At 46.8% G+C, this 72,089-nt stretch overlaps 5 non-coding genes and 1 pseudogene across 5 annotated transcripts; all 6 read left to right on the plus strand.

Moving 5' to 3' along the window:
* The first annotated feature begins 4,643 nt into the window (after window positions 1–4,643).
* Window positions 4,644–4,833, plus strand: LOC140397873 (U2 spliceosomal RNA). Its single transcript, XR_011937295.1, has one exon. It is a non-coding gene; the product is annotated as a U2 spliceosomal RNA (small nuclear RNA).
* Window positions 4,834–10,979: 6,146 nt separating this feature from the next.
* On the plus strand, window positions 10,980–11,165 carry LOC140397239 (U2 spliceosomal RNA). The gene has a single exon (XR_011936779.1). It is a non-coding gene; the product is annotated as a U2 spliceosomal RNA (small nuclear RNA).
* A 785-nt stretch (window positions 11,166–11,950) lies between these two features.
* LOC140397533 (U2 spliceosomal RNA) lies at window positions 11,951–12,141 on the plus strand. Its single transcript, XR_011936968.1, has one exon. It is a non-coding gene; the product is annotated as a U2 spliceosomal RNA (small nuclear RNA).
* Window positions 12,142–17,904: 5,763 nt separating this feature from the next.
* LOC140397874 (U2 spliceosomal RNA) lies at window positions 17,905–18,094 on the plus strand. Its single transcript, XR_011937296.1, has one exon. It is a non-coding gene; the product is annotated as a U2 spliceosomal RNA (small nuclear RNA).
* Window positions 18,095–24,240: 6,146 nt separating this feature from the next.
* Window positions 24,241–24,422, plus strand: LOC140397318 (U2 spliceosomal RNA). Its single transcript, XR_011936816.1, has one exon. It is a non-coding gene; the product is annotated as a U2 spliceosomal RNA (small nuclear RNA).
* A 10,193-nt stretch (window positions 24,423–34,615) lies between these two features.
* LOC140397415 (U2 spliceosomal RNA) lies at window positions 34,616–34,786 on the plus strand (annotated as a pseudogene).
* Window positions 34,787–72,089: the final 37,303 nt, after the last annotated feature.

A 72,089-nucleotide genomic window follows, 5' to 3' on the forward strand; every position in this document is an offset into this window, starting at 1 on the left:
TTAAATTTGCGCCTTGGAATAAATTAAATGCGTTTACACAGTGTCCGACACGAAATCAAACGCATTGAAACAATGCCCTCCAGTAAGTCAAGTGCATTTAAACAGTGCCCGGCAGCAAACTAAAGGCATTTAAACAGTGCCCTGCAGTAAATCAAATGCATTTAAACTGCCCGACAGTAAATCAAATGTATTTAAACAGTGCCCCAGAATACATCCAAAGTATTTAAACAGTGTACTGCAGTGAATAAAATATAATTAAATAGCGCACAACAGTCCATCAAATGTATTTAAACAGTGCCCCAGAATAAATCCAAAGTATTTAAACAGTGTACTGCAGGAAATCAAATACAATTGAATAGCGCACAACAGTCCATCAAATGCATTTAAACATTGCCCTCGAGTCAATTAAATGCATTTAAACAGTGCCCTACAGTAAATCAAATGCATTTGAACAGTGGCCTAAAATAAATCAATTATATGTAAACGGTGCCAAATGTATTTAAACAGTTCTTTATAGTAAATTAAATGCATTTAAACAGTGCCGACAATAAATCAAATGTATTTAAACAGTGCCCCGACAGTCAATCAAATGCGTTGAAACACTGCGCAAGAGTAAAACAAATACTTTTAAACAGTGCACCACAGTAAATCAAATGCATTTAAACAGTGCCCTACAGTAAATCAAATGCATTTAAACAGTGCCCTATAGTAAATCAAATGCATTTAAACAGCGCCCAACAGTAAATCAAATGCATTTTGTTCCCTACAGTAAACTAATTGCATTTAAATAGTGCCCGATACTCAAATGCATTTAAACATTGCCCTCCTGTGAATCAAAAGCATTTAAACAGTGTTCTACGTTAAATCAAATGCATTTAAACAGTGCCCTACAGTAAACCAAATGCATTTAAACAGTGACATAGTAAATCAAATGTTTTTAAACAGGCGCTACAATAAATCAAATGCATTTAAACAGTATCCTACAGTGAACTAAATGCATTATTAAAATGCCCTGCAGTGAATCAAATGCATTCAAACAGTGCCCTACAGTATACGAAATGCTTTTAAACAGTTTCTGACAGTTATCTGAATGCATTTAAAGAGTGCCCAACACTCAAATGCATATAAGTAGTGCCCTACAGTAAATTAAATGAATGTAAACAGTGCCCTGTTGTAAACCAAATGCGTTTAAATAGTGCGGTGAAGTAAATGAAATGCATTCAAACTGTGCCCTACAATAAATCAAACGCATTTTAACAGTGCCCATAGTAAATCAATGCATTTAAACAGTGCCCTACAGGAAATCAAATGCATTTATACAGTGCCCTACAGTAAACCAAATGCATTTAAACAGTGCCCTATAGTCAATCAAATGTATTTAAACAGTGCCCTACAGTCAAACGGACCTTATTTAAACAGAGCCTTACAGTAACACAGCAATTAAAAGTGCCCTACTGTAATCGGACTTAAAATGTGGCAATAATAAATCATGTTTTTAAACATTAAACATGTTTATGTAAAGCGAATTGCTTTGGAGACCTAAAAAACAACTTTCCCGAGGCCAGTATATGCCCTTCCAAAAACTGAACGGGATCCAGCCAAAATAATACTGTTCCATATTTCTATCCAGCATATTAATTCTGCTCCATTTTAATATGCAGCCATATTAAAACGGCTCCATATTAATACTGTTCCATATTAATACTCTTCCACATTAATACTGTTCCATATTAATACTGTTCCATATTCGTGCTGCTTCATTTTAAGACCGTTACAAATGAGTACTGTTCCCTATTAATGTCCAGCATATAAACATTGTTCCATATTAATATTCGCTCATATTATAACTTTTCCATATTAGTAGTGTTCCATATTAATACTGTTCTATATGATTACTGTTACATATTAATATCCAGCCATGTTAACGCTGTTCCATATTAGTACTGTTCCATATTAATATCTGGCCATTTTAATATCCGGCTATATTAACACTGTTCCATACTAATACAGTTCCATATTAACATCCAGCCACATTCCATATTAATAATAATTATCTTTGTCACAAGTAGTCTTACATTAACACAACAACGAAGTTACTGTGAAAAGCCCTTCGTCGCCACATTCTGGCGCCTGTTCGGGGACACAGAGGGAGAATTCAGAATGTCCAATTCACCTAACAAGCACGTCTTTCGGGCCTTGTGGGAGGAAACCGGAGCACCCGCAGGAAATGCACGCAGACACCGGGAGAACCTGCAGGCTCCGCAAAGAGAGTGACCCAATCTAGGAATCAAATCTGGGACCCTGGAGCTGTGAAGATATGGTTCCATATTAATACTGTTCCATATTAGTACTGTTCCATATTAATATTCAGCCATATCAATACTATTCCATATTAATACGGTTCCAAGTTAATATGCAGCCATATTATTACTGCTCCATATGAATAATGTTCCATATTAATATCCAGCCACATTAATGCTGTTCCATACCAATATGGTTCCATATTAATATGCAGCCAGATTAATACGTTTTTGCTCAATGCCTGCTACCCCGCCCCCCACATGGAGGTTGGACATGGCCCGACTTGCCCAGAATGCTTTGTGCAAGAAAATATCACAGGCCACAGATGACTATATTATTAATAACTAGAATGGGGAAGTCCCGCCCTTCACGCTCTGGGAGGCCACGAAGGCTGAGATCAGGGGTGATATCATGGCCAAGAACGCACGTAGAGACAACGTAGAGAGGGCGGCTAGGCGACAGTTGTGGACTCCATACTGGAGGTAGACAGGCGATACTCTGAGGGCCCGAACAAAGAACTCCTGGCGGAGAGGAAAAAGCTACAAATGGACTTTGATCTGCTCTCCACGAGGGAAGCATTGCAGCAACTCCGCCAGGTACGGGAGACCCTTTACGAACACGGAGATAAAGCCAGCCACTGCTGGTTCGCCAGCTGAGAAAGCAGGCAGCCACGGGGGTAATAGCTCAGATTAGAAGCAGCAGACCGAATCCAGTGGCAGAGCCAAAAAATGTCTACGAGGCATTTGAGACCTTCTGCCGGGGGCTATTCACCTACAAGCCCTCAGCTTAGGGATGAAACAGTTCATCGATGGATGGGACACGCCAGTTGTGACACAGGCTGAAAATGGGACTGGAAGCACCTGTAAAACTGGGAGAAGGATAGCGCAGTGGTGAGCCCTCGTTCCTCATGGTCCCGCCCGCCCCACACATCCCTGTGACGATGGATGTGGCTGTCCTGCAACCCAGTTTTGTGTAGAAGCTGGGATTCGTCTTTCTGGAGCGCAGGAGGTTAGGGGGAATTTAAACAAGTCTTCAACGTCATAAAGATTTTTTTTTAATGATAGAAATGGATAGATCCTCTGCCCCCAATTGCTCGACTGCATAAATCCCACCTTAGTTAGTGTCCCAATCCACCGGACTTTCCACAATACCATATCCAGCTCTGCTCAGGAAGAATAATTGTTTTCCTATCCAGCCGACTGTTCTATATTGAAGAAGCTGGTGAACTTTAGAAGGACAATTCTGCCTTCCTATCCACACTGCTATTCACACATCAGTGCACGACGTCGAGATATACTTTGGACTGACTTTTCTGTGTCATTTTTGGCTCTATTGTTCATAAAAACAGATCAAGCTGAGCTGTACGAGATCTGCGTGTCGCCAGTGCACTCTGCTGAACACATCCAGATATAGTCTGGAGTAATATTTCGCTCTTCCGTTCTAACCTGGTGCTCCAACGGACACATGCACCTGCCCTGCAGCCGAACATGTATGTGTTTCATTTCCCAACCACTGTCCACACCCACTGACCCAAGCTGTACTTCAGAAGCCAATCTGCCTGTGCCATTCGCCTTGGATTGTTTCGAAATCCCACGTCAGGCTCGAATGCAGGTTACGATTCTTTATAGAATCATAGAATCCCTACAGAGCGGAAGGCGGGTCATTCGGCCCAACGAGTCTGCACCAGCCCTTAGAAAGAGCAACCTATTTAAGCCCACACCGCCACCCTATCCACATTCCCGCAACCCAAACTAACCTAAAGGGCAATTTAGCACGGCGAATCCACCTGACTTGCACATATTTGGACTGTGGGAGGAAAACAGAGAACCCAGAGGAAACCGTGTCAGAGAAAGTGCAAACTCCACATGGACAGACATCCGAGGCTGGAATTGAACCTGGGTTGCTGGCGCGCTGAGGCAAGCGTGCAAACTACTGTGACACCGGATTGCAGCCTCCTGGACTCTGCACTGCACAGATTCACCGTGTAGGACAATCTCTGGGGTCTCTGACAGCCTCTTTTTTGTTTTACAATGAAATACACAGTTCTTAAAATTTAGAGTAGTCAATTATTTTTCCAATTTATGGTGGCTAATCCACCTACCTCTCACATCTTTGAGTTGTGGGGTGAGACTCACGCAGAACCGGGGAGAATGTGCAAACTCCATGCGGCCAGTGACCCGGGGCCGGGGTCGCAATGTGGACTGGGAACTTAAGGAAATTAGGAGAGCAAAAACGGTACATGAAAGGATACAGGCAGGTAAAATGAACGAACGTCCGAAGTAATTTTACCAGCTCATTAAGGGTAAAAGGATAACTCGGGAAATAGCCGGAAAACATGGGCTATCGCTTCTCGGCCTTTTGGTTCAGATCAAGTGTAGTATCTGTTCTTATCAGTTTAATATCTGGTATGTCCCCTTCGGGGGACCGAATATTAAATTGATTTTTGGGACACGGAGATGGTTCAGGGGCTTTCTTGCTCCGCTCCAGGCATCAACCCGGTCTTGCAATGTTTCCAGGAATGGTGCCTTCACCCCGCTTTGGGCACAAATAGTGCAAAAGCAGAAAATGGCGCAAAACCTGGCTTCCCCTCTTCTGTCTTGTCCAGTTGTCTCATCCTGACCAATTAAAACATTTTCAGGCTCCAGAGCATTGCTAGCTTTTCTGCTGGCGGGCGCTTCGCGCACTAATGTCGTGAGCCTATGGGCTCGCGGACTTGCGGCAGCCAGGCTCCGTTTTCAGCTGATATGCCAAACAGATATCCTGCTGCTTTTTACAGGCCACTCACCCTCACCCTCGGATGCCGACTTGCCTTCTCCTCACTTCAGTTACCACATCCCTTCATCCTGCACAACGGGGAAGTGTGGCGACAGACTGAACGGCATCCTGATTTGGATGTAGGTTTACCTTCACGGCGTCTCTTTTCGTTCTCGTGACTCCACGACCAACACGCCAGGGTGGAGCTCAGGGAGACTAGACATTGCCCCCTGTTGGATTCCGCCAGTACTCGCTGCTTGCACGGATTGCCCTTTGTTCGGCAAAGGTGGAGATTTCTTCGACTCCCTCCGTTGGGTGTCACTGGGCCTTCACAGCGTCTCCATTTAATCTGGTGACGACAGGGGGCGGCTTGCCAGACGATGTCTTCCTGTTGTGTTTTACTGGTTCTGCATGCACAGACTCCACCGTGCTCGGCCAAGCTGGAGGTCTCTTGACCAACAGTGACCGTAGACTAAAAGTTCCAAAGCACAGTCGAGCGCAGCAAGGTGCTCCTGAAAGTCGGTGGACGAGGAGGACAAGAGCCATAGCCGGAAAATATTGGCTATCGCTTCTCGGCCTTTTGCCTGAGATCAAGTGTAGTCTCATTTGATCGTGGGAAGCTGAGGATCTCGATGACGATCGTGGATTGGAGAACTCGGAGGAATTGAAGTCGTCAAAGAGGAATCGTTTGGAGCTTGGCTGCTATTGGTGGATCGACATACTGGCCTAAATCTCTGGTTTAGGCCTAACGCCGAAACAGTTCAGACCCAACGTACGAGCTATGGATGCAGCTGCATCCCGACCACCAGGCTGGGGAGTGCGAAACACTGTCCGAGTCACAGTGAAGAAAACGGAAGGAGAGTCACCTTTGGATCGGATACTCTTCGTGAAGCGGGTGCTGCTCGAGTGTTGTGGGTTTAAAGCAACAGAAATCTTCTGCTTGCAAAACTTCCCCAAGAATGGCTTCTTTGATGTCACCTTCAAGAGCGGCGCAGCGTGCATCAAATTCTTGAACGTCTTCAAGGAAAAAGGTAACCAGAGTCCCCTGTCGATCCTGACTGCGGAGCCTCTGTTTACGCTACCGGCACAGCGAAATCGGGTTGTTACACTGCACACGTACAACCCCCACGTCCCTGTGTCTGATGTGCTCACGTTCCTCGCCAGGTACGCTGAGCTGAAAAGTGACAGCGTGCAAGTGAAAGACACCTTCGGCATCTGGACAAGTGAGCACCAGGTCAAGGTGACCCTAAGAACGGACAGCAACGGAGCCATCCTGCATACCCCCTCCAATTTCGCTATTGGAGTAAATCGTGGCTACCTCTACTACGTGGGACAGCCACGAGTATGCCACGCCTGTGGCAAAACGGGGCATGTTGCCGCAAACAGCAGTGTGACCTTCTGCAAGAACTGCAGGCAGGAGGGACACATGACTAAGGACTGCAAGGAAGACAAGTGCTGCAACCTGTGTGGGGAGGCCGGCCATCTTTACAGGGCCTGCCCGAAACGCGGGGCGACATATGCACAGATCATCAGCAGCGGAGTCAAAAAGGCGACCAGAGAGGAGGTGCATACACCCTCCACCGAAAAAGACACCACGGTTCAGAATGAGGAAAAGCAACAGAAGGGCCCCCAACAAAAAGAAGAGGCCCCAGCACCTCCTGACAACCCAACCCCAGCCCCATCTGATGAGGAACACTCAATGGAAGAGGAAGAGGAGGGGACAAAGAATAAAGAGCCCTGGGAAACCGTGAACAGGGACAAACGAAAGAGAAAACAAAAAAACAAACTGAAGAACCCCCTGAGGGGTAGTGGCAAAAAGCGACACCTCTCAGCCGGCGCACTTAGTGCCGACACCTCATCCGATGAGGGAAAACAGAACAAGAATCGGCCTCAAATAAAGAGGCAAAGCACCAACGTGGAACGGGAGGCACAGACCCCCCCAGACCACCGACCGGGAAGAAAACAAGGTCACAGACCAACCCCCGATAGCAACGAGCAGCAACAACCCAGGTGAAGACCGGCCTGCAACCCCAACACCCACTGACTGCCACGACGAACCCCCGGGCTACACCCCCCCCCCCCCAATGCATCTGCATCAAAATCACGGGGCCAGTACGGACCAGAACAGTTTTCTCAGCCCTGCAACTGTGCTAAAGTTTGCGAACACCACCGGCATGTTGGGGAACATTCAACAGCTGGAACAGCCAACTGTATAGACTCTGGACTCTTGAGACGGGTAAATCTATCTTTTATAATGGGTTTAAAAATTGCATCCATAAATGTGCGAAGCATCAAAGATACTTCGCGGTGTGTAGCCGCACTCAACTATTTGGCAAATGTAAAAGCTGACCTACTGTTCCTGCAGGAGTGCGGAATTCCGCACCTCAGCAACTACAGGCGCTGGTCGAGCTGGTGGTCCCACGGGCCATCGATTGTGTCAGGAGGAAACGACTGCCGCTCCTCCGGCCTGGGTATTCTGCTGCGGGGAGGCAACTTCACCATCTCCGACGTTAAGGAGGTGGTGGGCGGGCGCCTCCTCGTAGCAGACGTGAAATACAAATACACCCCTCTCAGACTTATTAATGTGTACGCCCCGGCCGTAAAAAGTGAGCGGCTGGCAGTTCTTCAGCAACTCCCACTGCTGTTGGCCACCTCCAAGCCGGCCATCCTGGGTGGTGACTTCAACTGCATCATCGATGCGGCTGGACGATCCAGCAAAGCCGACAGCAAACTAGACGCTACGTCCAGACTCCTGATGGAAACGGTAAAAGACGGCAAGCTGCTCGACGTCTGCAGCAACCCTGCAGACCGCGCGCAGCGTAGATACACATGGTCACGGCCAGACGGGTCCGTCCGCTCCAGGATAGACTTCTTTTTTGTGTCCCGAGCTTTCACGGTCAGGTCCACCGACGTAACGCCGGTGTTCTTCTCTGACCACTGCCTCCTACTGGCCGACTGCCACCTGCAGGAGGACCAGGGGGTAGGCAGGGGGACATGGAAGCTAAATGTAAAACTGCTGACCCCTGAGAACATCGAGGAACTCAGGAGGGATTACAAAGGTTGGAGAATCGTGAAACCCCTCTTTGAGGCCCCACATCTCTGGTGGGAAGCAATCAAGGGGAACATCAAGAGGTTTTTCATCCTCAAGGGCGTTCAAAAGGTGAGAGAGAGACGAGGGGTCATGTCCAGGCTCCAGAAAAGTATGGAAAATTTGCTCCAGCTGCAGTCGATGGGGGTGGATGTCAAGGAGGATCTCCAAGAGGTGAAGTGCCAGCAAGCCTCGCTCTACACCTCGGAGGCCTCCAAGGTTATCTTCCGTTCCAGAGTCCGCTCCGTGGAGCAGGACGAAAAGTGCTCACGCTTCTTCCTCCAAAAGGTGCACAGAGAGACCTCTGTGATCAGCAGCCTGAAGGAAGAAGATGGCTCTGAAAAGTCATTGCAGTCTGACATCCTGAGGATCAGCCAATCCTTTTATGCCGGACTGTATGACCTGAAGCCAACAGATAGCACTGTTTCCCAGACCTTCCTGTCGACTATCACGGAGGTCATAGGCGACAGCGAGCTGGAAAACCTGGACAAACCACTAACTCTGGACGAGCTGACAAAGGCCGCCAAGTCCTTCGAGACGAGTAAAACTCCCGGAAGCGACGGCTTACCGGTTGAGTTGTGTTCGGCTCTGTGGGACTGGATCGGCCCAGACCTGCTGGAAGTGTACGAGAGTATGCTTGTGGAAGGCAGCATGTCAGAGTCCATGAGGAAAGGCATCATCACCCTCATCTACAAGCAGAAGGGGGAAAGGGAAGAAATTCGAAATTGGCGACCCATTTCACTGTTGAATGTGGACTACAAAATTCTAGCAAAGGTCATCGCCAATCGGGTCAGGTCTGCTCTGGAGTCGGTGATCCACCCTGACCAGACCTGTGCTGTACCCGGCAGGAAGATCTCTGATAGCCTCGCGCTACTCAGGGATACGATCGCCTACGTGCAGGACAGGGGGGTGGACACTTGCCTCATCAGCCTCGACCAGGAGAAGGCTTTTGACAGAATATCGCACACCTACATGATGGATGTGCTCTCCAAAATGGGGTGTGGGGAGGGAATTCGCAATTGGATCAAACTGCTCTACACAAACATCTATAGCGCAGTCTCAATCAATGGGTGGGAATCAGAAAAGTTCCAGATCAGATCTGGAGTCAGGCAGGGCTGCCCTCTCTCCTCTGCCCTTTTTGTGTGCTGCATAGAACCTTTTGCCGAGTCCATCAGGAGGGATCCGGGTATAAGAGGAGTGACGATCCCAGGCAGTGGAGGCACGCAAGTCAAGGCCTCCCTGTACATGGGCGACGTTGCCGTCTTCTGCTCGGATCCTGCGTCTGTACGCAGGCTCTTGACCACCTGCGACCAGTTTGAACTGGCCTCTGGAGCCAAGGTAAACCGGGGCAAGAGCGAGGCCATGTTCTTTGGGAACTGGGCCGACCGGTCCTTTGTCCCCTTCACTGTCAGGTCAGATTACCTGAAGGTGCTGGGGATATGGTTCGGAGCTGCTGGGGCGTGCACCAAAAACTGGGAGGAGCGCATAGGAAAGGTAAGACAGAAACTGGGCTGGTGGGAGCAACGCTCCCTCTCCATTGCGGGCAAAACCCTGGTCATCAGGTGTGAGGTACTCTCGGTGCTACTGTACGTGGCGCAGGTCTGGCCCATAACCCGACCCTACGCCACAGCAGTCACCCGGGCCATCTTCAAATTTATCTGGCGATCCAAGATGGACCGTGTCCGAAGGGACACCATGTACAAACCTCTGGAGAAGGGAGGGCGGAACGTACCCAACGCCTCCCTCATCCTGTTGGCCACCTTTGTGTCCAGCTGCATCAAGCTGTGCGTGGACTCCCAGTATGCAAACACCAAGTGTCACTACATACTGAGGTTCTACCTGTCCCCGGTGTTGCGAAGGATGGGCCTGGCCTCATTGCCGCGGAACGCTCCAAGTAGTTGGACCGTACCGTACCACCTGTCCTTCGTGGAAAAGTTTTTGAAGAAAAACACCTTTGACCACAAGGCAATGAAGCAGTGGTCAGCACGTAATTTCCTCGAGGCCCTCAGGGAAAAGGAGACCGTGGAGGACGTTGGATGGTTCCCTGAGCAGACTGCCAGAGTCATCTGGCAGAACGCCTCATCATCAGAACTTTCAAACAAGCACCAAGACCTAGCTTGGCTGGTGGTGAGAAGGGCCCTCCCTGTCAGATTCTTCATGCACACCCGAAGGCTCTGCACCAATGCACGCTGCCCTCGGAGTGGCTGTGGGGCAAATGAGACGGTCACACACCTCCTTGTGGAATGTGCCTTTGCAAAGAAGGTCTGGAGGGAGATGCAGTGGTATTTGTCAAGGTTTATCCCAAACAGATCTGTGACACAGGACTCTGTGCTCTCCGGACTGTTTCCAGGGACACACACCGAGACAAATATCAACTGCTGCTGGAAGGTCATCAACTCGGTAAAAGACGCTCTTTGGTCTGCCCGAAACCTGCTGATCTTCCAGTGCAAAGAATTGTCCTCGACCGAGTGTTGCAGACTGGCACATTCCAAGGTCCAGGTCTACGTGCTGAGGGACGCACTCAAGCTTGGGGCAGCTGCCGCCAAGGCACAATGGGGAAAGACCACTGTGTAAAGTCTTTCCAGCAAATGTACACCGAGGGGCGGGTAACAGTGTAAAGCCCCTCGGTCGGGGCAACCAACACTCCAATGTACAAAAAAAAACTGGCACTGTAAATATTTAAGAAGGAATTGTCATGTAAAGAGTGATATGTGTATGACAATATCAAAATTGAATGAAAGAAAGTCAAGGCAACATGTAACCCTGCCGGAAATGTACAGTCAAGACAATTTGAAATGTTTCTGTAATACTCATGATAAATTTTTATGAATAAAGTATATTTTTTGAAAAAAAAAAAAAAAAAAAAAAATCTGTTCTTATCAGTTTAATATCTGATATGTCCTCAATCTGGGGACCGAATATTAAATTGATTTTTAGGACTCGGAGATCGTTCAGGGGCTTGCTCCTTCCGCTCCACGCATCAACCTGGTCTTGCAGTGCTTCCAGGAATGGTGCCCTCTCCCCGCTTTGGGGCGCAAAATGTATAAAAGCAGAAAATGCCGCAAAACCTGACTTCCCCTTTTCTCTCTTGTCCAGTTTTCTCATCCTGACCAATTTAAGGCCTTTCAGGCTCCAAAGCATTGCCAGTTTTTCTGCTGGCGGGAGCTTCGTGCACGAATGTTGTGAGCCGATGGACTCGCGGACTTGCGGCAGGCAGGCTCCGTTTTCAGCTGATAGGCCACACAGATTTCCTGCTGCTCTTTACAGGCCACTCACCTTCACACTCGGATGCCGACTTGCCTTCTCCTCACTTCAGTTACCACATCCCTTCATCCTGCACAACGGGGAAGTGTGGCGACAGACTGAACGGCATTCTCTTTGGATGTAGGTATACCTTCACGGCGTCTCTTTTCGTTCTCCTGACTCCACGACCAACACGCTAGGGTTGAGCTCAGGGAGACTAGACATTGCCCCCTGTTGGATACCGCCAGTACTTGCTGCTTGCACGGATTGTCCTTTGTTCGGCAAAGGTGGAGATTTCTTCGACTCTCTCCGTTGGGTGTCACTGGCCTTCACAGCGTCTCCATTTCATCTGGTGACGACAGGTGACGGCTTGCCAGACGATGTCTTCCTGTTGTGTTTTACTGGTTCTGCATGCTCAGACTCCACCGTGCTCGGCCAAGCTGGATGTCTCTTGACCAACAGTGAGCGTAGACTAAAAGTTCCAAAGCACAGTCGAGCGCAGCAAGGTGCACCTGAATGTCGGTGGACGAGGAGGACAAGAGCCATTGCCGAAAAATATGGGCTATCGCTTTTCGGCCTTTTGGCTCAGATCAAGTGTAGTATCTGTTCTTATCAGTTTAATATCTGATATGTCCTCAATCTGGGGACCGAATATTAAATTGATTTTTAGGACTCGGAGATGGTTCAGGGGCTTGCTCCTTCCGCTCCACGTATCAACCTGGTCTTGCAGTCCTTCCAGGAATGGTGCCCTCTCCTCGCTTTGGGGCGCAAAATGTATAAAAGCAGAACCTGACTTCCCCTTTTCTCTCTTGTCCAGTTGTCTCATCCTGACCAATTTAAGGCCTTTCAGGCTCCAAAGCATTGCCAGTTTTTCTGCTGGCGGGAGCTTCGTGCACGAATGTTGCGAGCCGATGGACTCGCGGACTTGCGGCAGCCAGGCTCCGTTTTCAGCTGATATGCCACACAGATTTCCTGCTGCTTTTTACAGGCCACTCACCTTCACACTCGGATGCCGACTTGCCTTCTCCTCACTTCAGTTGCCACATCCCTTCATCCTGCACAACGGGGAAGTGTGGCGACAGACTGAACGGCATTCTCTTTGGATGTAGGTATACCTTCACGGCGTCTCTTTTCGTTCTCCTGACTCCACGACCAACACGCTAGGGTGGAGCTCAGGGAGACTAGACATTGCCCCTGTTGGATACCGCCAGTACTTGCTGCTTGCACGGATTGTCCTTTGTTCGGCAAAGGTGGAGATTTCTTCGACTCTCTCCGTTGGGTGTCACTGGCCTTCACAGCGTCTCCATTTCATCTGGTGACGACAGGTGACGGCTTGCCAGACGATGTCTTCCTGTTGTGTTTCACTGGTTCTGCATGCTCAGACTCCACCGTGCTCGGCCAAGCTGGATGTCTCTTGACCAACAGTGAGCGTAGCCTGAAAGTTCCAAAGCACAGTCGAGCGCAGCAATAGCGCACAACAGTCCATGAATTGTATTTAAACAGTGCCCTCGAGTCAATTAAATGCATTTCAACAGTGCCCGATTGTGAATCAAATGCATTTAAACAGTGCCCTACAGTAAACCAAACGTTTTTGAACTGTGCTTTCTAGTAAATCAAATGTATTTAAATAGTGCCCTACAGTAAATGAAATGCATTTAAACAGTGACACAGTAAATCAAATGTATTTAAACAGGCGCTGCAATAAATTAAATGCGTTTAAACAGTGCCCTACCGGAAACTAAATGCATTTAAAAAGTGCCATGAAGTAAATCAAATGCATTCAAACAGTGCCCGACAGTGAGCCAAATATATTAAATCGTGATTTATAGTAAATTAATTGCATTTAAACAGTGCCTGACAGTAAATCAAAAGTATTTAAATTTGCGCCTTGGAATAAATTAAATGCGTTTACACAGTGTCCGACACGAAATCAAACGCATTGAAACAATGCCCTCCAGTAAGTCAAGTGCATTTAAACAGTGCCCGGCAGCAAACTAAAGGCATTTAAACAGTGCCCTGCAGTAAATCAAATGCATTTAAACTGCCCGACAGTAAATCAAATGTATTTAAACAGTGCCCCAGAATACATCCAAAGTATTTAAACAGTGTACTGCAGTGAATAAAATATAATTAAATAGCGCACAACAGTCCATCAAATGTATTTAAACAGTGCCCCAGAATAAATCCAAAGTATTTAAACAGTGTACTGCAGGAAATCAAATACAATTGAATAGCGCACAACAGTCCATCAAATGCATTTAAACATTGCCCTCGAGTCAATTAAATGCATTTAAACAGTGCCCTACAGTAAATCAAATGCATTTGAACAGTGGCCTAAAATAAATCAATTATATGTAAACGGTGCCAAATGTATTTAAACAGTTCTTTATAGTAAATTAAATGCATTTAAACAGTGCCGACAATAAATCAAATGTATTTAAACAGTGCCCCGACAGTCAATCAAATGCGTTGAAACACTGCGCAAGAGTAAAACAAATACTTTTAAACAGTGCACCACAGTAAATCAAATGCATTTAAACAGTGCCCTACAGTAAATCAAATGCATTTAAACAGTGCCCTATAGTAAATCAAATGCATTTAAACAGCGCCCAACAGTAAATCAAATGCATTTTGTTCCCTACAGTAAACTAATTGCATTTAAATAGTGCCCGATACTCAAATGCATTTAAACATTGCCCTCCTGTGAATCAAAAGCATTTAAACAGTGTTCTACGTTAAATCAAATGCATTTAAACAGTGCCCTACAGTAAACCAAATGCATTTAAACAGTGACATAGTAAATCAAATGTTTTTAAACAGGCGCTACAATAAATCAAATGCATTTAAACAGTATCCTACAGTGAACTAAATGCATTATTAAAATGCCCTGCAGTGAATCAAATGCATTCAAACAGTGCCCTACAGTATACGAAATGCTTTTAAACAGTTTCTGACAGTTATCTGAATGCATTTAAAGAGTGCCCAACACTCAAATGCATATAAGTAGTGCCCTACAGTAAATTAAATGAATGTAAACAGTGCCCTGTTGTAAACCAAATGCGTTTAAATAGTGCGGTGAAGTAAATGAAATGCATTCAAACTGTGCCCTACAATAAATCAAACGCATTTTAACAGTGCCCATAGTAAATCAATGCATTTAAACAGTGCCCTACAGGAAATCAAATGCATTTATACAGTGCCCTACAGTAAACCAAATGCATTTAAACAGTGCCCTATAGTCAATCAAATGTATTTAAACAGTGCCCTACAGTCAAACGGACCTTATTTAAACAGAGCCTTACAGTAACACAGCAATTAAAAGTGCCCTACTGTAATCGGACTTAAAATGTGGCAATAATAAATCATGTTTTTAAACATTAAACATGTTTATGTAAAGCGAATTGCTTTGGAGACCTAAAAAACAACTTTCCCGAGGCCAGTATATGCCCTTCCAAAAACTGAACGGGATCCAGCCAAAATAATACTGTTCCATATTTCTATCCAGCATATTAATTCTGCTCCATTTTAATATGCAGCCATATTAAAACGGCTCCATATTAATACTGTTCCATATTAATACTCTTCCACATTAATACTGTTCCATATTAATACTGTTCCATATTCGTGCTGCTTCATTTTAAGACCGTTACAAATGAGTACTGTTCCCTATTAATGTCCAGCATATAAACATTGTTCCATATTAATATTCGCTCATATTATAACTTTTCCATATTAGTAGTGTTCCATATTAATACTGTTCTATATGATTACTGTTACATATTAATATCCAGCCATGTTAACGCTGTTCCATATTAGTACTGTTCCATATTAATATCTGGCCATTTTAATATCCGGCTATATTAACACTGTTCCATACTAATACAGTTCCATATTAACATCCAGCCACATTCCATATTAATAATAATTATCTTTGTCACAAGTAGTCTTACATTAACACAACAACGAAGTTACTGTGAAAAGCCCTTCGTCGCCACATTCTGGCGCCTGTTCGGGGACACAGAGGGAGAATTCAGAATGTCCAATTCACCTAACAAGCACGTCTTTCGGGCCTTGTGGGAGGAAACCGGAGCACCCGCAGGAAATGCACGCAGACACCGGGAGAACCTGCAGGCTCCGCAAAGAGAGTGACCCAATCTAGGAATCAAATCTGGGACCCTGGAGCTGTGAAGATATGGTTCCATATTAATACTGTTCCATATTAGTACTGTTCCATATTAATATTCAGCCATATCAATACTATTCCATATTAATACGGTTCCAAGTTAATATGCAGCCATATTATTACTGCTCCATATGAATAATGTTCCATATTAATATCCAGCCACATTAATGCTGTTCCATACCAATATGGTTCCATATTAATATGCAGCCAGATTAATACGTTTTTGCTCAATGCCTGCTACCCCGCCCCCCACATGGAGGTTGGACATGGCCCGACTTGCCCAGAATGCTTTGTGCAAGAAAATATCACAGGCCACAGATGACTATATTATTAATAACTAGAATGGGGAAGTCCCGCCCTTCACGCTCTGGGAGGCCACGAAGGCTGAGATCAGGGGTGATATCATGGCCAAGAACGCACGTAGAGACAACGTAGAGAGGGCGGCTAGGCGACAGTTGTGGACTCCATACTGGAGGTAGACAGGCGATACTCTGAGGGCCCGAACAAAGAACTCCTGGCGGAGAGGAAAAAGCTACAAATGGACTTTGATCTGCTCTCCACGAGGGAAGCATTGCAGCAACTCCGCCAGGTACGGGAGACCCTTTACGAACACGGAGATAAAGCCAGCCACTGCTGGTTCGCCAGCTGAGAAAGCAGGCAGCCACGGGGGTAATAGCTCAGATTAGAAGCAGCAGACCGAATCCAGTGGCAGAGCCAAAAAATGTCTACGAGGCATTTGAGACCTTCTGCCGGGGGCTATTCACCTACAAGCCCTCAGCTTAGGGATGAAACAGTTCATCGATGGATGGGACACGCCAGTTGTGACACAGGCTGAAAATGGGACTGGAAGCACCTGTAAAACTGGGAGAAGGATAGCGCAGTGGTGAGCCCTCGTTCCTCATGGTCCCGCCCGCCCCACACATCCCTGTGACGATGGATGTGGCTGTCCTGCAACCCAGTTTTGTGTAGAAGCTGGGATTCGTCTTTCTGGAGCGCAGGAGGTTAGGGGGAATTTAAACAAGTCTTCAACGTCATAAAGATTTTTTTTTAATGATAGAAATGGATAGATCCTCTGCCCCCAATTGCTCGACTGCATAAATCCCACCTTAGTTAGTGTCCCAATCCACCGGACTTTCCACAATACCATATCCAGCTCTGCTCAGGAAGAATAATTGTTTTCCTATCCAGCCGACTGTTCTATATTGAAGAAGCTGGTGAACTTTAGAAGGACAATTCTGCCTTCCTATCCACACTGCTATTCACACATCAGTGCACGACGTCGAGATATACTTTGGACTGACTTTTCTGTGTCATTTTTGGCTCTATTGTTCATAAAAACAGATCAAGCTGAGCTGTACGAGATCTGCGTGTCGCCAGTGCACTCTGCTGAACACATCCAGATATAGTCTGGAGTAATATTTCGCTCTTCCGTTCTAACCTGGTGCTCCAACGGACACATGCACCTGCCCTGCAGCCGAACATGTATGTGTTTCATTTCCCAACCACTGTCCACACCCACTGACCCAAGCTGTACTTCAGAAGCCAATCTGCCTGTGCCATTCGCCTTGGATTGTTTCGAAATCCCACGTCAGGCTCGAATGCAGGTTACGATTCTTTATAGAATCATAGAATCCCTACAGAGCGGAAGGCGGGTCATTCGGCCCAACGAGTCTGCACCAGCCCTTAGAAAGAGCAACCTATTTAAGCCCACACCGCCACCCTATCCACATTCCCGCAACCCAAACTAACCTAAAGGGCAATTTAGCACGGCGAATCCACCTGACTTGCACATATTTGGACTGTGGGAGGAAAACAGAGAACCCAGAGGAAACCGTGTCAGAGAAAGTGCAAACTCCACATGGACAGACATCCGAGGCTGGAATTGAACCTGGGTTGCTGGCGCGCTGAGGCAAGCGTGCAAACTACTGTGACACCGGATTGCAGCCTCCTGGACTCTGCACTGCACAGATTCACCGTGTAGGACAATCTCTGGGGTCTCTGACAGCCTCTTTTTTGTTTTACAATGAAATACACAGTTCTTAAAATTTAGAGTAGTCAATTATTTTTCCAATTTATGGTGGCTAATCCACCTACCTCTCACATCTTTGAGTTGTGGGGTGAGACTCACGCAGAACCGGGGAGAATGTGCAAACTCCATGCGGCCAGTGACCCGGGGCCGGGGTCGCAATGTGGACTGGGAACTTAAGGAAATTAGGAGAGCAAAAACGGTACATGAAAGGATACAGGCAGGTAAAATGAACGAACGTCCGAAGTAATTTTACCAGCTCATTAAGGGTAAAAGGATAACTCGGGAAATAGCCGGAAAACATGGGCTATCGCTTCTCGGCCTTTTGGTTCAGATCAAGTGTAGTATCTGTTCTTATCAGTTTAATATCTGGTATGTCCCCTTCGGGGGACCGAATATTAAATTGATTTTTGGGACACGGAGATGGTTCAGGGGCTTTCTTGCTCCGCTCCAGGCATCAACCCGGTCTTGCAATGTTTCCAGGAATGGTGCCTTCACCCCGCTTTGGGCACAAATAGTGCAAAAGCAGAAAATGGCGCAAAACCTGGCTTCCCCTCTTCTGTCTTGTCCAGTTGTCTCATCCTGACCAATTAAAACATTTTCAGGCTCCAGAGCATTGCTAGCTTTTCTGCTGGCGGGCGCTTCGCGCACTAATGTCGTGAGCCTATGGGCTCGCGGACTTGCGGCAGCCAGGCTCCGTTTTCAGCTGATATGCCAAACAGATATCCTGCTGCTTTTTACAGGCCACTCACCCTCACCCTCGGATGCCGACTTGCCTTCTCCTCACTTCAGTTACCACATCCCTTCATCCTGCACAACGGGGAAGTGTGGCGACAGACTGAACGGCATCCTGATTTGGATGTAGGTTTACCTTCACGGCGTCTCTTTTCGTTCTCGTGACTCCACGACCAACACGCCAGGGTGGAGCTCAGGGAGACTAGACATTGCCCCCTGTTGGATTCCGCCAGTACTCGCTGCTTGCACGGATTGCCCTTTGTTCGGCAAAGGTGGAGATTTCTTCGACTCCCTCCGTTGGGTGTCACTGGGCCTTCACAGCGTCTCCATTTAATCTGGTGACGACAGGGGGCGGCTTGCCAGACGATGTCTTCCTGTTGTGTTTTACTGGTTCTGCATGCACAGACTCCACCGTGCTCGGCCAAGCTGGAGGTCTCTTGACCAACAGTGACCGTAGACTAAAAGTTCCAAAGCACAGTCGAGCGCAGCAAGGTGCTCCTGAAAGTCGGTGGACGAGGAGGACAAGAGCCATAGCCGGAAAATATTGGCTATCGCTTCTCGGCCTTTTGCCTGAGATCAAGTGTAGTCTCATTTGATCGTGGGAAGCTGAGGATCTCGATGACGATCGTGGATTGGAGAACTCGGAGGAATTGAAGTCGTCAAAGAGGAATCGTTTGGAGCTTGGCTGCTATTGGTGGATCGACATACTGGCCTAAATCTCTGGTTTAGGCCTAACGCCGAAACAGTTCAGACCCAACGTACGAGCTATGGATGCAGCTGCATCCCGACCACCAGGCTGGGGAGTGCGAAACACTGTCCGAGTCACAGTGAAGAAAACGGAAGGAGAGTCACCTTTGGATCGGATACTCTTCGTGAAGCGGGTGCTGCTCGAGTGTTGTGGGTTTAAAGCAACAGAAATCTTCTGCTTGCAAAACTTCCCCAAGAATGGCTTCTTTGATGTCACCTTCAAGAGCGGCGCAGCGTGCATCAAATTCTTGAACGTCTTCAAGGAAAAAGGTAACCAGAGTCCCCTGTCGATCCTGACTGCGGAGCCTCTGTTTACGCTACCGGCACAGCGAAATCGGGTTGTTACACTGCACACGTACAACCCCCACGTCCCTGTGTCTGATGTGCTCACGTTCCTCGCCAGGTACGCTGAGCTGAAAAGTGACAGCGTGCAAGTGAAAGACACCTTCGGCATCTGGACAAGTGAGCACCAGGTCAAGGTGACCCTAAGAACGGACAGCAACGGAGCCATCCTGCATACCCCCTCCAATTTCGCTATTGGAGTAAATCGTGGCTACCTCTACTACGTGGGACAGCCACGAGTATGCCACGCCTGTGGCAAAACGGGGCATGTTGCCGCAAACAGCAGTGTGACCTTCTGCAAGAACTGCAGGCAGGAGGGACACATGACTAAGGACTGCAAGGAAGACAAGTGCTGCAACCTGTGTGGGGAGGCCGGCCATCTTTACAGGGCCTGCCCGAAACGCGGGGCGACATATGCACAGATCATCAGCAGCGGAGTCAAAAAGGCGACCAGAGAGGAGGTGCATACACCCTCCACCGAAAAAGACACCACGGTTCAGAATGAGGAAAAGCAACAGAAGGGCCCCCAACAAAAAGAAGAGGCCCCAGCACCTCCTGACAACCCAACCCCAGCCCCATCTGATGAGGAACACTCAATGGAAGAGGAAGAGGAGGGGACAAAGAATAAAGAGCCCTGGGAAACCGTGAACAGGGACAAACGAAAGAGAAAACAAAAAAACAAACTGAAGAACCCCCTGAGGGGTAGTGGCAAAAAGCGACACCTCTCAGCCGGCGCACTTAGTGCCGACACCTCATCCGATGAGGGAAAACAGAACAAGAATCGGCCTCAAATAAAGAGGCAAAGCACCAACGTGGAACGGGAGGCACAGACCCCCCCCAGACCACCGACCGGGAAGAAAACAAGGTCACAGACCAACCCCCGATAGCAACGAGCAGCAACAACCCAGGTGAAGACCGGCCTGCAACCCCAACACCCACTGACTGCCACGACGAACCCCCGGGCTACACCCCCCCCCCCCAATGCATCTGCATCAAAATCACGGGGCCAGTACGGACCAGAACAGTTTTCTCAGCCCTGCAACTGTGCTAAAGTTTGCGAACACCACCGGCATGTTGGGGAACATTCAACAGCTGGAACAGCCAACTGTATAGACTCTGGACTCTTGAGACGGGTAAATCTATCTTTTATAATGGGTTTAAAAATTGCATCCATAAATGTGCGAAGCATCAAAGATACTTCGCGGTGTGTAGCCGCACTCAACTATTTGGCAAATGTAAAAGCTGACCTACTGTTCCTGCAGGAGTGCGGAATTCCGCACCTCAGCAACTACAGGCGCTGGTCGAGCTGGTGGTCCCACGGGCCATCGATTGTGTCAGGAGGAAACGACTGCCGCTCCTCCGGCCTGGGTATTCTGCTGCGGGGAGGCAACTTCACCATCTCCGACGTTAAGGAGGTGGTGGGCGGGCGCCTCCTCGTAGCAGACGTGAAATACAAATACACCCCTCTCAGACTTATTAATGTGTACGCCCCGGCCGTAAAAAGTGAGCGGCTGGCAGTTCTTCAGCAACTCCCACTGCTGTTGGCCACCTCCAAGCCGGCCATCCTGGGTGGTGACTTCAACTGCATCATCGATGCGGCTGGACGATCCAGCAAAGCCGACAGCAAACTAGACGCTACGTCCAGACTCCTGATGGAAACGGTAAAAGACGGCAAGCTGCTCGACGTCTGCAGCAACCCTGCAGACCGCGCGCAGCGTAGATACACATGGTCACGGCCAGACGGGTCCGTCCGCTCCAGGATAGACTTCTTTTTTGTGTCCCGAGCTTTCACGGTCAGGTCCACCGACGTAACGCCGGTGTTCTTCTCTGACCACTGCCTCCTACTGGCCGACTGCCACCTGCAGGAGGACCAGGGGGTAGGCAGGGGGACATGGAAGCTAAATGTAAAACTGCTGACCCCTGAGAACATCGAGGAACTCAGGAGGGATTACAAAGGTTGGAGAATCGTGAAACCCCTCTTTGAGGCCCCACATCTCTGGTGGGAAGCAATCAAGGGGAACATCAAGAGGTTTTTCATCCTCAAGGGCGTTCAAAAGGTGAGAGAGAGACGAGGGGTCATGTCCAGGCTCCAGAAAAGTATGGAAAATTTGCTCCAGCTGCAGTCGATGGGGGTGGATGTCAAGGAGGATCTCCAAGAGGTGAAGTGCCAGCAAGCCTCGCTCTACACCTCGGAGGCCTCCAAGGTTATCTTCCGTTCCAGAGTCCGCTCCGTGGAGCAGGACGAAAAGTGCTCACGCTTCTTCCTCCAAAAGGTGCACAGAGAGACCTCTGTGATCAGCAGCCTGAAGGAAGAAGATGGCTCTGAAAAGTCATTGCAGTCTGACATCCTGAGGATCAGCCAATCCTTTTATGCCGGACTGTATGACCTGAAGCCAACAGATAGCACTGTTTCCCAGACCTTCCTGTCGACTATCACGGAGGTCATAGGCGACAGCGAGCTGGAAAACCTGGACAAACCACTAACTCTGGACGAGCTGACAAAGGCCGCCAAGTCCTTCGAGACGAGTAAAACTCCCGGAAGCGACGGCTTACCGGTTGAGTTGTGTTCGGCTCTGTGGGACTGGATCGGCCCAGACCTGCTGGAAGTGTACGAGAGTATGCTTGTGGAAGGCAGCATGTCAGAGTCCATGAGGAAAGGCATCATCACCCTCATCTACAAGCAGAAGGGGGAAAGGGAAGAAATTCGAAATTGGCGACCCATTTCACTGTTGAATGTGGACTACAAAATTCTAGCAAAGGTCATCGCCAATCGGGTCAGGTCTGCTCTGGAGTCGGTGATCCACCCTGACCAGACCTGTGCTGTACCCGGCAGGAAGATCTCTGATAGCCTCGCGCTACTCAGGGATACGATCGCCTACGTGCAGGACAGGGGGGTGGACACTTGCCTCATCAGCCTCGACCAGGAGAAGGCTTTTGACAGAATATCGCACACCTACATGATGGATGTGCTCTCCAAAATGGGGTGTGGGGAGGGAATTCGCAATTGGATCAAACTGCTCTACACAAACATCTATAGCGCAGTCTCAATCAATGGGTGGGAATCAGAAAAGTTCCAGATCAGATCTGGAGTCAGGCAGGGCTGCCCTCTCTCCTCTGCCCTTTTTGTGTGCTGCATAGAACCTTTTGCCGAGTCCATCAGGAGGGATCCGGGTATAAGAGGAGTGACGATCCCAGGCAGTGGAGGCACGCAAGTCAAGGCCTCCCTGTACATGGGCGACGTTGCCGTCTTCTGCTCGGATCCTGCGTCTGTACGCAGGCTCTTGACCACCTGCGACCAGTTTGAACTGGCCTCTGGAGCCAAGGTAAACCGGGGCAAGAGCGAGGCCATGTTCTTTGGGAACTGGGCCGACCGGTCCTTTGTCCCCTTCACTGTCAGGTCAGATTACCTGAAGGTGCTGGGGATATGGTTCGGAGCTGCTGGGGCGTGCACCAAAAACTGGGAGGAGCGCATAGGAAAGGTAAGACAGAAACTGGGCTGGTGGGAGCAACGCTCCCTCTCCATTGCGGGCAAAACCCTGGTCATCAGGTGTGAGGTACTCTCGGTGCTACTGTACGTGGCGCAGGTCTGGCCCATAACCCGACCCTACGCCACAGCAGTCACCCGGGCCATCTTCAAATTTATCTGGCGATCCAAGATGGACCGTGTCCGAAGGGACACCATGTACAAACCTCTGGAGAAGGGAGGGCGGAACGTACCCAACGCCTCCCTCATCCTGTTGGCCACCTTTGTGTCCAGCTGCATCAAGCTGTGCGTGGACTCCCAGTATGCAAACACCAAGTGTCACTACATACTGAGGTTCTACCTGTCCCCGGTGTTGCGAAGGATGGGCCTGGCCTCATTGCCGCGGAACGCTCCAAGTAGTTGGACCGTACCGTACCACCTGTCCTTCGTGGAAAAGTTTTTGAAGAAAAACACCTTTGACCACAAGGCAATGAAGCAGTGGTCAGCACGTAATTTCCTCGAGGCCCTCAGGGAAAAGGAGACCGTGGAGGACGTTGGATGGTTCCCTGAGCAGACTGCCAGAGTCATCTGGCAGAACGCCTCATCATCAGAACTTTCAAACAAGCACCAAGACCTAGCTTGGCTGGTGGTGAGAAGGGCCCTCCCTGTCAGATTCTTCATGCACACCCGAAGGCTCTGCACCAATGCACGCTGCCCTCGGAGTGGCTGTGGGGCAAATGAGACGGTCACACACCTCCTTGTGGAATGTGCCTTTGCAAAGAAGGTCTGGAGGGAGATGCAGTGGTATTTGTCAAGGTTTATCCCAAACAGATCTGTGACACAGGACTCTGTGCTCTACGGACTGTTTCCAGGGACACACACCGAGACAAATATCAACTGCTGCTGGAAGGTCATCAACTCGGTAAAAGACGCTCTTTGGTCTGCCCGAAACCTGCTGATCTTCCAGTGCAAAGAATTGTCCTCGACCGAGTGTTGCAGACTGGCACATTCCAAGGTCCAGGTCTACGTGCTGAGGGACGCACTCAAGCTTGGGGCAGCTGCCGCCAAGGCACAATGGGGAAAGACCACTGTGTAAAGTATTTCCAGCAAATGTACACCGAGGGGCCGGTAACAGTGTAAAGCCCCTCGGTCGGGGCAACCAACACTCCAATCTACAAAAAAAAACTGGCACTGTAAATATTTAAGAAGGAATTGTCATGTAAAGAGTGATATGTGTATGACAATATCAAAATTGAATGGAAGAAAGTCAAGGCAACATGTAACCCTGCCGGAAATGTACAGTCAAGACAATTTGAAATGTTTCTGTAATGCTCATGATAAATTTTTATGAATAAAGTATATTTTTTTGAAAAAAAAAAAAAAAAAATCTGTTCTTATCAGTTTAATATCTGATATGTCTTCAATCTGGGGACCGAATATAAAATTGATTTTTAGGACTCGGAGATGGTTCAGGGGCTTGCTTCTTCCGCTCCACGCATCAACCTGGTCTTGCAGTGCTTCCCGGAATGGTGCCTTCACCCCGCTTTGGGGCGAAAATGTATAAAAGCAGAAAATGCCGCAAAACCTGGCTACCCCTTCTCTTTGTTGTCCAGTTGCCTCATCCTGACCAATTTAAGGCATTTCAAATTCCAAAGCCTTGCTAGCTTTTATGCTGGCGGGAGCTTCGTGCACTAATGTTGCGAGCCGATGGACTCGAGGACTTTCGGCAGCCAGGCTCCGTTTTCAGCTGATATGCCGCACAGATTTCCAGTTGCTTTTTACAGGCCACTCACCCGCACCCTCGGATGCCGACTTGCCTTCTCCTCACTTCAGTTACCACATCCCTTCATCCTGCACAACGGGGAAGTGTGGCGACAGACTGAACGGCATCCTGTTTGGATGTAGGTATACCTTCACGGCGTCTCTTTTCGTTCTCCTGACTCCACGACCAACACGCTAGGGTGGAGCTCAGGGAGACTAGACATTGCCCCCTGTTGGATTCCGCCAGTACTTGCTGCTTGCACGGATTGCCCTTTGTTCGGCAAAGGTGGAGATTTCTTCGACTCCCTCTGTTGGGTGTCACTGGCCTTCACAGCGTCTCCATTTCATCTCGTGGCGACAGGGGACGGCTTGCCAGACGATGTCTTCCTGTTGTGTTTTACTGGTTCTGCATGCACAGACTCCGCCGTGCTCGGCCAAGCTGGAGGTCTCTTGACCAACAGTGAGCGGAGACTAAAAGTTCCAAAGCACAGTCGAGCGCAGCAAGGTGCACCTGAATGTCGGTGGACGAGGAGGACAAGAGCCATAGCCGGAAAATATGGGCTATCGCTTCTCGGCCTTTTGGCTCAGATCAAGTGTAGTGTCATTTGATCGAGAGAAGCTGAGAATTTCGATGTCGATCGGGAAATGGAGAACTCGGAGGGATTGAAGTCGTAAAAGAGGAAACGTTTGGAGCTTGGCTGCTATTGGTGGCTCTACATGCTGGCCTAAACCTCTGGTTTAGGCCTAACGCCGATACAGTTTCACACCCAACGAACGAGCGATGGATGCAGCTGCATCCCGACCACCAGGCTGGGGAGTGCGAAACACTGTCCGAGTCACAGTGAAGAAAACGGAAGGAGAGTCACCTTTGGATCGGATACTCTTCGTGAAGCGGGTGCTGCTCGAGTGTTGTGGGTTTAAAGCAACAGAAATCTTCTACTTGCAAAACTTCCCCAAGAATGGCTTCTTTGATGTCACCTTCAAGAGCGTCGCAGCGTGCATCAAATTCTTGAACGTCTTCAAGGAAAAAGGTAACCAGAGTCCCCTGTCGATCCTGACTGCGGAGCCTCTGTTTACGCTACCGGCACAGCGAAATCGGGTTGTTACACTGCACACGTACAACCCCCACGTCCCTGTGTCTGATGTGCTCACGTTCCTCGCCAGGTACGCTGAGCTGAAAAGTGACAGCGTGCAAGTGAAAGACACCTTCGGCATCTGGACAAGTGAGCACCAGGTCAAGGTGACCCTAAGAACGGACAGCAACGGAGCCATTCTGCATCCCCCCTCCAATTTCGCTATTGGAGTAAATCGTGGCTACCTCTACTACGTGGGACAGCCACGAGTATGCCACGCCTGTGGCAAAACGGGGCATGTTGCCGCAAACTGCAGTGTGAACTTCTGCAAGAACTGCAGGCAGGAGGGACACATGACTAAGGACTGCAAGGAAGACAAGTGCTGCAACCTGTGTGGGGAGGCCGGCCATCTTTACAGGGCCTGCCCGAAACGCGGGGCGACATACGCACAGATCATCAGCAGCGGAGTCAAAAAGGCGACCAGAGAGTCGGTGCATACACCCTCCACCGAAAAAGACACCACGGTTCAGAATCTGGAAAAGCAACAGAAGGGCCCCCAACAAAAAGAGGAGGCCCCAGCACCTCCTGACAACCCAACCCCAGCCCCATCTGATGAGGAACACTCATCATGGAAGAGGAAGAGGATGGGACAAAGAATAAAGAGCCCTGGGAAACAGTGAACAGGGACAAACGAAAGAGAAAACAAAAAAACAAACTGAAGAACCCCCCGAGGGGTAGTGGCAAAAAGCGACACCTCTCAGCTGGCGCACTTACCACCGACACCTCATCCGATGAGGGAAAACAGGACAAGAATCGGCCTCAAATAAAGAGGCAAAGCACCAACGTGGAAGGAAGGCACAGAACCCCCAGACCACCGACCGGGAAGAAAACAAGGTCACAGACCAAACCCCGACAGTAACGAGCAGCAACAACCCAGGTGAAGACCGGCCTGCAACCCCAACACCTACTGACTGCCACGACGAACCCCAGGAATACACCACCCCCCCCCCCCCCGCCCACCCCCAATGCATCTGCATCAAAATCACGGGGCCAGTACGGACCAGAACAGTTTTCTCAGCCCTGCAACTGTGCTAAAGTTTGCGAGCACCACCGGCATGCTGGGGAACATTCAACATCTGGAACAGCCAACTGTATAGACTCTGGACTCTTGAGACTGGTAAATCTACCTTTTCATAATGGGTTTAAAAATTGCATCCATAAATGTGCGAAGCATCAAAGATACTTCGCGGTGTGTAGCCACACTCAACTATTTGGCAAATGTAAAAGCTGACCTACTATTCCTGCAGGAGTGCGGAATTCCGCACCTCAGCAACTACAGGCGCTGGTCGAGCTGGTGGTCCCACGGGCCATCCATCTGGTCAGGAGGAAACGACTGCCGCTCCTCTGGCCTGGGTATTCTGCTGCGGGGAGGAAACTTCACCATCTCCGACGTTAAGGAGGTGGTGGGCGGGCGCCTCCTCGTAGCAGACGTGAAATACAAAAACACCCCTCTCAGACTTATTAATGTGTACGCCCCGGCCGTAAAAAGTGAGCGGCTGGCAGTCCTTCAGCAACTCCCACTGCTGTTGGCCACCTCCAAGCCGGTCATCCTGGGTGGTGACTTCAACTGCATCATCGATGCGGCTGGACGATCCAGCAAATCCGACAGCAAACTAGACGCTACGTCCAGACTCCTGATGGAAACGGTAAAAGACGCCAAGCTGCTCGACGTCTGCAGCAACCCTGCAGACGGCGCGCAGCGTAGATACACATGGTCACGGCCAGACGGGTCCGACCGCTCCAGGATCGACTTCTTTTTTGTGTCCCAAGCTTTCACGGTCAGGTCCACCGACGTAACGCCGGTGTTCTTCACCGACCACTGCCTCCTACTGGCCGACTGCCACCTGCAGGAAGACCAGGGGGTAGGCAGGGGGACATGGAAGCTAAATGTAATACTGCTGACCCCTGAGAACCTCGAGGAACTCAGGGGGGATTACAAAGGTTGGAGAACCGTGAAACCCCTCTTTCAGGCCCCACATCTCTGGTGGGAAGCAATCAAGGGGAATATCAAAAGATTTTTCATCCTCAAGGGCGTTCAAAAGGTGAGAGAGAGACGAGGGGTCATGTCCAGGCTTCAGAAAAGTATGCAAAATTGGCTAAGGCTGCAGTCGATGGGGGTGGATGTCAAGGAGGATCTCCAAGAGGTGAAGAGCCAGCAAGCCACGCTCTACACCTCGGAGGCCTCCAAGGTTATCTTCCGTTACAGAGTCCGCTCCGTGGAGCAGGACGAAAAGTGCTCACGCTTCTTCTTCCAAAAGGTGCACAGAGAGACCTCTATGATCAGCAGCCTGAAGGAAGAAGATGGCTCTGAAAAGTCATCGCAGTCTGACATCCTGAGGATCAGCCAATCCTTTTATGCCGGACTGTATGACCTGAAGCCAACAGATAGCACTGTTTCCCAGACCTTCCTGTCGACCATCACGGAGGTCATAGGCGACAGCGAGCTGGAAAACCTGGACAAACCACTAACTCTGGACGAGCTGACAAAGGCCGCCAAGTCGTTCGAAATGAGTAAAACCCCCGGAAGCGACGGCTTACCGGTTGAGTTGTATTCGGCTCTGTGGGACTGGATAGGCCCAGACCTGCTGGAAGTGTACGAGAGTATGCTTCTGGAAGGCAACATGTCAGAGTCCATGAGGAAAGGCATCATCACCCTCATCTACAAGCAGAAGGAGGAAAGGGAAGAAATTCGAAATTGGCGACCCATTTCACTGTTGAATGTGGATTAGAAAATTCTAGCTAAGTTCATCGCCAATCGGGTCAGGTCTTCTCTGGAGTCGGTGATCCACCCTGAACAGACCTGTGCTGTACCCGGCAGGAAGATCTCTGATAGCTTCGCGCTACTCAGGGATACGACCGCCTATGTGCAGGACAGAAGGGTGGACACCTGCCTCATCAGCCTTGACCAGGAGAAGGCTTTTGACAGAATATCGCACACCTACATGATGGATGTGCTCTCCAAAATGGGGTTTGGGGAGGGAATTCGCAATTGCATCAAACTGCTCGACACAACCATCTATAGCGCAGTCTCAATCAATGGGTGGGAATCAGAAAAGTTCCAGATCAAATCCGGAGTCAGGCAGGGCTGCCCTCTCTCCTCTGCCCTTTTTGTGTGCTGCATAGAAACTGTTGGCCGAGTCCATCAGGAGGGATCCGGGTATAAGAGGAGTGACGATCCCAGGCAGTGGAGGCATGCAAGTCAAGGCCTCCCTGTACATGGACGATGTGGCCGTCTTCTGCTCGGATCCTGCGCCTGTACGCAGGCTCTTGACCACCTGCGACCAGTTTGAACTGGCCTCGGGAGCCAAGGTAAACCGTGGCAAGAGCGAGGCCATGTTCTTTGGGAACTGGGCCGACCGGTCCTTTGTCCCCTTCACTGTCAGGTCAGATTACCTGAAGGTGCTGGTGATATGATTCGGAGTTGCTCGGGCGTGCACCAAAAACTGGGAGGAGCGCATAGCAAAGGTAAGGCAGAAACTGGGCTGGTGGGAGCAACGCTCCCTCTCCATTGCGGGCAAAACCCTGGTCATCAGGTGTGAGGTACTCTCGGTGCTACTGTACATGGCGCAGGTCTGGCCCATAACCTGACCCTACGCCACAGAAGTTACCCGGGCCCTCTTCAAATTTATCTGGCGATCCAAGATGGACCGTGTCCGAAGGGACACCATGTACAAACCTCTGGAGAAGGGAGGGCGGAACGTACCCAACGCCTCCCTCATCCTGTTGGCCACCTTTGTGTCCAGCTGCATCAATCTGTGCGTGGACCCCAAGTATGCAAACACCAAGTGACACTACATACTGAGGTTCTACCTGTCATCGGTGTTACGAAGGATGGGCCTGGCCTCATTGCCGCGGAACGCTCCAAGTAGTTGGACCGTACCGTACCACCTGTCCTTTGTGGAAAAGTTTTTGAAGGAAAACACCTTTGACCACAAGGCAATGAAGCAGTGGTCAACACGTAATGTCGTCGAGCAACGAGTATGTCACACCTGTGGCAAAACGGGGCATGTTGCCACAAACTGCAGTGTGACCTTCTGCAAACACTGCAGGCAGGAGGGACACATGACTAAGGACTGCAAGGAAGACAAGTGCTGCAACCTGTGTGGGGAGGCCGGCCATCTTTACAGGGCCTGCCCGAAACGCGGGGCGACATATGCACAGATCATCAGCAGCGGAGTTAAAAAGATGATCAGAGAGGAGGTTCATACACCCTCCACCGAAAAAGATACCACGGCACAGAATAAGGAAAAGCAACAGAAGGGCCCTCAACAAAAAGGGGAGGACCCAGCACTTCCTGACAACTCAACCCCAACCTCATCTGACAGGGAACACTCAATGGAAGAGGATGGGACAAAGAACAAAGAGCCCTGGGAAACAGTGAACAGGGACAAACGAAAGAGAAAACAAAAAAACAAACTGAAGAACCCCATAATGGGGAGTGGCACAAAGCGACACCTTTCAGACAGTACACTTCGTGCCGAAACCTCCTCCGACGAGGGTAAACAAGCCAAGGATCGGCCTCAAATAAAGAGGCAAAGCACCAACGTGGAACGGGAGGCACAGACCCCCCAGACCACCGACCGGGAAGAAAATAAAACCCGCCGAGACAATCAACCCCTGGCTCATGGGAACACCAATATGACCAACGGCCACCAAACGCCGGGCATCGAAAACAAGGTCACAGACCAACCCCCGAAAGTAACAAGAAGCAACAACCCAGGCGAAGACCGGCCTGCAACCCCAACACCAACTGACTGCCACAACGGACGCCAGGGCTACACTCCCGCGCCCCCCCCCCTCAATACATCTGCATCAAGTTCACTAGCCAATGCGGACCAGGACAGTTTTCTCAGCCCTGCAACTGTGCTAACGTTTGCGAGCACCACCGGCATGCTGGGGAACATCCAACAGCTGGAACAGCCAACTGTATAGACTCTGGACTCTTGAGACTGGTAAATCGTCCTTTTTATAATGGGTTTTAAAATTGCATCCATTAATGTGCGAAGCATCAAAGATACTTCGCGGTGTGTAGCCACACTCAACTATTTGGCAAATGTAAAAGCTGACCTACTGTTCCTGCAGGAGTGTGGAATTCCGCACCTCAGCAACTACAGGCGCTGGTCGAGCTGGTGGTCCCACGGGCCATCCATCTGGTCAGGAGGAAACGACTGCCGCTCCTCCGGCCTGGGTATTCTGCTGCGGGGAGGCAACTTCACCATCTCCGACGTTAAGGAGGTGGTGGGCGGGCGCCTCCTCGTAGCAGACGTGAAATACAAAAACACCCCTCTCAGACTTATTAATGTGTACGCCCCGGCCGTAAAAAGTGAGCGGCTGGCAGTCCTTTAGCAACTCCCACTGCTGTTGGCCACCTCCAAGCCGGTCATTCTGAGCGGTCACTTCAACTGCATCATCGATGCAGCTGAACGATCTGGCAGAGCCGACACTAACTAGACCCGACGTCCAGACTCCTGATGGAAACGGTAAGAGACGCCAAGCTGCTCGATGTCTGCAGAAACCCTGCAGACGGAGCGCAGCGCAGATACGCATGATCACGGCCAGACGGGTCCGTCCGCTCCAGGATAGACTTCTTCTTTGTGTCCCGTGCTTTCACGGCCATGTCCAAGATGTATGGCCGGTGTTCTTCTCTGACAACTTCCTGCTGCTGGCCGACTGCCACCTGCTGGAAAACCAGGCTGCAGGCATGGGGACATGGAAGCTGAATGTAAAACTGCTGACCCCTGAGAACCTCGAGGAACTCGAGAGGGATTACAAAGTTTGGAGAACCGTGAAACCCCTCTATGAGGCTCCACATCTCTGATGGGAAGCAATCAAGGGGAATATCAAGAGGTTTTTCATCCTCAAGGGCGTTCAAAAGGCGAGAGAGAGACGAGGGGATCATGTCCAGGCTCCAGAAAAGTATGCAGAATTTGCTCCAGCTGCAGTCGATGGGGGTGGATGTCGAAGAGGATCTCCAAGAGGCGAAGAGCCTGCAAGCCTCGATCTACACCTCGGAGGCCTCCAAGGTTATCTTCCGTTCCAGAGTCCGCTCCGTGGAGCAGGATGAAAAGTGCTCACGCTTCTTCTTCCAAAAGGTGCACAGAGAGACCTCTGTGATCAGCAGCCTGAAGGAAGAAGATGGCCCTGAAAAGTCATCGCAGTCTGACGTCCTGAGGATCAGCCAATCCTTTTATGCCGGACTGTATGACCTGAAGCCAACAGATAGCACTGATTCCCAGACCTTCCTGTCGACTATCACGGTGATCTTAGGCGAGCTGGAAAACCTGGACAAACCACTAACTCTGGATGAGCTGACAAAAGGCCGTCAAGTCCTTTGAGACGAGTAAGACTCCCGGAAGCGACGGCTTACCGGTTGAGTTGTATTCGGCTCTGTCGGACTGGATGGGCCCAGACCTACTGGAAGTGTACGAGAGTATGCTTCTGGAAGGCAGCATGTCAGAGACCATGAGGAAAGGCATCATCACCCTCATCTACAAGCAGAAGGGGGAAAGGGAAGAAATTCGAAATTGGCGACCCATTTCACTGTTGAATGTGGATTCCAAAATTCTAGCCAAAGTCATCGCCAATCGGGTCAAGTCTGCTCTGGAGTCGGTGATCCACCCTGACCTGACCTGTGCTGTTCCCGTCAGGAAGATCTCTGAGAGCCTCGAGCTACTCAGGGATACGATCGCCTATGTGCAGGACAGGAGGGTTGTCACATGCCTCATCAGCCTTGACCAGGAGAAGGCTTTTGACAGAATATCGCACACCTACATGATGGATGTGCTCTCCAAAATGGGGTTTGGGGAGGGAATTCGCAATTGGATCAAACTGCTCTACACAAACATCTATAGCGCAGTCTCAATCAATGGGTGGGAATCAGAAAAGTTCCAGATAAATCCGGAGTCAGGCAGGGCTGCCCTCTCTCCTCTGCCCTTTTTGTGTGCTGCATAGAACCTTTTGCCGAGTCCATCAGGAAGGATCCGGGTATAAGATGAGTGACGATCCCAGGCAGTGGAGGCATACAAGTCAAGGCCTCCCTGTACATGGACGACGTTGCCGTCTTCTGCTCGGATCCTGCGTCTGCACGCAGGCTCTTGACCACCTGCGACCAGTTTGAACTGGCCTCGGGAGCCAAGGTAAACCATGGCAAGAGCGAGGCCATGTTCTTTGGGAGCTGGGCCGACCGGTCCTTCGTCCAATTCACTGTCAGGTCAGATTATCATGGGATATGGTTCGGAGCTGCTGGGGCATGCACCAAAAACTGGGAGGAGCGCATAGCCAAGGTAAGACAGGAACTGGGCTGGAGGGAGCAACGCTCCCTCTCCATTGCGGGCAAAACCCTGGTCATCAGGTGTGAGGTGCTCTCGGTGTTACTGTACGTGGCGCAGTTATGACCCTACGCCACAGCAGTCACCCGGGCCAACTTGAAATTCATCTGGAGATCCAAGATGGACCGTGTCCGAAGGAAGGAGATGGCTCTGTAAAGTCATCGCAGTCTGACATCCTGAGGATCAGCCAATCCTTTTATGCCGGACTGTATGACCTGAAGCCAACAGATAGCACTGTTTCCCAGACCTTCCTGTCGACTAACACGGAGGTCTTAGGCGACAGCGAGCTGGAAAACCTGGACAAACCGCTAACTCTGGATGAGCTGAAAAAGGCCGTCAAGCCCTTCGAGACGAGTAAGACTCCCGGAAACCTCTGGAGAAGGGAGGGCAGAACGTACCCAACGCCTCCCTCATCCTGTTGGCCACTTTTGTGTCCAGCTGCATCAAGCTGTGCGTGGACCCCAAATATGCAAACACCAAGTGTCACTCCATACTGAGGTTCTACCTGTCCCCCGTTTTACGAAGGATGATCCTGGCCTCAGTGCCGCGGAACGCTCCAAATCGTTCGACCGTTCCGTACTACCTGTCCTTCGTGGAAAGGTTTTCGAAGAAAAGCACCTTTGACCACAAGGCAATGAAGCAGTGGTCAGCACGTAATGCCCTCGAGGCCCTCAGGGAAACGGAGAACGTGGAGGATGTTGGATGGGTCCCTGAGCAGACTGCCAGAGTCGTCTCGCAGAACGCCTCATCACCAGAACTTTCAAACAAGCACCAAGACCTAGCTTGGCTGGTGGTGAGAAGGGCCCTCCCTGTCAGATTCTTCATGCACACCCGAAGGCTCTGCGCCAATGCACGCTGCCCTCGGAGTGGCTGTGGGGGAAATGAGACGGTCACACACCTCCTTGTGGAATGTGCCTTTGCAAAGAAGGTCTGGAGAGAGATGCAGTGGTATTTGTCAAGGTTTATCCCAAACAGATCTGTGACACAGGACTCTGTGCTCTACGGACTGTTTCCAGGGACACACACCGAGACAAATATCAACTGCTGCTGGAAGGTCATCAACTCGGTGAAAGACGCTCTTTGGTCTGCCCGAAACTTGCTGATCTTCCAGTGCAAAGAATTGTCCTCGACCGAGTGTTGCAGACTGGCACATTCCAAGGTCCAGGACTATGTGCTGAGGGACGCACTCAAGCTTGGGGCAGCTGCCGCCAAGGCGCAATGGGGAAAGACCACTGTGTAAGGTCTTTCCAGCAAAGGTACACCGAGGGCCGGGTAACAGTGTAAACTCCCCGCGGTCTGGGCCACCAGCACTCCAATGTATAAAAGAAACATGACGATGTAAATATTTAAGAAGGAATTGTAATGTAAAGAGTGATATGTGTATAATAAGATCAAAATTGAATGGAAGAAAGTCAAGGCAACATGTAACCTTGCCGGAAATGTAGTCAAGACAATTCGAAATGCTCTGTAATGCACATGATAAATGTTATTAATAAAGTATATTTTTTTGAATAACATTTTTTTTTTAAAATCTGTTCTTATCAGTATAATATCTGATGTGTCCTCTATCTGGGGACCGAATATAAATTGATTTTTAAGACTCGGAGATCGTGCAGGGGCTTGCTCCTTCCGCTCCACCCATCGACGGGTCTTGCCATGCTTCCAGGAATGGTGCCTTCACCCCGCTTTGGGGAGCAAAGGTGCGAAGGCAGAAAATGGCGCAAAACCTGCCTTCCCCTTTTCTGTCTTGTCTAGTTATCTCATCCTGACCAATTTAAGGCCTTTCAGGCTCCAAAGCATTGCTAGCTTTTCTGCTGGCGGGAGCTTCGTGCACTAATGTTGCGAGCCGGTGGACTCGCGGACTTTCGGCAGCCAGGCTCCGTTTTCGGCTGATATGCGCACAGATTTCCTGCTGCTTTTTACAGGCCACTCACCCTCACCCTCGGATGCCGACTTACCTTCTCCTCACTTCAGTTACCACATCCCTTCATCCTGCACAACAGAGAAGTGTGGCGACAGACTGAACGGCATCCTGATTTGAATGTAGGTGTACCTTCACGGTGTCTCTTTTCGTTCTCCTGACTCCACGACCAACACGCCTGGGTGGAGCTCGGGGGACTAGACATTGCCCCCTGTTGGGTTTCGCCAGTACTTGCTGCTTGCACGGATTGCCCTTTGTTCGGCAAAGGTGGAGGTTTCTTCGACTCCCTGCGTTGGGTGTCACTGGGCCTTCACACCGTCTTCTTTCCTTCTGGTTACTATAGTGGAAGGCGTGCTAGACGATTTCTCCCTGTTGTGTTTTTCTGGTTTTGCATGCACAGACTCCACAGTGCTCGGCCAAGCTGGAGATCTCTTTACCAACCATGACCGTAGACTAAACGTTCCAAAGCACAGTCGAGCGCAGCAAGGTGCACCTGAATGTTGGTGGGCGAGGAGGACAAGAGCCATAGCTGGTAAATATGGGATATCGCTTCTCGGCCTTTTGGCTATGATCAACAGTATATTGGATCAAGAGAAGCTGAGGATTGTGATGTGGATTGGAGAACACAGAGGGATTTAAGTCGTCAAAGAGGAAACGTTTGGAGCTCGGCTGCTATTAGTGGATCTACATGCTGGGCTAAGCCTCTGGTTTAGGCCAAATGCCGATACAGTTTAGACTCAACGTATGAGCTATGGCTGCAACTGCATCCCGACCACCAGGCTGGGGAGTGCGAAACACTGTCCGAATCACAGCGAAGAAGGCGGAAGGGGAGTCACCTGTAGACCGAAACTTCTTCGTGAAGCGGGTGCTGCTCGAGCGCTGCGGGTTTCAAGCAACAGATATCTTCTGCTTGCAAAACCTCCCCAACAATGGATATTTTGATGTCACCTTCAAGAGTGTTGCAGCGTGCATCAAATTCTTGAACGTGCTCAAAGAAAAGGGCAACCAAAGTCCCCTGTTTATCCTGACTGCGGAGCCTCTGTTTACGCTACCGGCACAGCGAAATCGGGTTGTTACACTGCACACGTACAAGCCCCACGTCCCCGTGTCTGATGTGCTCACGTTCCTCGCCAGGTACGCTGAGCTGAAAAGTGACAGCGTGCAACTGATGGACACCTTTGGCATCTGGACAAGTGAGCACCAGATCAAGGTGACTCTGAGAACAGAGGGCGGCGGAACCATCCTGCAACCCCCCTCCAGTCCGCCATTGGAGTAAATCGTGGCTACCTCTACTACGTGGGACAGCCACGAGTATGCCACACCTGTGGCAAAACGGGGCATGTTGCCGCCAACTGCAATGTCACCTTCTGCAACAACTGCAGGCAGGAGGGACACATGACTAAGGACTGCAAGGAAGACAAGTGCTGCAACCTGTGTGGGGAGGCCGGCCATCTGTACAGGGCCTGCCCGAAACGCGGGGCGACATACGCTCAAATCAGCGGCAGAGTCAAAAAGGCGACCTCAGAGGAGGTTGATGCCACCTCCATCGACAAAGACACAACAGCGCAGAATGTGTAAAAGCACCAGAAGGGCCCTCAACAAAAAGGGGAGGCCACAGCACGCCCTGACAATACAACCCCAACCTCATCTGACGAGGAACACTCAATGGAAGAGGATGGAACGAAGATTCAAGAGGAATAAAAGGTGAACAACATTAAACCAGCTGTACCGCTCCGTGGAAATCTCAGAGACAACCCCAGACAATGAGGCGCTGAGATGAATGTGTGTTTAAAAGGTGCGGGATGCAGAATGTGCCGGTGAAAAGGCGGCTGCACCTTTCCGCTGTGTCTGTCAATGAATTAAAGACTCAAATCCCTCTCTGTCTCAAACCTCTGTCAGTGTGGCTGATTCAACTGCTTCAAGGCTGCCGCCAGCTGGTGGTTCACAGCCGCTGCAGGCGCTGCTCTGCGGCCAGAGAGACGTCGGCGGCTGTTTCCCGTCCCGGCCGCCAGAGGGCGTGGGTCACTCTCCCAGAAGCCGATGCTGCTTCCGCTCCTCCCAGTATCACCTCCTGTCCGCAGCCCGGCCCGGCCGCTGCTTGTTGGCGGAACATCCGGTTCCCGGTGTTGGGCGGGGCATCCGCCATGTTGCCGTGACGTCACCTCTCCACCCACCGGTTATTTCACAGAAAAGAGGAGGAAGCGGCTGCTGGGAAACGGGGGAGTTGACTTAAATTCAGAGCCGCCCCCAGGAAATGAATTAAAATCAAATCAACAGGTCATTTCATAACCCAGTGACGGCTGCGGGACTGCGCATGCGCCGCCGCATCCCCCAGAGTGCGGCCAGAGGAGCCCAGGTTTGAAAAATAAATCAAATTGTCAAAAACAGATCAAAACTGGAATCGAAGCTTCAGAACCGAGAAGGAAGAGGAATTCAGACGGGAGAGGATGCGAGTAATTATAATCATCAGATGCAAATTAAAATTCAAACATGCGCCTGTGCTCATGTGCGGAGGGGCTTTCCCCCAGAGGACAGCGCGCGGGCCATCACCTCAATGAAGCCGTTTCCCCTGGCAACTCAAGATTGCCGCCGGCCGTCTCCCCGGCAACTCAAAATGGCGCCGGCCGTCACACCGAGCAGCTCAAGATGGCCGCCATCCTCAGGCTGTGGTTGTGGCGCAGGCGCAGTGGCGACTCCTGCAGCCCATTGTCCAGATTGGATGGAGCAGGAGATGGACAACAATTCCCTGAGGCAGAGACTGGCCAATGGCAGCATCTTTATTGACAAAACCAGTTCACATTGACTGAGCTTCAGCTCAATCTCAACGATGGCCGTTGACCAGCTCCACATTGAAACCACCGCGCCATCCACGGTGAAAAGTCCTTCTTACAAAGTAGACGTCTATCCTGAGATTGGACATTGCCCGTGACCCACAATATAACAGAAATTCCAAACTCAAATCACACGCAATGTGACAAAGGGCCACCCAGGCACAACACCAGAGTTTGGTTTGACCAACACCAATGTGTGTTTGATTCTGGTGCCACGCACTCCGACCTGGTGTGGGATCATTCTGAGGCAGAGAGACATCAGGATAACATCAGACGAAACATTGTGCCTTTTAATCTCTCTCCCTCTGACAGTCCCCGAGCAGGTACAACACGGCCATTAGACAGCCGTTCAGGTTGGGTGGATTGGCCATGAAAAACTGCCCGTTAATGTTCAAGTGTGTGCAGGTTAGGTTACTGGGTTATTGCGGTCGAGGGGGGTGGGCGGGTGAGTGGAATTCGGTACAGTACACTTTCGGAGGGTTGGCGTAGACTCAATGGGCCAAATGGCTTCCTTCTGTAATTGGAGTCATAAAATCATACAGCACAGAAAGGGCCATTCGGCCCATTGCGCTTGTGCGGGTCATAAATGAACAACTAACCATTCTAATGCCGTTTTCCAGGACTTGGCCCATAGCCTTCTATGCCGTGTAGGAATTCCATGTGATTCCATAAAATGTGCTCTTGATATCCATGATGGATTCTACTTCCACTTCAATGTCAGGCAGTATATTCAGGACAATAGTCACTGACTACATTAATACAATTCCTCAGTCACCTCTGTCGCAAAACTATCGACAACCGCTTCATCAGTGACCTTCCCTCCATCATAAGATCGCTGATAATTGCACAATCTTCAGCACCATACACAACTCCTCAGACAATGAAATGGAAAATGTGATCATACGAAGCAGGTCAGGCAGCATCTATGGAGATGCAAACAAATTACTTGAGTTATATGACACAGGAGTGCATCAGAAGCTCAGCAGATTGATTCTTGGGAGGGAAGATTGTCGCCTTGGAGAGATTGGGTTGACAGCACCTGCATTCACTAGAATTGAGAAGAATGGGAGGGAATCGAATTGAACCGTATAAAAAACTGACAGTGCTGGAGAAGCTGGATGTAGGGATGTTCGTTATTCTGGTTGGGGGCTGGGGAAGAAGAAGGTGTCACTGCAAATTGTTTCCATTAAAATAGTCACCCAATGCCCTCTTGAGTGCCTCGATTCAAACCTTCCACCAATGTGCCAAGGGCAGCATGGTAGCCTTGTGGATAGCACAATTGCTTCACAGCTCCAGGGTCCCAGGTTCGATTCCAGCTTGGGTCCCTGTCTGTGCGGAGTCTGCACATCCTCCCTGTGTGTGCGTGGGTTTCCTCCGGGTGCTCCGGTTTCCTCCCACAGTCCAAAGATGTGCAGGTTAGGTGGATTGGCTATGATAAATTGCCCTTAGTGTCCAAAATTGCCCTTAGTGTTGGGTGGGGTTACTGGGTTATGGGGATAGGGTGGTGGTGTTGACCTTGGGTAGGGTGCTCTTTCCAAGAGCCGGTGCACACTCGATGGGCCGAATGGCCTCCTTCTACACTGTAAATTCTACGAAAGCAAATTATTTTACTCCCATCATTCAAAGCTGATCCATTGTCCATCAAAAAAATCAATTGCTTCAACAAATGTACGGAAATATGATATCCTTTTGCGCTATTCATGACCATATTGTTATGGGCGAGGCGTTTTTAGAACCCGAAAATCTATCATGGAGTTCAACCAACCTCTCCCTTTAATGGATTTGTTGCTTTTCCTAGCACACGGCTTGTTCCCGAGATGTAGGATTGCAATTATGGATACGTGGGTTTTTAAACACAAAACACTTTTATTCCATGAACTCAACTTAACATCTTAAATAAACATTGGATCTCTTAACACCCTTTTCTTCAAAGATAACTCAGAAAATATTGCAACAGTAAATAATTCCTAAAAATGTTCCTTCGAACTTCCAAAAGACTTAACACCTTCAAACAAAATCACATCAGGTTGAAGGCTTTACTTTAAATCACCCAAAATGATCCACGGATAGTCTTTCATGGCAGAGACCCAACTCACTGTAAAGCACAGACACACACAAGCTGCTTTTTAAAACTGCAGCTCTCTGGAAACACCGAGACACAGACACGCTCTTTTTCCAACTGCAAAACAAAACTGCAAAACGGCTGACCTGACCTCAGCTCCACCCACTCTCTGACATCACTGTTTTCTTAAAGGTACATTGCTTCAACATCATGTCTTAAAGGTACTCTCACATGACAATGTGCTGTGCTTCTATGTTACACCGATATTGTATTTTGATCAGATCACTGGGGTTGTGTTATCTGGTCGAAGGTTTTTCCAGAAGGAAATCCGGTGGAGGAGAGGTTGCGACATTATAATTCTCTTGGGCAGCCAGATTGCAATTGCAGGTAGGCTATTACTAGGCCAAGCATTACCCCGCCTCCTGTTTCTGACCCCGAAAACCTCTACCGCAGGGATAACCTGTCAGTTCTTGCCAGGTTGGGTGAAGTATCTATTAAACTATCAAGAAAAAGATTCTTACATTTACAAGTTCAGGACAATTACCAACACACCATACCCTAGCCTAAAATTACATCAGTGGCATTGGAATGGGGAAGATTATGTATTCCTTAAAAAACAAACCCACAAATAACAAGTCAAATTTGTTATTGAAGTCAATGCCTGGACGATCATTTTCCAGCATCCCATAATCAGACGGGCATCCCCCAGAGCCGAGGGGTTAGACAAGCAAAGTGAAAGAGAATACATTATATTTAATGGAGTGTGTTTTGACACATAGAAGTGTCCCCAACAAAACTGGAGAGTAAGGAAGATGGAGGATATTCCTTCAGACACTATCGCAGAGGCAGACGTCTGTCAAAATATTAATAGTAAGTGTGGGAAACATTTGCAATAATTCTATACATGATTAAGGAGAATGAAATAAATAGTTAATTGGTCGATCATTTTTACAACGCACTGTGGGACATGGTCTGTGTGGGTATGTTGTTACAAATGGATCTTCCATCCTTTTTTTTAAAGAACAACATTGAACGAAATGTCCTTGTCACTAGGTTATATATGCGGTTGTAAAAAAAACATGTAAAAAGTTCTCCCATATTCTTAGAGGTTTTGCCTTTCGCCATAGCTTATATTTTACCATTCTGACAATTCAGAAAAATAACAATAAATGTATAAATTTACACTTTGAGCATTGTATCTCAATTAGAATTCCGTGAAGGTTTCGTGGCCAAATCCCGTGAAACCCCGTTGGCTTCATCAACAGACAGCCCCTTCCTACACCACCAACCCGCCACTCGCTGACACAGAGACACAGCATCTGCTGTCAAAAATAACGGCCTTTGCGATCATGCGCTACATAATGTTCCAAGATGCAGCATGCAGTGGTGGCATTTCAGGCCTTAACACAGGGAGCATGTTGTGGGCCTCGTTTGGAAGGATGGGGTTGAGGGGCAGAGGGGTAGTGGTGCGGTGCCCCAGGATATAGTGTGATGCTGTCCACAGTTGTCTTCATAAGATACCGTAAATCATGCTCGATGGTTGGAAATATGAAGGCACGGCTAGGGAATAAACAGAGAATTTGGCAGCCCTCAAATAGTAAAATTATTTGATGAAAATTGGCCAGGACGGGTAACAGAGAGTTTCATTGAATGGCTGTTGGTCAACAGAAGTCAAACATGTATTACTGTGTGAGTTCTGATATGCGGTCACTGTATGTATTTTGGGACATTAGTTAATACTGAGGTAATTCTTCAGCAACTCATAAAACACTGATTTAAAAAACCATAAAATGAAAAATATATTTCTTCCCAGAGATGTGAGACGTGAGAAATTTTAGTTGCAAAACATATGTTCCGCATCCGGGTATTGCCAAATGGATAGAGAAATGCTGATGGCGTCTAAAAGTCACGAACTCTTGCTGAATCAAAATTCTTAAAGTGACTCGACAGGAACAGAACTGCTCTACGAACCAGGACACAGCATACAACTGAGACATCACCCGAAATATTAACAGATTAATAGCTGGATCCCTCATTTTCACAACATCCAGACACTGCTCCAGAATTCATCTCTGAACAAAGGTACAAGAGTGCATCAGTGGGCCTCTCGCTAATAAAGCAATACAGGGATGACCAGGTAGCCGTGTGGTCCCAATTACTGAGGAAATCACATCGTGGTTAGTGCTTGACATGCTGTTGTTATGGGCGAGGCGTTTTCAGAACCCCAAAATGTGCCATGGAGTTGAACCAATCTCCCCCTTTAATGCAATTGTTGCTTTTCCGAGCACACAGCTTGTTCCCTAGGTGTGGTATTTCAATTATGGACACGTGGGTTTTCAAACACAACACAATGTTTATTCCATGAACTCAACTTAACCTCTGAAATAAACATTGGATCTCTTAACACCCCTTACTTCAAAGATAACCCCGAAAACATTACAACAGTAAATAATCCTTCAGTTATTCCTTTCAACATCCAAGAGAGACTTAACACCTTTAAACAGAAACACACCAGGTTAAACGCTTTACTATTATGAGTTTAAATCACCCAAATGATCCAGAGATAGTCTTTCACCTTTGAACATCCTTGAGATTAATACCTTTAAACAGAAACACATCAGGTTAAATGCTTTACCATTATGAGTTTAAATCACCCAAATGATCCAGAGATAGTCTTTAACCTTTGAACATCCTTGAGACTTAACACCATTAAACAGAAACACGTCAGGTTAAAGGCTTTACTATTATGAGTTTAAATCACTCAAATGATCCAGAGATAGTCTTTCATGGCAGAGATCACAGCAGATCTAGCTCACTGCAAACACAGACAGACACCCAAGCTCTTTTCAAACTGAAACTACAAACTGGCTGAACTGAGCTCAGCTCCACCCACTCTCTGCTTTCACTGTTTTCTTAAAGGTACATTGCTGAAACATCCATTTCTTAAATGTACTCTCACATGACACTGTGTATTGAAATATATCAGAGGAAACTGACAACCAGATTGTAACTGACCCAGAAACCGTAATAACATCCTGCAACTAAAGGTAAGAGGAGGACCTAACATCCCAAGTACCTTTCTGCTCGCATCTCAACGGTATGTGTGGCATGTTCCTGTGAGGAAGAAGGATAAATACGGCAATTTTCAGGAGCCTTGGAAAACGAGAGATATTGTAGGCCTCGTCACAAAGAAAAAGGAGCAATTTGTCAGGGCTAAAAGGCTGGGAACAGACGAAGCCTGCGTGAAATATAAGGAAAGTAGGAATGAACTTAAGAAAGGAGTAAGGAGGGCTAGAAGGGGTCACGAAAAGTCATTGGCAAATAGGGTTAAGGAAAGTCCCATGGCTTTTTACACGTACATAAAAAGCAAGAGGTAGCCAGGGAAAGGGTTGGCTCACTGAAGGATGGGCAAGGGAATCTATGTGTGGAGCCAGAGGAAATGGGCGAGGTACTCAATGAATACTTTGCATCAGTATTCACCAATGAGAAGACATTGGTAGATGTTGAGTCTAGAGAAGGGTGTGTAGATAGCCTGGGAGACATTGAGATCCAAAAAGACGAGGTGTCTTAAAAAATATTAAGGTAGGTAAGTCCCCAGGGCCTGATGGGATCTACCCCAGAATACTGAAGGAGGTTGGAGAGAAAATTGCTGAGGCCTTGACAGAAATCTTTGGATCCTCACTGTCTTCAGGGGATGTCCCGGAGGACTGGAGAATAGCCAATGTTGTTCCTCTGTTTAAGAAGCGTAGCAACAATAATCCAGGGAACTACAGGCCGGTGAGCCTTACTTCAGTGGTAGGGAAGTTACTGGCGAGAATTCATCGAGACAGGATCTACTCCCATTTGGAAGCAAATGGACGTATTGGTGAGAGGCAGCATGGTTTTGTGAAGGGGAGGTCGTGTCTCACTAACTTTATAGAGTTTTTCGAGGAGGTCACTAAGATGATTGATGCAGGTAGGGCCGTGGATGTTGTCTATATGGACTTCAGTAAGGCCTTTGACATGGTCCCTCATGGTAGACTAGTACAAAAGGTGAAGTCACACGGGGTCAGGGGTGAGCTGGGAAGGTGGATACAGAACTGGCTAGGTCATAGAAGGCAGAGAGTAGCAATGGAAGGATGCTTTTCTAATTGGAGGGTTGTGACCAGTGGTGTTCCACAGGGATCAGTGCTCGGACCTTTGCTGTTTGTCGTATATATAAATGATTTGGAGGAAAATGTAACTGGTCTGATTAGTAAGTTTGCAGACGACACAAAGGTTGGTGGAATTGCGGATAGCGATGAAGACTGTCAGAGGATACAGCAGGATTTAGATTGTTTGGAGACTTGGGCGGAGAGATGGCAGATGGAGTTTAATCCGGACAAATGTGAGGTAATGCATTTTGGAAGGTCTGATGCAGGTAGTGAATATACAGTGAATGGTAGAATCCTCAAGAGTATTGAAAGTCAAAGAGATCTAGGAGTACAGGTCCACAGGTCACTGAAAGGGGCAACACAGCTGGAGAAGGAAGTCAAGAAGCCATACGGCATGCTTGCCTTCATTGGCCGTGGCATTGAGTATAAGAATTGGCAAGTCATGTTGCAGCTGTATAGAACCTTAGTTAGGCCACACTTGGAGTATAGTGTTCAATTCTGGTCGCCACACTACCAGAAGGATGTGGAGGCTTTAGAGAGGGTGCAGAAGAGATTTACCAGAATGTTGCCTGGTATGGAGGGCATTAGCTATGAGGAGCGGTTGAATAAACTCGGTTTGTTCTCACTGGAACGAAGAAGGTTGACGGACGACCTGATAGAGGTCTACAAAATCATGAGGGGCATAGACAGAGTGGATAGTCAGAGTCTTTTCCCCGGGGTAGAGGGGTCAATTACTAGAGGGCATAGGTTTAAGGTGAGAGGGGCAAGGTTTAGAGTAGATGTACGAGGCAAGTGTTTTACGCAGAGGGTGGTGGGTGCCTGGAACTCGCTACCGGAGGAGGTGGTGGAAGCAGGGACGATCGTGACATTTAAGGGGCAACTTGACAAATACATGAATAGGATGGGAATAGAGGGATACGGACCCAGGAAGTGTAGAAGATTGTAGTTTAGTCGGGCAGCATGGTCGGCATGGGCTTGGAGGGCCGAAGGGCCCGTTGCAGTGCTGTACATTTCTTTGTTCTTTGTTGTTTATAGTCCATCCGGCCTGCTGTGTGTAGTCAGGAAGTACTGAGGGATTTCAGCTGGATCGTGGCTCCTGTACAACTAAGCAGGACAAGGTATACGTATAGCTTATTGATTTTCACTTGAGAATTTTATGTAGAAGCCATGCTTTCAGAAGTTACCAGTAAATGGTTACAGTTTAGCAATGTTACCTCCCCGCTACATTGCCCAGCACAAGTTAGAACATTCAGCAGCAGCGTGGCAACGCAAACGGAGATCAAAGACTGAAATGCAAACACAGACATCGCTAGAACGCCAGGTGCTTCCTGTCAGTTTTGCAGAACAGGAAAAGACACAGCGAGTCTTCTGAGGCTCTGCAAACTTAAACCTGCTTTCGCATTACCCAAAATATGTCTCAATGCCAATTGGTCAGCTTCTCATCAACATTTCTCTTCGTGTTTACAACAAATATAACAGTGCGCGTTACGTCTGTGCCAGAAGCTCGATAAATATTGCAGCACGTTTACTCAACTGACTGGCAAGTTGACCGATGAAGGTGCAAGAATTTTGGTGCATTAATAATGAACAATTACTGAGCGGCATTGGCCTGACGTACTCTGTCACTCTAAGCTGGGCACAGGCAGCAAACACGCTCAGAAATGTAATGTTGGCCTCGATCGTCTGATCGAAAAGTAATTAAATTCAATTGAAGAATTACTATTTTTTAACAGAGTTATTTTTTAACAAGTTAATTGAGATTGAGCCGCCATTTAGACTGAAAGTTATATAAAACCCAATAGGTTGCTGAAATCCTTGGTTAAACTGCGTGTCATTCCTTTAAGTATGTTCAAGGCTGAGATAGATATAATTTAAATCAATAAGGGGATCATGGGATATTGGGATAACGGGTAAAAGTGGTCTAGAAGATTATCATTGCAAATCAGTATTGTACAGTATTCAATTGTGGAACAGACTTGATTGGATAAATGACCTACTTCTGCCCCAACGTCTTGTAGATTTATGATCTGTAATGCATCCCCAAATCTTTAGTTATCCCTGTACAGGATCACCGACAATAATCCTCTGCATATTTCACGAACACAGCTGATTTGCTTGCAGAATAACCAGGAAAATGTTATAAATTTGACACAACGTCTATTTGAAACATACGACAACATCGCGATCCACATCAAAGATCAGTTTAAAATAGGGCCGTTTGAACTTCAGGAATAGAGAGAAAAGTTGGAAATAGACGTTTCACTTCACTGTCTCTATCATGTTCCAATTGGATTGGGGACACGGCAGTACATGTCCGCGTGCGTCTGGGTGTGCTTTGATTTAGATTTTAAAAATGTATGGAACATGTGGTAAAGGATTTTGCATTCTGTGATGGACATTGAAAAGTGAAAATCACACTGTGTCAGCACAAACACTGAGTGCAATCAGGATGTGGAACCAAATGTCACAATAGGCTTCAAATATAAAATCTGACTAATTTCAAATATAATCGATGAGCTGCCTCTGAATCTGTTGGTGGCCAGGTTTAACATGATATTTTAAATGAGGATGATCAAAAGATCCATTTCGAGCTTAACTTTTACTTTGTTTTCAGGTTTTCCTGTGGATGTGTTGTTTCTCCATTATAAACTCCGCATTCAGGCGGATTAGCAAACACAATTTAGTCTTCCAATGCCTGCTTCATTTCAGGTGAACATTCCATCTCACGCACGGCTCTCTCTGACTGACAGAGCTGCAGTTTCAGTGCGAAATTGCCTTTCATCTGAATCTGGATGCTATGTTGCTGAGGTCACCTTGTCATGAAAGGTTGCATGTTTCGCTCCAAAGATGCTGCTACATCATTCAAGTCATTCAAACATTTTATTTGTCGCGTTTATAATTCAGTACGTCAGGTTCAACAGCATTGTGCTTGTATGCTGCACGGGAACCTTTGTGAAAGAAGAACATGGCTGACAAAGGGCCACAAAGCAGCTTAGAAGGGCCTCCAAAAATGAATAATGAAATGAAACTTGCAAGGGGCATCAAAATGAAAAAGAATAAGTTTGACAGCTGTACAAAAGGAACGCCGGCGACCAGGAGCACTATTGGCCCGCTGCAGACTGAAAGTGAGGATATTGTCAATGACTGTGACAACTTTGCACACACGGTGAATAATTATTTGCCTGAGCATTCACATTAGGGCAGAACGCTGGAAAGCGTTAGGCCTCCTATTGTGGACCAAGAAAGGAGATACCTGGATACTTTCTGGATCGAGATGGTATGAAACTAAATTCAGGGGAATCCGAGAGGGGCCTGTGGGTTCAGCTGCCCAGAACAAAGAACAAAGAAATGTACAGCACAGGAACATGCCCTTCGGCCCTCCAATCTTGAGCCAATCATGATGCCCTAACTAAAAAACAAAACCTTCTGTACTCGGACCGTATTCCTCTATTTCCTCCATGTGGATGTACCTAGCCTCTTAATTTTGCTAATATGCCTATTTCAACCACATCCTCTGGCAGCGTGGTCTACGTGCCCACCACTCTGTGTGAAAACCTTACCCCGCACACCTTCCTTACACTTTCCCCCTCTCACGTAGAATCTCTGCCCCCTTCTAATTGACACTTCCACCCTTGGAAAAAGCCGCTGACTACCCACCCGGTCTATGCCTCGCATAATTTTGTAGAACTCTATCAGGTGTCTCCTCAGCTTCTGTCTTTACAGCGAAATCAATTCTTGTTTATTCAATCTTTCCTCACAGTGAACACCTTCGAGACCAGGCACCATCCTGGTGAACTTACTTTTCACTCCCTCCAAACTAACACGTCTTTCTGATAATGTGGTTACTAGAACTGCACGCAATATTCTAAATGCGCCTAACCAAGGTTTTAAATAGCTGAAACGTGATTTTCTAACTCCGATACTCAATGACCCGGCTGATGAAGGCAATCATGTCATTTACCTTCTTAATCACCTTGGCCACCTGTGTTGCCACTTTCACGGAAGCGTGGACCTGCACGCCGTGATCCCTCTGTTTGTTAATGTTCCTGAGTGTTCTGCCACTTACAGTATAATTCATACCTAGATTTGATACTCCAAAATGCATCATCTCGCCTTTGTCCGGAATAAACTCCAACTTTAATGTGTTTGCCCAAATTTCCAAACTATCTATACCCTGTTCTGTACTCTGGCAATCCTTGCCACGATCAGCAACTCCGCCAATCTTCACGTCATCCCCAAACTTACTGAAAATACCACCCACATTTTCTTCCAGATCATTTATGTATACAGCGATCGCGGCACCGATCCCTGCGGAACATCCCTAGCTACAGATCTCCATTCTGAAAAACACCCTTCCACCGCTACGCTCTGCCTTGTACAACCAAGCCAATCCTGTGTCCATCTGGCCATCCCACGACGAATCCCATGAGATTTTCGTTTTTCTACCAGTCTGCCATGTGGAACCTTGTCAATCTCCTTACTAACGTCTTTATAAACTACATCCAGAGCCCTTGCCTCATCAATTTTCTTTGTTACGTCTTCAGAAAACTCAATCAGTCGGTGAGGCATGGCCATCTACGTGCAAAACCGTGCTGTCTGTCACTAACTAGTCCATTTCGTCCAAATGATCACAGAGCCTGTCCCTCACACTATTTTCCAAAAGCAATAGATAATTCAAATTCCATGAAGAAGGGCAGAAGGTAATCAAGAAGGATAATGGAATGCTGGCATTTATACTTAGAGGACTGCAATATAAATATGCAGGGGTTGTATTGCAGCTTTACAAAACCCTTGTTATACCACAATTGGAGTACTGTGGGCAGATCTGGCCATTACACTCCAGGCAGCATATTCTGGCCTTGTGTGGAGTGTAGGCTAGGTTGAGGAGAATGACACTTTAACGTCAGGGGATAAGTGGAGAGATTAGACAAATTTCCTCTAGAATGTGAAAGGTTAAGAGGTGATCTGATCGACGTCTTAAATATATCAAGACCAAAGGATAGATTAGGTAAATTTAAAGTGATTCAGCTGCTTGGAGATGTTCGGAAGCACTGCGTCACACAAAGTGTGGCAGAGATTTGGATCAAACTTCCAACAACGGCAATTCATACTCCATCAGCTGTTAATTGAAATCGGAGACAAAACACCTTTCTATAAACCAAGACATTAAGGGAAATGGGCCACGGATTACTTAGTACTCAACAAGCCCTTAAATCCAATCAGATAGAGTTAGGCCCCGGATCAGCTAATTAATCACAGTGCAGTCTCGATGGGCTGAATGACCTTTTCCAGTTCCTATGTTGCATTGCAATTTCAGAGATAGATATTTGGAAAGAGATATTTAGTTATGAACGTCGAACCAAAAACAGAAGGCCAGATGTACATACAAACATACACATGTGCATACACACACACCGCACCATCACACGCAGAGATTGCGAAGAGATTTAGATAGAGGTGAGAGAGACAGATTGAAAGCGAGAGATAGAGATAGATAGACAGAGTAATAGAGAGAAAGAGAGAATGAGAGAGCGAGCGAGAGAGAAATAGAAACAGCCAGGAGAGTTAATAAAGTGCAGATGGAGACTATTAATAAATCATATTCGACATGCATTGGCTTATATCAATGTGTTTTCTCACTGTTGTACAATTTTTCTCAGATACTTTAGGCTGCACGATTGAGGTTCCTTGACAGGATATGGATTATATTTCGCAGATTAATACCATAGGGACGGGTCTGCTGTTATTTCGAGAAATTGCATCGTTTGGGCTGTGCCTCCTTCGAGAATATAGTTCTCCAAATAGAAATGGTGGTAGAGTAGTATTGTCGCAGAGCGAGAAATCCAGAGACCCAGGATATGAAATGGGGACCCGGGTTCGAATCCCACCATGCAAAGTGATGGAATTTAATCTCAATAAAATATCTAAGTTAAAATGTCTACTGATGACCACGAACTATTATCTATTGTCTGATAAACCTATCTGGTTCACTCATGCCATTTAGAGAAGGAAATCTGCCATCCTTACCTGGTCTGGTAGTCGGTCTAACCTACATGTGACTCCAGGTCCACAGCAATGTGATTGACTCTCAACTGCCCCCTCAAGAGCTTTTGGGAAGGGCAATAAATGCGTGCAGCACGAGCGACACCTATGACCCATGAAAGAATAAAATGACATCTGCGAGTTGCTGTAAGAGTAAGTAGGAAAGATTTTAATTCCCCCACAAGTTATTTATTATATTCAGATTCCATAGATTTGAAATTGTTGATTAACTTGTTGCTGAACAGAAAGTTATTCATTCACCGAGTTGTTAAGATGTGGACCGCGCGATGAGAATACTGCTGAATTCAGACTCCACGGGATTCTGGGAACTCTGCTGGGACATGTGCGTTAGGAACACTCACTTCCAGATTTGTGGAGGAAAAGCAAAAGGCTCTGGTGTTGCAGCTGCAATAGGCCGCTGCGCCTGTGGTGGGAGATTCTATGACTCTATGATGCAGGATACGTCATCTACTTCCCTTCATGGGCCGCACAGGACAAGAAGGTGGATGAAACCTGGGCTTTTCTCACGTGTTATTGCTCTGATTGTTTCTCATTGGTGCACTTTATCAAAGGGCGGTTTACCTTATCCACATGACAGCATGAATTGATTATGCAGAAGAGGACAAACTGTTCTCAAAGAAATAATTGTCTGAACAGTCTGGGTTTCAGATCGTGCAGGAAAGGCAGTCTGGTGTCTGTGCACAATATCTGGTTAATATTCCAGTCTGATCGCAGTAAAGGACTGCCGGGACGATGCTGCGCTCCTTTCTGACACTAGTTACACTGCAGCTTCTGAACTGTGAGTTATTATTGACTAAAACTATTCTGATTCCTGTTGAGAAATCAGCTATTATAAATATTTACATCAAATGAAGTGATGTACTAATTATTCGTCATGAAAATGCTTATGTGCTACATTGAGGAAGATAGGCGTTTGAATATTAACATTGGATACCGGAGTTAAAGGGATATTAATATATAATAAACTGCATTGGGAGGAGGGAAGCTCAGTGTCTGAAAAACTGAAATCCTCAGCGTTTTTCCAACATTCTTGATTCTTGGATTGAATTATTGTTTCGCACGAAGAAAGAACTAAGATCAGGTAACAGGCACAAACTGGATCAAATTTCCTTCCATCCATACACTCAGGTGGGACCAATAGGACTATGTTTGTGACTCAAATAATTCTGAGTTCACTCGTCTCCAGCGGAAACTGTCTTTAATCTCCGTTCACCGGAGATTCTTGGTGCAGGCTGCAGATATTGGAGTTAAAAATCAAAAGGGAGAGTTCACACTGAACCTGGAAGAAACAATTGACTTTTCCCTCAGAGTTTCAGAATCTGGGCTCCTTTTAGGAAAAGGTGACCGGGGATTTTCAACTGTGACCTTCAGTCATGTCTTTTCAGCTTTCTGTGACCTTCAGCTTTCCCGATAAAGCTGGGAAATTAACTGGCAGAAGTTATCGTTATTTAATATTTTAGATTCTTTGTTTCATATTAAAATCCACCACTTTCAAGTAAATTTAGAATATAGTATAAATGATTTACTTATTTTTAAAATTTTCAGTTGAGATTTACATCAAATTGAGATTTAAATCTGTCCTTGAACATAAACACATTAGCAGATGGGTTTACTTTGGCATCCGCCACCCCTGTATATTATAGAAACAGCATATTATAGAAACACATTGAAGTATTTAAGTGAGCTTGTCCGTTTTAAGTGTGTAGCCGCTGATTGAAGCAGTTAAATCCAGGCTGCCCGGCAGCACAGTGGTGAGCATGGTGCCGAGGATGTGCAGACTTTGGCCACGCTAAATTGCACCAGAATGTCATGTTGTTATTGTTGAATGGAAGCCGACGTATAAGCCAATGCAGTGAGTTTGAACTGCACTAACATCGCCATGAAGCTCCATATATATCTGTCAGAGATTTTCCACAGTAGACCTTCCACATGAGTCCGTGTCCGGGGAAAATTAATATTTTTTAACAACCTTACAGCGTTGTGCAAATTGGATACACAGCGGACTGGATTCTCCACTATCCCAGCCGCATGTTTCTCGGCGGCGCGCCGTTCTTTGGCGGCGGGATTTTTCACTCCCGCCGCTTGTCAATGGGATTTCCCATTGAAGACACCCCACACCGCCGGGAAACCTCTGGGTGGGAGTGCGCAGACGGCGGGAAAAGTGTATCTTAACACAGGAATTACAAGAGCAATTAATGCTGTTATTAATTACTTTTGTTTGGGGGGGTGAGGAACATTCTCACAAGCTGAGATTTACTTATTCTGTGGGAAACTTGCTTTGTGAATACTGTTGCATAAGCGGCTCAGAAATGCTTTCATATATAACCACGTCGTGTTAAATTAGTATTTCTGTGCAATGTTTCTACTTTCTTTTTGTCGTCACTAATTTTGCGCAAACCCATTCCATATTTTTATTTTTGCTGTATACCAGGCAGTGTTCAGCAACATTTTCAGAATTGTTTCTTCATTCCCTTTCTCATCTCGGGCATTCTGCTGAGTCCTATGCCGATGAGTCAGTTCAGTTCCTCGCTATTCAAAATGAGTCTCTTAAGTTAAAGTTTTTAACCTCTAACTATTAATAACAATCACCGACACTCGTCCCTGCACTGATATTGATGTTACTGTCAAGTTAAGAACAGGCATCTTATGGAATAATATGTTGTCGGCAAATAGGGAAATAATTTTCCAACTATAATCACAGCAGTGTCATACGTAGGGTATCTTGCATCTGATTAATAGATACTTTAAATTTGTCACCAGTATTAACATCAAAAACAGAGTGAACACGGACTGTAACTCCAGACTAAGGTCGTTTTAAAATGTTCAGCTGCGGCTTTTGTGCAGACATAGCAGGCTGGAATTGAAATTCGAGTTCAACTGATCCGGCTACAAATAGTTAGAATAGATTGTACCGCAGTCCTGGATGCCTGTTAAGTTGCTGACTCCAGCTGTAGTTACTGTCCACTGAGCACACCCTCAGGTTAGGCAAAGCTGTATCTAAATGGAACCGCTGTGTGCCTGGTCTGCGGTACAGTGAACTGTTTTAACACCTTATTCTGGGTAATTGGATTGTTGGACACGGTGTATTAATATTGTAAATGTGGAAATTATATTAAGCTGGAGCCAATGTTACTTTAACCATTATAAGTATGATTAATATCAATTACAATCTCGAATATGTTCCTAAACATAAATGGACATCTGTCTGTTTGTCTAACAATGAGGATTTTCCAGCCTCTCCACAGAGATTCCCTATTTCACGCGGGTTTCTGCAGAATGTAATGAGAACCTGTTCCTCAATCTCTTTGCACCTGCTCCATCGTCTATTCGTAAAACACGTGTGAAGCATTTTGTATCTTCACCTTCCACTGAAAGATCCCATAAAATTTCATCCGGTCCCGGAATTATAACATACATAACGGGTTACATTCTAAACTCACATCCAGTACGAGTTCATTTGGTGTGATGTAACTTTATGAAATTGAAGTTGCACTTTTCACACATATTCTGGGCCCGCTGACAATTATTTCTTTTAACCTATAATCAATATTTGTTTTAATAATTCTGCTCGTATCATTTAAATTTATTTCTGACAACTCTCCAATTCACGTGCCATAGTTTAAGATAAAATATTATTATTATCGACACATGGAACAATCCGCCATGGGAAGATACATTTACATTAAAATGCACAAGAAATATTCTGACCTTCACATCCCGCCTGTATTTAACGGTAAATGTTTCTGAGTCGGCTTATTCACCGGCAGCGGAACACGTTGCATACGGACAAGCATAGTGAGGTTAAGGAGGGATCATTCCCGATATAGGAATGTCGATATAGTTCCCAGGCCGCATTGCATCTGTCTTGCATTTCTTGGTGCTCCCACAAGTCTGCGGCCCGTGTTTTTCTGGGCGGTAGAGGTCCGGGGTTTGGAAGCAGCTGTGGAAGTATGTCTGACGCTTTGCTACAGTTTACTGTTTAAAATCCACTTACTGCATGAGGGTGTCGCTGGCAAGACCTGCGTTTATTGTCCAGCCCTCCTTGCCCTTCAGAGGTTGGTGGCGATGTGTCTTTATGCACCTCTGCAATCCCTGATGTGCAACTACATCCACCGTGCTGTTTGGCTGGGGGGAGGGGTTTGCAGGTTTTTACCGAGCTGCAGTGAAGGAATGGTCCACATCTTTCCCAGTTCGGATGGTGAATGACTTGGAGAGGGTCTGCCAGGTGTCGCTGTTCCCAGGAATCTACTGCTGCCGTTCTCCTCGAGGGTCGTGGTCGTTGGTTTAGCGGGAATGTCTCAGGGACGTGGCAAGTTTAATGAAACCGCTGACATGTGCCTTGTAGGTGATTTGCAGTCTTTACTGTGTCAGGGGTTGAGTGCGAATTGACTGAATTCGTGATGCTTGGGCCTCCGGTGCAGGCCGAGATGAATCACCCACGGGGCACTTCTGTTTGATAACTGTTGTCATAACCTTTGCACAGTTGTTGCTGGGGTCCTGCATCACTGTGGATGGGGATATTTGCGGATACTCATTCTCGAGTGCGTTGTTTAATGGTCCAGCACCATTCAATGTATTTTTGCAGGTGACACACTGACGAGTAAGGTCATGGTTGAGCTGCCCATCGATATAAATGTGCTTTTATCTGGAGGTCCTCCTAATGATTCTGTTTTGTGGCTTGTCATTGTCTGTGGCAATGCGCTTTTAGAGCAAACTAATGGAAAATAACTGAGGAAACATTACGAAGATTAACTCGGAAAAGGATGGTTTATAACTGGAGCAGGACAACAAAAGACGGAATGGAATAAATACGTTTCGTATATTCCAGTGAGACCATTGTGGTTGTGACATTCCTGAGTAGCTATTGGAATATGTTCCATCAGTCAGGCAATGGGTATCAAAAGATGGATTTATAGGCAGTATAACTACCAGGATTGAGTTCTTAAGGATGACTGAGGATTTCCAGGATCGGCCACACTTGACGAACACTCGATATTATAGAATGCGGAGGTACAGAAGTTACATGATCGTTGTTAATTTTGGTATCAAGTGACAAACTTCGGCAAACCAACAGCACGGAGGAATCTCTATCCAGTTTTAATAGATTTTCATGTTTTTAATAGTGTATATACGAGCGGTTGGAAGCAATCTGGAGATTTGACAGACACGCTGGCTGACCAGTCTGCGAATATATATTTTTATTTTTAAAAATAAATTTAGCGGACCCAATTCATTTTTTTCCAATTAAAGGGCAACGTAGCGTGACCAATCTACCTACTGTGCACATCTTCGGGTTGTGGGGGCGAAACCCACGCAAACCCGGGGAGAATGTGCAAAACCCACGCGATTAGTGACCCAGAGGCGGCATCGAACCTTTGACCACTGCACCATGAGGCAGCAAGGCGAACCCACTGCGCCACCGTGCTTCCCGTCTGGGTGCATATAAAGGAAAAATGAATAGTATTGAGGCAACACATAGAATGTGACCATGATTGATGAAGTCCCCAACATCATGGGGGCGCCATTTTGAATAGTTTGCCGATTCGTGAGATTGTCACCATAGACCGACGGTATTGCAGGGTGACTATGGCAAAAGTCATGATGATCTGTGGGAGACAATGACCTCAGGAATATTGGGAAAAGCTCAACATTTTGGCAGTTAAAACAATTCTGGGTAAATGTTGACATGTTCCTGATATTAGCCATGTTACAATCGATTTAATCACAATTCCCGGTGTTCCTTCTTCCTGACATTCATGAAATTCAATCCGAAAGAAAATGTCGGATCCTGGATTTAGGTGAAATATTTTATCATTCGGTGTGAATTATGGTGGTGAATCAATAAAACAAATCACCGTGTTGTCTTTGTAGGTATTCTTCTAAATTTAGAGTAACGAATTATTATTTTCCCAATCAAAAGACAATTTAGCGTGGTCAATCCACCTACCCTGCACATCTTTGGGTTGTGGGGGTGAAACCCACGCAGGCACGGGGAGACTGTGCAAATTCCACATGGACAATGACCCAGGGCTGGGGTTCGAACCCATGTCCTTAGCGTCGCAGTGCGAGTGCGAACCAGTGCACCACACGCAGCTCCAGGGTTGCCTATGTGATGCTTGATTTGGACAGGTTCATTCATGTCGTGTTCCAGTGAGCACTAATTCTCAACTATTTATTGCAGGCAGACCCGGGAGCAGCCAGGCTGATTCAGCAGGTAATCGCTTTCATTCTCATAGCTGATATTTTCCTGCCCAACGCATCCAACTGAATGTTAAATCTGTGAGACAATCTCAGTGCTTTTCTGTTTAATTATTGACACGCTATCAATTAATTCCTGTTGCGAGATTAATGCTGGATATTTCAGAGCGACAATTGATTGTGTCCGTGGGCTTATGGAAAAATCAGACACAGCTGTCGGTCTGAAACAGATATTCAGTTCCCGAATTGACAGCCAGCGCTGACATATCGTGGAATGTTATGGTCCTTCCGCCGTCGACATCATCCGGTTCCAGCGAAGGCAGTGGGTTCACCGCATTTTCCCCTCCCGCCCCCTCCCTGAGCGGGCAGCACATGACATATCTGTCCCTTCCAGCGGTGAGCGGGAGGGCGCAGCTGGCTCGGCGGTGATGGCAGATATCTTGTAATCCGCACTAGGATTGGAATCTCACTGTGCTCGGCCAATCCGTGTGATAGACCGCTGACTATTCCAATCTTGACCTGCGTCGAGAAAATAAATTATTTTTATAATATAAATTTCGAGTACCCAATTCATTTTTTCCAATTAAGGGGCAATTTAGCGTGGCCAATCCCCCTACCCTGCACATCTCTGGGTTGTGGGGGGTGCGACCCACGCAAACACGGGGAGAATGCGCAAACGCCACACGGACAGTGACACAAAGCCGGGATCGAACCTGGGATCTCGGCGCCGTGAGGCAGCAGGTCTCACCCTCTGCGCCACCGTGCTGCCCTGAGCGAATAAATTCTGAGCCGATGCACACTCCAGGCTGACGCAGCCGGTAGGATTGTTTTTAAATATCCCACTATTCGCCCCGTGTTTATACCATTTAGAAAGATGCTCTCTTACATTTGCAATGTCTAATATTTGCTGCGTGTTTGTTGAGCTCCTGTAAACGGCCCAATGCTACCAATGATTCCAATATTTCCCGCTGCATCGGGGACCAATAACTCTGCATTTTATTTCTGCATTTTACAGCGGCGGTGAAGCTGAGACTGAGCAATGTGGGCAGTCGGTGCGCTGGGAGAGTGGAGATTCACTATAGGGGACAGTGGGGGACAGTGGATGATGATGAATGGGACACGAAGGACGCCGCTGTTGTGTGTCGGGAGCTGGGCTGCGGCACCGCGCGCGCTGCACCGCGCAGCGCTTACTTTGGTGAAGGCTCCGGACCCATTGTGACGTGGCAGGTGCAATGCAAAGGGAGCGAATCCGCTCTGCGGGATTGTCCTTCAGACCGTTGGGATGCCTATTCCTGGTCGCATTCCAATGATGCCGGAGTAATTTGTTCAGGTAATCATCTTTCTTTGTCTATTCTCTACCGAATGGAATCTGTTCACTGAAAATAGCGGCAGTGAAATGTCAGCTGTGAATTTTAACTTTAGGACATCCTGATTAATAAAATGGGTTACTTCACCATCCAAGGCCTGCATCCTGTGCTGGGTTAACGGTGCGGGTAAACGCCCATTCGCTTTCATGTGCAGGGTGAAATTCGCGGCTCCATCAGCGGCAACATTTCGACCTTTAGTTTCTGAAGTAGAAAATGGACGTGAGAAACAGGGAATAGAGCCAGCGCTGCTATTGGTAGGTCAGGGGTTACTTCCCCTCAATTTGGCTTTCTATCAATCAAGACGTCAACGTTATCACACTGGTGATAAAGTGCGTGTTTGCACCATGACACTGACGGTCTCTTTTAGACATACGGACAATTAAGTTAATCTGAAAGGAAAAATTATGGTCGCGAGAGAAGCAAAAACATTTGATGGAAGGAGGTAAGTTGCTTGATTCGTGATGGAGCGGAAATGAGCCAATGTCCAAACTAATCGTGACAGATTCTCATTCAGCAGATGTGTACAGATTTGTAAATCATTTGTATCATTGTAATCTATTGTTGCTCAGCCCACAGATTTCCCAGATTGGTATCCCAAGGTGCACAGTGCGCTGGAAGACTGGAGATCCAGGTCGGTATAACCTGGGGAACAGTTTGTAACCTTGACTGGGACTGGAATGATGCCATGGTAGTCTGTGCTCAACTTCAGTGTGGAGTCGCCGTGTCTGTGAGAAGAGGGGGTGATTTTGGAGAGGGCACTGGACTGATACACAGCGATAGATTTCAATGCATAGGCAACGAGACAAGCCTGGTGGACTGTCCTCTTGTTCCAGTAAATCGGACCCAATGCACTCAGAGCAACGATGTCAGTGTGATCTGTTCTGGTGAGTGTTGAATTATGAATAATAGATCATTTTTGTCCAATATTTCAGTAACTGAGCAAAAGACAATCCAAGTCCGAGATATTCAGTTCTAATCACTTATTTAGAGATCACGATGCCCGGCCAATCAGTGATTAAGTTCATATTTCTGGCGTGAGCTTACAAAGTAAGCACGGATATTGATAATGGTAAATGTCTATATTTTAATTGATCTTGTGAAAACGACAAATTATCATTGCTAATTACACATTGATGTATCTTCTATATCGAACACTTCAATAGACAAGCTCTGTCTCCCCAGTCATGATCCACTTTATGGACTTGAACAATAGGTAATTTAGTAATTAACGGTGTTTACATTGTTAATAGAGAAAGATCTAGGGTATTGACAAAAGGAAAAAGGTGAAGAGGTATAACCATACAGTAATAGAATTGAAGTGTAGAAGGAGGCCATTCGGCCCATCACATTACCACCGGCCCTTGGACATAGCACCCCACTTAAGGCCGCAACTCCGCCCTATCGGCGTAACCCAGTAACCCTTCCTAACCTGGTTTGGATACTAAGGGCAATTTATCATGGCCAATCCACCGAACCTGCACATCTTTCCACTATGGGGGGGAACTGGAGCACCCGGAGGAAACCAATGCAGACAGGGGGAGAACGTGCAGACTCCGCACAGACAGTGAACCAAGCCGAGAACCGATCCTTGGACCTGTAGCTGTGAAACAACGGTTCTAACCATTGTGGTATCGTGCTGTGCCTAAAGTATATACGTCATTTTTTGCTGCCGGTAGAAATTAATGAAGTTAGCTCTGTAACATAATTGCAAATGCCCGGTTAACATTCGGATACCAGCACTTGAAGTGGATAGTTTTCAAGCAGTGGAGTATAGAAATGAACAATACATGGAGAATTTTCCAATAACGTCATATCCCCAAGAATTAAAACTATTACGATAAACGGCCTCTTTCTGCATTTCCCGATCAGCGCCCTGTCTAAACATTGAAAGTCCTTCAACATTTTAAACATAATTCAGTCAACTCTGGACTGAGTCTGTACGATACGTTTTTCAAACAGGCCTAATCATGCAAAGCTTAATTAAACAGCTTATACTGAGTTGGAATCTATACAATGTCGCCTTTGAACCCTCTATAATCGGCAATATTCCATCAGGTTGATTTTCAGGATGAACACTCACATTTGAGTTGAGGCAGCTACTTAAAAGTGTCCCGCACCATTTTAACTCCTTTAAAATGATTATTTGGTGAACGTGAGCAGTGGGTATAGGTGCCTTGGTATAATTTACTTTCCTTACTTTTGACGTGTGACTATTCTAATGGATATCTACAAGTTACGTGGGTCCGTGTTTATATCCGAAACAGGGCAACATGGTCCCCGATTGGTTGGTGGCCAGGACAGGTGCTCAGGACGGGTGGAGGTGTTACACGGAGACCGCTGGGGGACGCTGTGTGATGTTTACTTTGGTTTAGAAGCCGCCAGTGTGATCTGTGAGCATCTTCAGTGCGGGGCGGTAAAGAACATCACGAGAGGTGCTCCCTTTGGAAAGGGAACCGGCCCAGTGTGGAAGGAGAACTACAGGTGCGGCGGGAACGAGTCCAGGTTGTGGCAGTGTCCGCTTTCATCCGTGGACGATTTTAGCTGCTCCCATGGAAATGAAGTCAGTGTCATCTGCTCGGGTGAGTGCCCTCAATCCAGATAATCAGAGCAAAGTAAAATGTGGTACAGAAAGTGACCGTGCAAGCGTTTTGGAAATGTAACTCACCTCATCACAGCTCTGGAGTGCCCTCGCAGACTGTATTATTTCCCTTCCACATAATTGATCAATTCTCTTTTCAATGAAATGATTGATCTCCACCTCCATTAGACCCACACTGTCCATTTCCGATCCAAACCAATCACTGCCTATGAAAGTACTCTGAGGTCACAATTGTTATTTTGTCAAGTATCTTAAATCTGCCACTCCTCCCATCCTCGCCCTATGCCGACGGGAACATTGCGTCCATATCTGTGTTACACAGAACTCTCAGGATTCTGAACACCCGGTCAAATCGGGAAGTTAAAAAATCCTCAGCACTACATTGAGGGTAATTAGAGGAGAAGTCCCGCGTGTCCACTCCTGTATTTTCTTTCACTCAATATCACACAGGACAGATTATTGGCCACTCTCACATGGCTGTTTGCGGGACTTTGGTCTCCTCCTTAATGTCTCTATTTTTTTAAATTTTGCATATTCCTGCAGCTGTTTGAGACAATTCACCGTTGCAATGGCAGAATAATAGTTCTCGGTATTCGGCACTGCAGGCAAATTCTTTCCCACACTCTGAATTTACATCCCTAGACTGCAAGCATAATTTCAAAGGAGTTACATTCTCTTCTCATGTAATCCCAGTTAATGCCGCAATATCCCCTCCTCTCGTGCTAGCTGCCTGTACCGATTCTCTGCACGCGATTGATTTCCCCTAATGTTACCTCATAGCTCCAAAATGTTTTCCAAATCTGTCCTGACCATACCGATGGAACGAGCCAATTGAACTGGAAGGATATGGGACGCAACTGCGTTCAGCTGCAACCTATCCCAACATTCCCTGATCCCTCTTCCGCAGAACTGTTGCCCATATTGGAGGAAATTTATGTCCAAACCCCAGCATCTAATCTCTAGCTAGGTGTACATGCGTTTGCTAATGTTAAAAAAACAGAGTTGCATTTGCTGCAGTACCTAATAAGGATCTTTCTCCATATACCGGCCAACGCGCGAGCGAACTCTGGCTTTCGATAAACAGTATTTGCATGACTCTATCCCTCTTTGTCATTGTTTCTGACACGGACCACGAATGCTGACTGTTCAGCTTCCTGCCTGACAGTGCTCAGCATCCGCTCAGTCACACCCTTCACTCTTGCACCAGAGAAGCAGTCCGGGGTAAAGATGATCTAAATCTGCGTTAATTCGTTTCACTGTTACCATTGTTCTCAACGTCTCACTTCACACAGATGAAAATTGGTCACTGAGATTGATGAATGGGGGTAGCAGGTGTGATGGCCGAGTAGAGATTTACTACAACCGCAGCTGGGGCAGAGTCCAGGACAGCCTCTGGGACCTGAATGACGCGAACGTGGTCTGCAGACAGCTGGGATGCGGAGCCGTGATAGCCGCATATAGCTCTTCACAATACGGAGATGGTGAAGGGTCAGTGTGGGTGAATTATGTCCATTGTAAAGGAAACGAATCGCATCTCTGGAACTGCAGCTCATTCCCACCGAAGTCGCCTCACACTGACAGCATCGACGTAGGGGTTCTGTGTTCAGGTGAATAAACAGGTCACTGTGACTGAAATGAATGGGAAATGTGTCATGGGCAATGGGAACATGTCATTTCTTCCTCAGGGGCCTGTGGACCAATTATTTAACACTGGAGCCAGGATGAACATGGGCAGTAATAACACATATTTGGAACTATGCTGACAGATTGAACAACGTTATAAATCTCTAGGTCCCGCCCCACAGTAAATACAGACAAAGCCAATAAGGACCAATGACAACGATGACAAATGAATTGGTCAAAGGGGTAGGTTTCAACAGCGCAACTGAAAGGAAGAGGAAAGGTTGATGTAAAGGAATTCTGATATTGTCTGTCAAAAGCCAATGTCGGGGCTGTTGATTTTTTTTTGTTCGTTCTTGTGATGTGGGCGTCGCTGTCTGGGCCAGCAATTGTTACCCAAATCTAATTGCCCTTGAACTGAGTGGAGTGCTAGACTATTTCAGACTGGGGGAAGTTAAGACTTAACCGCATTGGTGTGTGGGGCTATAGTCACATGTAGGTCAGAACGGGTTAGGACAACAGACTTCCTGCCTGAGGTGCATTAGTGAATGAGATGGGTTTTTACGACAATCGACAATGGTGACATTGTCATCAATAGGCGTCCAATTACAGATTTTAGTTGAATTCAAATTCCACCATTTCGCAAGATGGGATTAGAAGCCGCGCCCCCAGAGCTATCCCCAGGTCTCTGCATTAGTAGTCCAGTAACAATACCACTACAAAGACGCCGCCTGATTAAATATGGGGGATCGATTGATGTATTTGTGCATTTGAACATGACAATGATATTCTAAAGCTAAATTATATTATAGGATGAAAGTGCAGGATAGATCAAATAGGTGATTTTGGTAGGCGGGGGGGAGTGTGTGAGGCAATGTAATTGCGGTGGGCATTACTGGTGAGATCAAATTTGCGCGGTTCACTTTGGAAGGTGTTGTTTGCATTAGCGTTTTTGAAGGGAGCAAGATTGGTTTCCCAGCTAGGCATTTGGGAAATCCTCCTGTCTTGAAAGAACATGGATCTTCTGAAACTTTCAGCCGGAAGTGTGGTGAATTCGCGGGGAGGGTCAGTGCTTGAGCGGTTAAGCCGCTTTTTCTCTCAATGATGCTACCAACCCATTGAACATTTTCTGATTTGTACTATTAAGAACGTTATGGCGATATCTGATGAAATATGGGCAGCAAAACAGTATGCAGTGAAAAACATAACATAAAATGCTTGCTGAAAGGGATTGTGTTTAGACTAATTAATTAGCATAATTAGACATTTGCGGGCGAAACATTCTATCCAGCATAGAATGGGCCAATCCCGAAAACCACGGTGCAGATTTTATAAAATAAATTGAGAGTACCCACTCATTTTTTACAATTAACGGGCAATTTAGCGTGAGCAAATCACCATACGCTATTCAGGTTTGGGTTGTGGGTGTGAGAACAACGCAGACACGGGCAGAATGTGAATTCTCCACATTGCCAGTGACCCAGGGCCGGGATTAATCCTGGGACCGCTGCGCGGTGAGGCAGCGGTGCTAACCACTGCACGCTTTATCAATTTCCACATGATTTGTATCGGTTGATTCAGATTTTCGGAACAGGCATTTCCCTACGTCCCATTGAAGAGCAGTTCCACATTGTCTTCACGGCGTTATTTTCCAGTCACCATATTATACATTTAGGTAAGACTACAAATGTGTTGGACAAGTATTCATTTACCTGTGAACAGCAGCTTGAAAGGGAGATTTTAATTCAGCCGGCTATTACACAATAGTTTGAATTAAACAGTGATATGAATTTGTGTTAGAAGGATAATATTCCACTGCATTATTTTCTATCAGGACACAAACAGTTAAGGCTGTCTGACGGGGCAAGCCGGTGTGCTGGCCGATTGGAGATTTATTACTCTGGGACCTGGGGCTCAGTTTGTGACGATTCCTGGGTCCTGACAGACGCTGACGTGGTTTGCAAACAGCTGGGCTGTGGAAATGCATTGCAGCTTCCATTTCCTGCTCCGTCTGGACCAGGCACAGGCACCATTTGGCTTGATGAGCTGGACTGCTCCGGGAACGAATCGTCTATCTGGCAATGCCCCCATGCATTGTGGGGAAACCACGACTGTAATCATAAAGAAGATGTGGCGATCATGTGCTCAGGTAAAGATCGTATTTCCTTCAGTTATAAGCGAAGTTTCATACTGAAGATATATCCCCGAATTTGGTCGGAACAGCACTGACGTAGGTTAGTCGGACTAACGCCGAGTGTGGCGTTTATTCTGCACACAAATAGCATTAAAACGTTGGTTCAGCCTACCGGATCTATGTTCCCTTCCGATTCTTTCTCCTCTCACTTCCGTTTATACTCTCAGTGTAAAAGCATCGATGCTGTCCGCCTCAAGTATCTTATGTTTTCTGAGTTTCACTTTCTTCCAACTTTCTGGCAATCAGAAGAAAAACATGTTCTCCTGAACTCACTGTGAATGTTATTCGTACAACAGATGGTCGTAACAGGGTCATACAGATCCACAGCACAGAAAAGACATCTCGGCCCATCGTGTCTGTTATATATTGTGCAGTCCTCTTCAGAATTAACTGCTTGCCCCATTTTCTGCCTCCTATAAATTTGGAACTTTTACTTGTGAGGGCAAAGTACGACTGGTTGATGTATATCATCAGGAACAGTAACACCAGCACCAATCCATGTGAACATCCCGTTCGTACTTCTGCTATTTAACTAACAGAATAATTTACAGCTAATTTTACAGCAACTTTCCTACTGACTCGCTGGTTTCTCATTTTCTGACCTGAGTTAACAATGTGGGAACTTGTCAAAGTTCTGCTGACAATCCAGGCTGATTTAAAGGAACGCATTCATCATAGATTATCATAGAATTTTCAGTGAAGAAGGACGCCATTGGGCCCATCGAGTTTCACCGGCTCTTGGAAAGAGCACCCTACCCAAGGTCAACACCTCCACACCCAATCCCCATAACCCAGTAATTCCACCCAACACGAAACTTTGCAAAGTTTCCGAGTCATTCAATGCGGTACATCATGTAAATATCTGGTTTGGAATTCACATTTACTTATTATGGACTGTATTGTTTGATTGCAGCTGCTCGTTTCTGTTAATTTTCTGAAATAATATCAATGAAAATGTTAACTCAACTGGCGCAACATATGTATTGCAGTGCACTGTGGATAAACAATTGGTCAATTGAACCAACAGGGTGTTTGTTATTTCATTGATAGAGCACAAAGAGCTACGTCTGGTTAATGGAAAGCATCGCTGTGAGGGGAGAGTGGAAGTGTTCTACAATGGGACCTGGGGCACAGTGTGCTCTGACAAACTGGAGAACCGTGATGCAGATGTGATCTGTAAACAGTTAGAGTGCGGCACCGCCGATTTCATTGACTATGACGCTAAATCATTTGGAATGGGTACCGGCCACATTTGGCTCGATGAGATCGAATGTCTGTCACATGAGACGACGCTTTGGCAATGTCAGGGAGACCCGTGGGGTCAACACAACTGCGAACATCGGGAAGATGCGGGTATTGTTTGTTCAGGTAACACAATGAACTACTTTGTTTGCAGATGTAATTTCACATATTAATGTCATCTTCATTCAACATGTCTGTCTTATCAACAGGGGGAAACACAATAAAGGGACCACACTACAGTCTCAAGAACTGCGGTGGAGAATCAGGTTTTCCTTCATCTTTTCTAACAGCTGCCTGATTGTATTCTGCACTTGTGTCACGTCAAGTGTAATAATTATTTTTTCTTTGACAAATTCAGGACAAATCTTGCGCTTGGCTGGAGGAGACACTAAATGCTCCGGGCGAGTGGCGATATTGTGTAACAACACTTGGGGCACGGTATGCGATGATTCCTGGGATATGAACGATGCCAGAGTTGTGTGCAGGCAGTTGGAGTGTGGTCCCCCTCTATTGGCCCCAGGAGGGGCCTCTTTTGGCCAGGGTAACGGTACTACCTGGCTGGATGAGGTGAAGTGCACTGGAAATGAATCCTTTCTCTCTGATTGTCCTTTATCAGTGTGGCCTCAAGCTGACTGTGATCACAAGGAAGACGCCAGTGTGGTTTGTTCAGGTAAGCATCGCACAGAGTGGTGGGAGCTTGAGCTGGACAGGGGTGTTTGGTTCTTGGTGCTGAATATGAAGCACGTATATAAATTAAGAATAACAGCTAAATTTCGAACATCAAACCCAAATAATTGTTTATTTTTTTCAACATGTTCCACAGATCCGATTTTCTCTCCAACTTCTTCTCCATCCACGCCTGAAGGTACGTCTCGTTGCTAGAAATCATTCAATATTATTGTTATTTTTATATTCGGGGAATAATTGGACATTGGAATTGCCTTATTGCGAGGATTTCTCAAAATGATAATCATGTAAACATTGATAATTACACGGTGGAAGCTTTATCTGTGAAAACTTTCCTGAATCTTTAATACAGCTCCTGAAGGTGAAAGCACTTCCATTCCTCTTGTTATCTGCATATCACTCGGAGTCCTGTTGATCTGTGAGTTACTCGCCCTGGTGACAGTAATGCAGAGGAAGATGTCAATAAAAGGTGCGGCTCGAATCGAATTGTGCACCTCACACTGAATTTTGAATGTTGCTTTATCTTCTCTTCAATGTCTCTTTACCCAAACTGTACCCAGTCGGTTGTAAGACAGAAAATAACATGCTATTGGTCAGTCATTTCGTTCAAGGTATTCGAGAAACAGTAACATCATAGAATCATAAAAACTGTACAGTACAGAGGGAGACCAGTCGCCCCATCGAATCGGCACTAGCCCTCCTAAAGAGCACCCGACGTAGGCCTGATCCAACCCTCTATTCCCGTACCCGCACCTAACCATAGGCACTAAGGGGAAATTTAGAATGATCAATCCGACTAACCTCCACATCTTTGAATAGATTCAAAACATTATACTTAAAATAGAGTATTTTCATCAGCCGTCCAGGAGACTCGAAATTAGTTTCATTTTTGTAACAATAGATCAACACATGGAATGAAAATACTTTAAACTCTGAGCTCAGTATTTTCTGTAGCTGCTGCTATATATTGTTCCATTCAGTATTCGTTGTAAGCCTGCACAGTCTCTGCCGATGTCCACTGTCAACTTCTCTGAATGGAATCAGCCGCCATTTTCAGAAGTGATGGAACATTTTCTATCTTTTACATTCTGCATCCCAGCACAACAAACACTCTGATATCAGTGGATCTCTGCTGGTGGTGCAGTGAGTACTGGGCCCACAGCCGAGTCAGAAGCTCCGCTTCAGGTCCAAAGACTTCATATACCAAGGAATATCAAAACAACTTGAAAGTTCTTTCCAAGGCCACAATGACACACAGGTAAAGTGGGGGAAAGTCCTGCTCCGTCAAGCTTGGTATGGATTTCTGACCGTCTGGCGACAGGCTAGCGACATTTTCCAGACAGAATTTTGGCTATAGAATCTGATGAACCTTTGTCTTGTGAACCACTATGATTGGGGCTGAGAAACAAAACTGCTCCCTGTATCTTAACTCGCACCAAGTTATTTTGATTCATATCTGATGGACAGAGCAATAGTGGCCCGGAAATCCCTCCGTCACTGATCCTTGAAATCGAGTCAGTGGAAATATTACTGGGCCAATCATCCAGAGACACAAAGTAATGCTCTTAGTTCCGTGGTACAAATACAGCCTCGGCAAAGAGGGAGATTTGAAATGAGTCAATCTGGAATTATATGTCTAACTATGATTGTAACAATATGCTAATCGTTCCGCTCTCCCGCCAACAGGTCCTCTCACTGGCGGCTGGGACTCACCATCTGGTTTCTACCAACCAATTTATGCAGAAATATATAATACTCCACCTGACAAGGTTTGCATCCAGGCCCGTGATTCAGGTTTGCATTCAGGTCACATTATCTGAGGGGTGATTTGTTTTTGCCATAAAGGGAAGATGTTACCAATGATGAGTGAGTCCACAACCAGGAGTCACAGTCTGAGGATTCAGGGTAAACTATTTCGGACAGAGATGAGGACACGTTATTTCACCCAATGTGTGGTGAGCCTGTGGAATCCATTCCCACAGAATGTATTCACGAGGCGGCAAGATATAGCACTTGCGGAGAGTGGGACATAAATGGAAAAGATAGCAGAGGCAGTACTGCAGTTATTTACTAGTCATGACTAAAGGTGTAATGTCAGGTTCCTAGCGGAAAGCTAGGGATATTACTCATAAATAATATTACTAAATGATATTACTAATAAAGGATGAGAAGAATATCTCGGAAAATAAACATCAATCCGCTGAACATTATCGAGAGGAAAATTCCGACTAAAGGAGGGAAGAAAATCAATACAAATAAAAGAATATTAGAACGGTCAGCGCATCTTTCAAATAGGACCTCTCAGATAATCAACAACACTGAATTGTTTTAAAGGCGCCGGAGCAGATATGGTTTACACTGTAAACCTTGGTGTCTAATATTAAGCTAGAAATTATCACCTAATACACTAATGAATGAGACCAGAGCACAGCTGTCAGCTAGGTGATAAGTAGGTGCAATGTGGCCTCTGAGTCAGACGTTTTCAGGTTCAGGTTCCACCCCATAACTTGGACAGATAAATGAAGTCTGGCACTGCGGTGCATTGCTGAGCGGGGAGCTGTGCATCTTCGGATGTCAGCTTTCATTGGAGCTATTGAAGAGAGTAACATCATGTCCTCTGTTCTGAGTATAAAGTATCAATTGACCATGCTGAAGAAATCTTGAGGGTTTGCCGTTTGCCCTGACCAATAATGACCCCTGTCGCAAATTCACACAATCAGGTGACATGTTATTTTTGTTGAAATGCTGTGATGTCCGTGGTAATTCACAATTTGACTGCTGTGTTCCCATATTGTAACAGCGACTAATTTTAATTGTACATCTTTAGCTGCAAAGAGTTTAAAACCTGCTGATCATGAAAAACACGAAAAACAAGTAGTTATTTCATGAGTATGAAGTCACGTGGAAAGCAGAAGAATTAGTCCCAGTTGGTAGTGATCGAAGGACTAAATTCTGGGAATAAATGCATCCATATAGACGGAAGGAGGTTAGGAATGTGTTCTGCATGAATAGGCGCTAAGCTGAATGTTGTTTGTAATTTGTTGGATCAACTTTGAGTTTGGAGTCAAAACTACATTTTGACGATGGTCTCAAATTGTGGTAGGGGAGATGTACTGACTTGATAGAATAGAGATACGATTGGAAAATTAATTTTCACATAAGTAACTAACATAAATGGAAACTTTGTGAGAAAAGGCACCATGTCATGTATTAATTTAAGAATAATTTAAATGGCATACTTACTAAAAGGGATTAAGAACACAAAGGTAGAAAAGTAATCTGATGTAAAGTAAAAAGGTCAACTAAAACCAAATAAAACACAAATGTTAATTTCCAACACCGGGAAAACAGACATTTCCGGACAAAGTCAGCAGGTGTGGCAGGATTCTGGGAGAGATCAACAAATCCAACACTTTGAGACCATGTGACTCTTCCTGCCAGACCATCTGACTGTGACATAATTTGATTTTCAGCATCCGCAGTATGTTGCTTTTATAAAAGTTTATTTTTAACCAGGTATAACTGGAAGGTAGAAGAATGAAGATCAAAGTCAATCGAACTTTGGTTGGATGGAATTGGAATAGATTGTATGGCTCTGAACGTGATATTACGAAAGTGCAAGAACAGTTCAGGGGAGGGCTGAACACAATGTACAAGAGCGTGAACAGTATTGAGGGGTGCTGTTTATCCAGAATGGCTGAACAGGAAGGAAGCAAAATGACCCCATTTGGTGCATTCTGGCTCTACCCTGAACCATTGCCCGCGGGTTCCACGATCTAAATCCACTTCTGATGTATTTACCGTCAGTGAAATTGAAACAGAGGGAATTATTGTGGGAGGGGAAGCGGTTCTGTATCAAACACCCAACGGCTGATGCAGACCTCACGGATTATGCCTTATATTATTTAATCCACTGGGATATATGACACATTAACTATCCAAACGGACGGAACTGTTAGATGACAGAAGTGACATTTATTGTCCACCTGATGGACATAAGTAATAAACCAGTCATTTTCTCGAACATAGGGTTTACTGCAGAAACTCAGTATTAGTAAGGAAGTGGAGATAGGAAACTGATGACAGTGAAGGCCGATAAATAGCAGAACTTGATAAATACATTCCAGGCGACTTACCAACGTGGCGCTAGATCTTGTTGATGCATTGTGCGTAATCTATTATGATTATTTGCACTTTGTAATTAATTATTGGAGGATAGCTCATGTAATCCCATTATCCAGAAGGAGAGGGAGAGTGAAAATGGGAAATGATAGATCAGTACACCTAACGTCAGCAGTGGGGACAATTCTAGAGTCATTATGAAAAACTTAATAGCAGACCACTTATAAAACAGTGATAAAATCGTGCAGAGTCATCATGGATTTACGGAAAGGAAAACATGCTTATGAATACGACTGGAATTATTTGAGCATATAAACAGTAGAATTTATAAGGTGGGACAGTGGGCCTGGTTTACCTAGACTTTCAGAAGGCTTTCTACAATGTCCCTCACCCGATTATTAGCAAGTGACATTGAAGCCCAAACGATTAGGAGGAGGATATTAAGATGGATGGAATTATGTTTGGCAGAAAAGAAGCAGAAGAGTAGGGATAAAAGAAAAAAATCAGAATGGCAGTCATGCCCATTGAGGTATTGCATGTTTCAGTGCTGGGACCCAAGCTGTTCACAATATTCATTCATGATTTAAAGAATGCAATATGCCCAACACCTCAGATGACACACGCTGGGTGAGAGGGTGAGCTATAAGGAGGATGGATACAAAGATGTTTCAGTGTGATTTGGCCGTGCTGAGTGGGAAAATTCAGGGAATATGCAGTGTTATGTGGGTAAATGTGAGGTTGGCAGCAAAAGTAAGAAGACAGAATATGATCTGATTGGTTATAAATTGAGAAAGGGGTTTATGCAACGAGACCCGGGTGTCTTCTCACACCAGTCGCTGAAGGTAATCCTGCAGGTACAGCAGGTGGAACAGAAGGCAACTGGTTTGCTGGCCATAAAAGTAGAAGAACAGGATGCCATGCTGCAATTATAAAGTGCCTTCGTGAGACCACACCAGGAATATTGTACAGTTTTGGTCACCTTATCTGAGGGGTGATTTGTTTTTGCCATAAAGGGGGTGCAACGAATATTTACCAGATGGATCCCTATAATGGTGGGTCTGACATCTGAGGAAAGATTGAGTCCTTTACGATAATTTACGCTTGAGTTCAGACGAATGCAGAGCGTTTGTGGCATCTATCTGAAACCAACAAAATGCAATCAGGATTACTTCCTTCACTTGGATATGATATTGTGTAATTTGCTACTACAAAAAGTAATTGAGCCCAAAACACATATGATGATTTCCAGAACGAATTAGAAGGGCCGAATGGCCCACTCCTGCTCCTACGTTCCATATTTCTATGTCTCTCTATGTTCCTCTGTATAGTTGTCCTGAAAAGTTTGTGCAGTTTCTTCGCCTGATCGCCCAAAGCTGAATGTTCTTCCAAAGTGGAGTCATGTATCAATTCCAGGACATTGTCACAATGATGGTGAAGTTATTGATACCTCGCCTCTGATTGGTTGAAATATTATGTGTCGTGATAACTTTATGATGAATCCACCACAAACAACTGATCCATTCACCAATCACGTTCTGTTTAGCAGATTCTGCAACGATGAACACTCTCAACCAGATTGAATATTACAGCAGTCACAGTTTGGGTGACACTGATCCTGGATCCGCATATTCTGAAGATGAATGTTCAAATATGCAGGGTATGTAGAAATTTACTTTCCACCATCTCGTTTCAGTTCTTCACTCTGTAATATCTGAAATAACAAAACAGATCAACTATTAAATGAGAGATTCAAGGATCTCAGGTATTGCACAATGATTTCTGTAACCGAAACATCTAAACTGCTTGAGTCTGAAACAACGTCTTATAATTTCTCCCAATAAAATAAATTAATTAAAAATAAACGTTTCCTTGTGATTCTACACAAGCCCATGGAGGCTGTGAAATGTTTTCAGGTTGGTGGGATGTACATTTTCTGCGACAGTATG

Source organism: Scyliorhinus torazame, chromosome 20 (genome assembly GCF_047496885.1).
Source record: "Scyliorhinus torazame isolate Kashiwa2021f chromosome 20, sScyTor2.1, whole genome shotgun sequence".
Classification (NCBI taxonomy): domain Eukaryota; kingdom Metazoa; phylum Chordata; class Chondrichthyes; order Carcharhiniformes; family Scyliorhinidae; genus Scyliorhinus; species Scyliorhinus torazame.